This window comes from Nicotiana tabacum, chromosome 1 (genome assembly GCF_000715075.1).
Source record: "Nicotiana tabacum cultivar K326 chromosome 1, ASM71507v2, whole genome shotgun sequence".
In the NCBI taxonomy this organism is placed as follows: domain Eukaryota; kingdom Viridiplantae; phylum Streptophyta; class Magnoliopsida; order Solanales; family Solanaceae; genus Nicotiana; species Nicotiana tabacum.
This window is the reverse complement of record NC_134080.1, coordinates 29,017,985-29,090,073: the sequence shown is the minus strand read 5'-3', so window position 1 is coordinate 29,090,073 and position 72,089 is coordinate 29,017,985. Positions and strand designations below refer to the sequence as shown.

Below are 72,089 nucleotides of genomic sequence, written 5' to 3'. Positions count from 1 at the left end.
CAGTCTGCGGATGAAATGCAGTGCTGAGATTTACTTGTGTGCCTAAACCCTTCTGGAAAGACCTCCAAAAGTTAGCCGTAAATTGAGCTCCTCGGTCTGATATAATAGATATGGGCACACCATGAAGCCTAACAATCTCCTTGATATACAACTTCGCATAATCTTCAGCCGTGTAAGTTGTCTTCACTGGCAGAAAATGGGCACATTTTGTAAGTCAATCAATTATCACCCAGATGGAGTCAAACTTATGATAAGAGCGAGGTAATCCAATAATGAAGTCCATATTAATCACCTCCCACTTCCAGGTCGGAATCTCTATATTTTGAAGCAATCCACCGGGTTTCTGATGTTCTATCTTTACTTGTTGACAATTGGGACACTGGGCCACAAATTCTGCAATAGACTTCTTCATATTATCCCACCAATACTGCTCCTTGACATCATGATACATCTTTGTCGAGCCGGGATGGATGGAATATCGGGATTGATGAATCTCATTCATAATCTTCTCTCGCAACCCTGCCACATTAGGCACACACAATCGGCTCTGGTATCTCAGTGCCCCATCTTTTTCAATCCCAAAAGCCATACTTTTACACTGTTGAATGCTTTCTCTTAATCGTACTAAGATAGGATCTTCATATTGTCGTGCTTTTACCTCGGCTACCAAAGATGATTCTGATGTATTCTGTACAGTAACACCTCCGTCATCAGAGTCTAACAATCTGATTCTCATATTGGCTAGCTGATGAAGCTCTTTAATCAACCCCTATCTACCCGCCTCAATATGTACTAAGCTTCCCATTGATTTACGGCTGAGAGCATCTGCCACAACATTGGCTTTACCGGGATGATACAATATCTCGACGTCGTAGTCTTTCAATAATTCAAGCCACCTACGCTGCCTCAAATTCAACTCTTTCTGCTTGAAGATGTATTGTAAACTCTTGTGATCTGTGTAGATGTCAACATGGACGTCGTATAAGTAGTGCCGCCATATTTTCAAAGCATATATTACTGCAGCCAATTCCAAATCATGGGTTGGATAATTCTTTTCATGCTTCTTCAATTGTCTTGATGCATAAGCAATCACATTCCCACGCTGCATCAATACGCACCCCAAACCTATACCTGAGGCATCACAATATACCACATAATCTTCTATTCCTTCAGGAAGAAGGTAACAACCCTAGATGTCATGTAGCCTCCTGATTATAAATGTGGCGCGCTACACATCCATAATCAAGACTCTACTAGACACGGCTCATAGACAACCCCTAGGACAGACTTGCTCTGATACCAAGTTTGTCACGACCCAAACTGAAGGGCCATGACTAGCACCCGACCACACTTGCCGAGCACCAACGTACATTTCATCTAACCTTCATTATTATCTTTTAAGGCTGACGAGATCAATATAAATGGTAGACCTAGATCATGGACAACCAGCAATAAAATATGATGGCATGCATATACATAGCAGGGGATGACCAGACAATCAAGAAACTACATATAAGGTATGAGCTACCACGCTACTATGAAAGACTATACAACAAAAACTAGCCGACAAGGCATACCAAACTATACATGAGCCGACACCTGTCTATGAGCCTCTAAAAGAACATAAGTGTTGCAACATAGCCGGAACAGGGCCCCGACATACCCATAATGTCTATAACAAAAATTGCATACCAAGACCAAGGCAAGTCCGGAGAAGGGATCTCGCCAATCACCGCTGATCTACTGTGGTGGGGGAGCTGTACCTGCCTGTCTATCAGGACCTGCAGCACGACATGCAGCGTCCACAAATAAAAGGACGTCAGTACGAATAAAGTACTGAGTATGTAAGGCAAGGAACCATAAATACGATCAGTAATGTAAGCAAGGATAGAGAATATACAACCTGTAACATCTTAGTACCTCTGAGGGCTACTTACATGAAATGCATGATACATATGTATAAATACATAAACCTTTAAAGCATTCGCCTCTGTGGGCATCATCATCATCATATCGTACCCGGCCATAATAGGCTCGGTAGAATCGTACCCGGCCACGTGGAGCTCGGTAAAACCCAACTGATCAATGGTTGCACAATAGGTGCCGTACCCGGCCAACTATAGCGTGGCTCGGTAGAGTAAAATAGATACATATATATAATGCGTGCTCGACTCATGGAATCACATTCTAAACCTTTCGGAGTGACGTAAGGTCGGTATCCTCTGTACACGTTATTAAGACTAAGTCTTCACTATGAACCTTATAAGATTCAGGAAGTATGAACAACATTGATAACATAAGAATAAGAGAAGCAACATTAACATCAATCGTTCCATAAGAGGGAAAACAATGTAAGTACTGCTAGCTTCTAAGAGTAGAGTATCTTTGGAAGCTCGTTCATTACATTATGTACAATCGGAGTCGTGCAAAAGAAGGAAAGGGATAGCCTCACATACCTTGTATATACTGCCCCAATCTCAAGCTATGCAATTGTCAAAACCCCTTAGTCTACAATAAGAGAAACGATACTATCGTTATCATTTAAGCGTCATAACTATTATGTATCGACCACAACCTATTTTACGATGAAACGGACAGCACCTCCCCTATATATATGACCTCACACCATTCAAAACAATAACCAAACAGCCCAAACATCATCAATAATAAACATATTGAGCCTCCCGAAATAGTCCACACACAGCCTAATCACTCCATACATACGACGACCACCGTAGTCGTGTCAAACAACCTGGAAATGTTACGAATAACTATCAGCCCATAAACCTACATATATATGGTGTTTCTCCACACCCTTCCTCCTCCAAAACTCCATAAGATAGTAGTAAAATACGCAGCCCAACAACAACGCAAAACAGTCCACAAAACAATAACACTACTACCAAACCTTTCGATATATATCTCACAAGTTCTAGCTTCAATGGCTTAGCCGCAACTTGGATAATCTTAAATACATATAGAGTAAGAGGTTCCTTACCTTTATACAGAAATAACAACTCCAATTTGACCTTAAATTTCCAAGAAATATCCCTCCAATGCTGCCACAACAACAAAAAAATGAAACTAGCGATCAATTAGTGTTTTTCGGCACTAGAATCACTTTAGAAGGCTTGAAATCACCTAGGATTAATATTAAGAACATTAGGGAGTATTTACAGAACATATACCCTTTAAAACAACCTCCCACACGAGTTGGAACGACACAAAAATGAGCAACAACAAGAAGAACAAGAGACTTACTAGCGCCACGGAATTCCCGACACTTGATTTGTGTTGTTTGCCCTTTTTTGGGTCTTGAATCTTGAGAGAACCTTGAGAGGATGTTCCTAGGGTTCTAAGTTCTGAAAATAGTGAAAAGAAATGACTAAAAACGGGTTGTGGTCATCCTATATAAGTCCAAATATCTTAAACCGACTTAGTGGGCCCCATAGAGAGGTGCTTGGCGCAGTCTCGCGAAAACGCGAATATCTCTCTTCTCCGAGATCGTATCGATGAACGGTTTAATGCGTTGGAAACTAGAATCATAGATATTTAATTTGGTGGGTAGATCACCCCGTAATTCCTTGTAAATTATGAGAAAAGATTAGAAACATTTGACCTAATGTTTAAGTAAAATTATGAACCTAAGTTGCGACAACTTTTGTCGACTTTTGTTTCATAACTCGTTTGACTTCAATACTTATGATACGGATATTATATGATTAAAATACCTTAATAAATGACCTCTTGAGTGTATTAAGCACCGCTAGATTACCTGAAAATACGAGTTACAACATCCTTGATTCGTTTAACTTCTAATATTGGTTAATCACCCTTATACACTCTTGTATCACTTAAGACCAATAGGATTGACTTCTTATCATCTCAAAGATAATTCCTTCTTGGATTTATGTTAACTAATATATGGCATGAACTAACACATGTGGATATGGGTTGTAACATCAATTTTCTTTTGTATCGACTCCTAGGTTTTGTCCTTCTAGGGCTCGTCGATTGATTTGAAACTCGACCAGTTCTAGCAAGATTCGAGCCAGACCAAGGGCGTTTTAGGCACGAGGGAGGTTAGGTGGATAGCTGGTATGAGTTTGGGGTTCATTAGATGAACTAGGGTTTTGGGTCCTGAGCTTCGATCGCAGATTCGAAAAAGCCGGGGATGATTCGAGGACAACGGAGTGGGGATTCAGGTTGAGGGTGGTTAGGAGGTTCAGGGGTGTTATTTTGGCGGTCATCGGAGCCGGAGCCGCCGGGTTTACGGCGAAGGAGTGGAGGGGCGACTAGGGTTTCAGAGGGGATTTGGTCTCTGAATTTGGAGACGATACAAAGAGAGGGGGGTCTGATGAGTTTTGGGGCATGAGGGGGGGTTGATATATTAAAAAAGGGTTAATCAATGTGAACCATTGGATTAAGGGTGATGGAGGGTTCAGATCAACTTGAGGAAGGGAAACGGGGTCGTTTGGTTTAGTGCCGGGGTTGGATCAGTTATTGGGATGGACGGGTCGGGCTGTTAGGGAGTTGATCTGGACCGTTGATCAAGTGAGATCAACGACCCAGATTGAGAGTGACAAAAACGACATCGTTTGGACGGTCGTATTGCCAGCCTAATTGGACCGGGTAAAAAGGGTATTTGGACTGGGCCTGAACTCTCTTTTAAAATTGGCCCAGTCCGATTTTCTCTTGTTTTCTTCTTTTTCTTCTATTTTTTTTTAATTCCTAAAACCAAAATTCCTAAATTGAATTGTAAAACCAAGATTATTTTAAAAAGATATTAATCAACCCTTAACAACAATTAACACACAAGATCGAAAAATAAAATCGCACAATTAAACAATAAAAATGACAAAACTACCAAAATTCATATTTTTTGTGATTTTCATTCTTTAAAATAGGACATGATTTAATTAATTCCAAAATGCATAATTTAATCCTAAATGTACATGCAACACATATTTTTGTATTTTTCTTAATTAAAGTAGAAATAAACATGCGCAGACAAAAATACCAATAAATTACAAACAACACAAAACCATTTTATTTTGAATTTTTTGGGAGTAGTTCTCATAGAGCAAAAATCACGTACTCACAGTCATGTTTAGCCCACGTGAACATTGCATGCAACCAAACAAAGTCATAGTCCTTGTGAAAATGATGCAAAGATGTTATGTATGCAACAAAACATAGGGACAATGAGGGTACTATTGGAGCAAATTAACTGCTTAATTAGTACGAATGATATAGTCTATAGATGATAGTGAAATTCAATTACAAGTAGAATTTATCTTGCACTTTTTCGATTAGTTAGCAATGTTACATAGACTTCCCTCAAAAGATGTTAATAATAACTTAAATAAGATGGTTGTTAAACTTTAGTCCTACTTTACTCATTTGGACATAAGAATTGTGAAATTCCGAAAAAAATAAAAAAGAATTTCAAATGAAAATAGTATTTGAAAATTAAATTGTGTTTGGACATAAAAACAATTTGAAGTTATTTTTAAATTTTTGTGAGTGGTTTGAAGTGCTAAAAAATAGCTTTTTAGAGTTTTTTAAATTTTCAAAATTCAACTTCAAGTGAAATTTAAAGTTTTCATAGCCAAATATTGATCCTGAAAAAAGTAAAAACATTTCAAGAAAAATAAAAATTGTTTTTATGGCTCAGCGGGCCCTTAGTTGTTCATTAGTGCAATTAGAATATTTTGGAAGAAATAATATTGAAGGTTAATGATGTATCTGAAATTTTAACATTTTTAATAATCAAGCATGGTTAGGTGATCACGCCCAACTCCAGTCTTGAAAAGGATAAGCGGTCACTGCAAATATAATCTGGTCTAAAAGTCCAGAGTCGAATCCCACATAGAACTAAGGTTTAGCAACAACTGTTCACTATTACCAATAAGATAAGCTTGAACCATTCCTAACTTATAAATATTAAGATTCTTATGTCTAACTAATTAACTAACAAATTAAAATAGTAAATTAACAACCAAGGATACTAAGGGTTACAAACAAGATTAAGGAGGTTTAGAGTTCTGATTTTCCCAATTGTCGGAATCCATCCCGATATGTCGCCTATACTTTCGCCTAATTATTCTCTACTGATCGTGAGCACTTCAGGTGTTGTAATTCTCTCCCGAGCAACTACAATAATTTATTAAACATATTCTCCCGAACTATGCTAGCTGGCACAATCTTATCGCTCACTATGACCACGTCAAGGCTTTGTTATTCCTAAACCTAACTTTAAACCCGTCGTATTGATTCCTCATATACGTTAGGAGTGAAGTTGTTCAACAACTACCTTAGTATGTACCCTTTCCCAAGCAATACATAATAAATAGGCACAGTCAATTGATGGTCATTCAATCAACATAATAAGCATGTAGTTGAACAAGTAAAGAAATTCAAAGGCTAAATTATTTTTAAACTTAACAAGAAGTCATCCTCCAAAAGGTTCCATAAAAACCCTAAATAATAAATTAGCTACTCATTGTAGTATATGAAAATACAATACTAAAATTCATAACCAACAATAAAAAACAAGAAGAAGAAAGGAAAAACTCGTGGTTGAATCTTCCTCCTTGCTCCTAGTGTATTCTTGCATCCATGAGTGTTGTGTAACTCTTAAGTAGTGTCCTCTAGGGCTGTGCATTTGGATTGGATATCCGAAATCCGATCCGATCCGCTCAATTTCGGATTTCGGATATTTGGATCAGATTCGGATTTGATTTTTTAAAATTTCGGATTTTCGGATTGGATTCGGATTTGTATAGTTTGAACCCGATCCGATCCGAAATCCGAATTTATTAAGGGAATAATAAATAATAATTTTATTTTTAGGGTTAGGTCACCTAAGTCCTAACCCTTAGTTCATTCTGCGGTCTGCTGCCTCCGTCTAATTCTCATAAGCAAATTTTTGATGTTGCTGCGTTCTACTTCTCACTTTCTCAGTTAACCCTTCTCACTTTCTCAGTTCTCACGCCTCAGCTCAGGCTCAGTCCTCACTTCACAGCTTCAGTCTTCACTCTTCTTCACGCCTCACAAGTCGCAGACTCGCAGTGTCGCACCCAGAGACTGCTGTGCTGGTGCTGCTCACTTCAGTCTTCACGTGACACCTCAAGGCTCAAGCTGCTCCCTCCTACTCGTCGTTTCCTCTAGCTCTTCTCTGTGTTTTGGCGACCACACTGGTAACTGGTAAGACACTAAGAATTGATGAAATTCTTAAGAAAGACACTAGGGTTAGGTCTCTTTGTTCTCTTTTATTTCTCGAATAAAATTGATGAAATAAATTGGGGGTTTCACTCTTGATTTTCTTAAACAGAAATAGACCATACTATACTACTATTTTGAATCCGATTTTAATTTTAATTTTTTGTTTTGTTTCGTAGATGGAAGATGAGGTAGAGATGGTGAATAAAGTTCAAGCCCTTGTAAAATGTGGTGAAAGTGGTGCTTCAAATGATTCCACAAGCAACGTCGAATCTGATTTTGGTTCGAAGAAAAGAAAAATTATGAAAGAAAGATCAGTGGCTTGGCGACACTTCAGTAAGTTCACTGATGATGAGGGTGTTAAAAAAGCGAAATGCAAGTACTGTCCAGAAGAATATGTAGCTAACACCAAAAACAGTGGTACAAGCAATTTGCTATCACATCTTCTCAAGTGTCCGAACAATCCCCACAAGCCGGAGACAAGCCAGACAAAATTAGCTTTTCAACCGAAAGGTCAAACAGGTGATGTCTCACTTATCCCTTGGAAATTTGATCAAGAAGCATGTAGGAGGGCTTTAGCTCGTATGATAATTATAGATGAACAACCCTTCATTTCTGTTGAAAAGGGTGGATTTAGAGACTTCGTGAGAGCTCTTCAACCTTTATTTCATATTCCATCTCGTACTACTATGACTAGAGATTGTTTTGAGATTTACCATGATGAAAAACTTTCTTTGAAGTCAATTTTTAAAGAATCAAAACAGAGAATTTGTATTACGACTGATACATGGACATCAATTCAAAGAATTAACTATATGTGTGTTACAGCACATTACATTGACAAGAATTGGAATTTGCATAAAAAGATATTAAATTTTTGTCCAATTACTAGTCACAAAGGTCAAGATTTAGCTAGTGGTGTTGCTTAGTGTTTACTGAATGGGGGGTGGATAAAGTATTTACTGTGACAGTTGATAATGCAAGTTCTAACGATGTCATGGTTAAAGAATTATCCAAACAATTTACTAGATGGAACACTAACTTGATGGAAGGTAAGCATGTTCATGTTAGATGTATGACTCACATCATCAATCTAGTTGTTCAAGATGGGTTGAGAGAAGGGAGTGTGTCTGTGGAACGAATAAGACAAGCTGTTAGGTACATTAGACAATCTCCAGCAAGATGGAAGAAGTTTAAAGAATGTTGTGATCTAGATAGGATAACTTCTAAAAAATCATTGTGCTTGGATGTTCCTACTAGGTGGAACTCCACATATTTGATGTTGAAGGTTGCTACAGTTTATGAGGAAGCCTTTACAAAATATTGTGATATTGATTATGGTTTGATGTCATGTATTGCTAACTGTATTTGTGAGGATGGACAGCCTGCAGGTCCACTTTTAAGTACTGATTGGGATAGTGTAAGACGTATTGTAAAGTTTCTTGAAATATTTTATGAACTCACCTTGAAGGTATCAGGTACACTTTATATTACGTCTAATGTGCACTTTCTTGAGATATGTGTTGTTGGTTCTTCTTTGAAAGAGTTGATGCAAAGTGAAGATGCTACCTTGAAAGAAATGGCAAATAATATAAAAGAGAAGTTTGATAAGTATTGGGGGGATCCACAAAAGATGAATAAAATGATTTTTATTTCATGTGTGTTCGATCCACGCCACAAGTTTCAATCTCTTTCGTTTGCTCTTGCTGCCATGTTTGGAGAAACAATAGGTGTGAAAATACAAATTGAGGTGAAGACATACATGGAATCTTTGTTCAATGTGTATGCAAAGAAGAATGGTGGTTCTGGTTCATTTCCATATTCTCCATCTTCCGGTTCATGTCCATCTTCTCCATCTTCCCCTAGTTCATGTCCATCTTCTCCAACTTCATCTACTTCTTCATCATCGCTTTCAAAATTCATGTTAGATTTAAAGAAGCATAAGAAGGGTGAAAGAATTGATTCTAAAACAGAGTTAGATAAATATTTGGGTGAAGATGTTGAGGAAGACTTTGAAAATTTTAAAATTCTGGGGTGGTGGAAGTTGAATTCACCCAGATTTCCCGCACTTGCTGAGATGACACGTGATGTGCTAGCCATTCCTATTTCTAGTGTTGCCTCAGAATCAGCCTTTAGTACCGGTGGACGCATATTTGATCCATTTAAGAGTTCATTGACACCTAGATTGGTTCAAGCTCTTGTGTGTGTCCAAGATTGGCTTCGAAATGAATCAACAACTCCGGTTAAAATTGAAGAAGATTTAGATAATCTTGAACAACTTGAAGCGGGTAAGACTATCTTATTTCTTCTATTACTTTACTTGTGTTTAATGTATACTTATGTTATGTTTCTTTAGATTATTTTTAAACTAATTTATTCTATTACTATCTTATTCTACAGACTTGATTAATACCGGAAGAGAGCCTTGCATCGTCGACATATAAAAGGTACGAGTTCGTGGCATGTTAAAAGTTTTCTTAAGCCTTCTAATAAATTGAACCAAACTGCTGCATTAAGCCTTCTCTATTGTATTGTTTTGTTCTACCACCAAGCAGTCAAGCTGCTGCATTAGGCTGTTGCACAGGCTGCCCAACTTGACTTGATACACATTTACTGACTCTCTCATTTTTGACAAGTGTAGTATTGCAGAACTTGAAAGTGTGCCAGGTTGAGGATTTCAGTTCCAGTGTGCCAGAACTTAAGGTTGCTGCATTAGGGAATTCTGGTTGAAGCTGCTGCATTAGGGAATTCTAGAATTTTAGTTAATTTTGTAGAACTGGACTGTTAGCTATGTTACAGTTATAGTTATCTATAAGAACTTGTAACAATTATAGTTATCTATAGATCTGGATTGAATGAGAATGATCAGTAGAACTTGTAACTGTTAGCTATCTTACAGTTATGTTTTGGTTCTATGTTACAGTTATGTAACTGTTAGAATGATCAGTAGAACTTGGTTCCATTTTGTGTTTCTGCAGTTCTGCTCTTCTGCTATGCTTCTGGAGTTACAGTTATGTTTTGGTTCTATGTTACAGTTATGTAACTGTTAGAATGATCAGTAGAACTTGGTTCCATTTTGTGTTTCTGCAGTTCTGCTCTTCTGCTATGCTTCTGGAGTTACAGTTATGTTTTGGTTCTATGTTACAGTTATGTAACTGTTAGAATGATCAGTAGAACTTGGTTCCATTTTGTGTTTCTGCAGTTCTGCTCTTCTGCTATGCTTCTGGAGTTACAGTTATGTTTTTGTTCTATGTTACAGTTATGTAACTGTTAGAATGATCAGTAGAACTTGGTTCCATTTTGTGTTTCTGCAGTTCTGCTCTTCTGCTATGCTTCTGGAGTTACAGTTATGTTTTGGTTCTATGTTACAGTTATGTAACTGTTAGAATGATCAGTAGAACTTGGTTCCATTTTGTGTTTCTGCAGTTCTGCTCTTCTGCTATGCTTCTGGAGTTACAGTTATGTTTTTGGTTCTATGTTACAGTTATGTAACTGTTAGAATGATCAGTAGAACTTGGTTCCATTTTCTGTTTCTGCAGTTCTGCTCTTCTGCTATGCTTCTGGTCTTGTAAGTTGTAATTGTTACTTGTTAGCTATGTTTCTGGCTTTCTGCTATGCTTCAACTGCATAGCTTTGAATATTTTTAAAGACTGTCAGCTTTAACCAGTTACAATACTATACAGTTACAATACTATAAGTCTATACTATTAGACATTAGTAACATTTATTAATTGGAATGAAGCCAAAAGTAAAATCTTGAGGTGCTGTAATTTATAGTCATTTGTTTGTTATTTTTGGTCTTTTAAATGCTATTGTATTATGTAACATCCATTATCCATATACAGTTATACACACTCCTTAATAATACGTACAATCCGATCCGAAAATCCAATCACCAAACCGATCCGAAATTTAAAAATCCGATCCAATCCGATATAATTCGGATCGGATTCGGATTGCAATTTTTGGAATCCGAAATCCGAAATTTCAATCCGAAATATGCTAAATCCGATCTGATCTGATCCATGCACAACCCTAGTAGCCCTCTAATCCAAAGTTATGTTTTAGGATGTATTTATATGACCTAGGTAGGGTGGAGGACCGTCCAAGGCAATCCAAAATAGGATAGGAGAACTGGAGGGCGCGTCTGCCTTCGCGCAGCGCGCAACTATAGACGCGGACTTAGCTTTTGCAATTTTTTAGTTCGCAAAGCGATTCGTGCCTTCGCTTCGCTTCGCTATTTTGTGCCTTCATTTTTCTCCTTTTTCGCGTCCGTTTTCATGCCACACACGAAATTGGACGTGCTCTCAATTCTTTCCACCTCTTCTGTTTGTGTCGAATTGTCATCTTTTGACCATTTATCATCCAAACTCGTTCCTACACATAATGAGCATATTTCATTTCACAAATCATGTAATTTCCCGCGACTCACACAAGAAATAATATGTAAATATACTAAAAAATATGCACTTTTCATTATTTATCATCAGGCAAGTGTCTTATCTTCAAAGATGGAGAAAACCAAAAAAAGTTATTTATTGAAACTAACGAAATTATAACAAAACATGAGGTTAATTCATATATTTGTCTTTGCATCACAAATAGAATTTACTGAGTTCCTGATCTTGTTTTATAAACTTTGGAAAAATAGAAGGCAAAAGAAAACTTCGTTAAGTCCACCATTACTATCAATTAAACCCCACATTTGCTAAAAGTAAAGCTCAGTAACTCCAGAAAATTTGATTCAGAATCACACAGCAATTTTGACCGTGAGGTTGGTCCCACTTGATTTTTAACATAATAAAAGGTGGATTCTCAAAGTCACTATTTTTGATAGAGAATTAAGAATCAGTACAAAAATATCTGACTCAGCTTTGTATCCTTAATTTACGGCAATCCGGCCTCTCCTCCCCTCATGACATGATATGCATTGTCCATATTAATTAGGCAAAATACATAAGTAGCCACTCAAAATATACACCAAATTCTTGTTACACACTTTCTGAGAACCAATATCACTTTACACAAGTAACCTTTCAAAATTGTATCTAGTACACACCACTTTTACTACGTGGCACGCGCGTGCTTAACAAAAAGATTGAGCGCGTAAAATTTGAAAAATATTTTATCTAATTCCGTATTTAGTGTCACGTGTCAAAGTAATAACATTTTTCTTATTTTTCCTTTTTATCAAATGAAAATACGTGCCGTCTTCCCAAAACTACCAGCCCCCCCCCCCCCAACCCACCCCTTTCCTCAATTGTCTTCCCCAAATTTCCCTTTGTGTCGTCTCTTCCCCCTGTAGCTTAAAAAATCCATCAAAACTCATGATAAAGAATTTAAAGAATAGCAAAAATTAAACCTTCCATTTCGTCTCTTGCCCTTCCAAACTTGTCTTACTTCTTTTTCTACTATTAAAATTTACCAAAACATCCAATTTTTACATAGATAAAAAGGAATAGTTTTTTGCATTTCATGAGAATGAATAAAATTATAAGAGAAGATTAAAGATTTTTTCACAATGAAATTATTTAATTCATGGAAATCAGAAATTAAATTTGCTTTGCTTTGTTTGGTCGTGGTATGAGATCTGAAAATGGAGGAGGATAATGGAGGAAGGAGAAGCTGCAATTTCAATTTTCATCTCTTTCATTCTCGGATCTGAAAATGTTATTGCATTGATAATGATGATGGTATTCTTAGCTTCGTTTGTTGCGCTTGATTTTGCTCTTCTCTTCTAGCTCCATGTATTATTCTCGATAGATGGTAGATGATATTGCTCTCCTCTTCTGAGCTACATGACCGAGGAGGAAGCTGATGGAAAGAGGGGGGAGGGGGGTTGCTTGGGGAAGATGACATAATATTTTTTATTTAATTTAATCAATTAAAGTTTATGTTAAATATATGGAGTAGTATTTATTACAAATGAGTTATGACACATGTCGCATTTTAATTGGCATGTGGATGCAATCTCCAAACAAAAAACTGGTCAAGAAAAAAGTAGTGTGTACTAAATACAATTTTGAAATATTGCATGTGTAAGGTGATATAAGTCCTCAGAAAGTGTGTAACAGGGATTTGGTGTATAGTTAATTAATGTATCCATGAATTATTAATGTTTCATAATCCTATAGTTGGTGTCCCTTTTATTCATTGAATGATTTTTTTAAAAAAATAATTATAAATTAAGTAGTGGAAATGTTGAAAATTCTATAACAAAGGAATAGAAGTTACTAAAATGAACAAGGAAAAATTGGAATTACATACTTAAATGATTAAGCATGAGACAAACGAGTGTTGTGGTGGACTGGAAAGTACTCTTTCTTTCTTAACCAGAGGTCTCGGGTTCAAGCCCTGGGTATGGAGTCACCTTTGTTAGAGAGCGCTTTACCCCAAATATGGAACTTCTCGGCGCGAATCCGGATTTAGCCGGACTCCAATGCAGGTACCGCACATCGAATAAGGAAAAAAAAAAGATTAAGCATGAGATTATTTCTTTATGAGTTTGAACTTTTCTTGTTGACCACTTGCGAGTATTTGAAATCTGAGCTTCAATTTTTCCCTGCTGTACTTTTGGTTGGGTCCCTTTTAGAAACCATTATGAGATACTCCTTTTATCTCATTTTACATGACATTATTACTATTAATAAAGTATTTAAGATGTCAAATTGATTAATTTCTTTTGACTCTTGTTCTTTTAAGTATTTTCACGGGGGAAAATATGAGCCTAAAACTTTTCAATTCTATAAAAAAAGAAGAAAGGAATTTCAACATGAAACAGCACGAGAGGATAAGGTTTAATCCCCTCCACAAAGGATGACTAGGCAGAAAAGGGAGGTACATAGGCCAAAAAAGATAGCCAAAAAAAGATCAAATCTATCAATTCATTAAGTAGCTGTGACATTTGGTATTTTCCCGGCAATAAAAAGAATTTATTTTCCACTCGATATTTACATCAAGAAACACATAACGCATGTTTTTCTTACGGAGTATATACTTTTATCACCAACCATAGTTAATCACTATTCAATATATTATTAACCATATTAATTATTTATGGGTTAGTGTTAAAGTCTGATGTTAGTAAGTATTTTTTGTTTGATATACTTATTTCAAAATTCAAATCAAGTTATGTTAAGAGGAGATGATCCGGACATGTGAAGATGAGAGCAAGGGCGGATATATAAGCAAAATTATGAGGCACGTGAACTCATGCTCTATCCGTAAAATTAGATATTTTATGTACATATTTTCTAAAATTGGTATAATATTAACCGTTGGCACCCATGCTCCAAGAAGGTTGAATGATGTACTTGCATTGAAGACTGAGTTATTTACCAAGAGGAATAATGATCAAATCCCACTAAATATATTGTTTCTTCCTTTTTTTTAATAGTGCACTCATGTACTAGAAATCTTAGATCTGCCTCTGGATGAGAGACACGATGCCCGGTGAGGAGATGCGAGAGGTTGACCATAGCTGGACAGAGGAGAGGTAGAGGGAGGCCTAGGAAGTACTGGTGAGAGGTGATTAGGTAAGACATGACACCACTTCAGCTTACCGAGGACATGACCCTCGATAGGGAGGTATGGAGGCCGAGAATTAGGGTTGTGGGTTGGAGAAAACGCATAAATGATTACATTGCTTCTATTTTCATTCTTACGCCAGATAAGTAAAATGAAATTAATAATTTGTATATATTTAATAACTTTTTAAAAATAATTATAGTGTTTAGATCAAAACTATTAAGTTCGATCAAATATATACTTCATATTCTAGCTCCCGCTCGGATCGGAACAAGTTCATCAAAGTTTGAACAGTGAATGTTGCCCCAATCTGATCTTTACTTTTTTATCAAAAGAAGCTCTCGTTTGAGAGGGCGTTAATATTTTTAATTTTTTAGCTATGGTTTTCTTCAAATTGCACGTTAAACTGTTAGTTATATTTAATTTTTCCTTTTCTTGTTTCTTTTTTTTTTTTCCAATATTTTATCTAGGAGCAGGCAGAGGTACTTTCTCCTTTCCTGATCATACAAAAAAAATTGCCCTTTTGGAATAGTGAGAAAAGAAATAGTCATTGGAACTGTTCAAAAGAGAAGAAGACAAAATTTCCTACACCAACATATATATTAAAAAAAATCAAAAAAAACACCAGCATTTAATGTTTATTTATTTGTTCTTTTAATCTATAAAGTTTCATTTTGCAACAACGATCAGGAGGTCATGGGCTTCTGTTTGGAGGAACAATATTTGCACTCCACGAATTTGTGGAACAAACATAAATATAGATTTTAATTTCATTATTGAAAAGTTTTATTTTCTTTCCTTTTTCGTCGTTTCATTGATGCCAAAACACGAGGAAAACAAGTATAACTGCATCTTATTTTTTATCTCTGACTTTGGCTCAAAACGATTCCTATTACTTTAAGGTGTTTAGACACAACTGTATAATTATTAAGTTATACTAGGATTATTAGGCCAGTAATCACATAGCAAAATAGATTCAAAATCTTGTTTGTCTATCGTGACATAATTGGATTTATGTTTGTATATACAAGTAATAATTGTGTAATAACATATTTTTCTCTGTCCCAATTTATGTGGAACCATTTGACTTGGTACAAAGTATCAGAAAAAGAAAGTAAGACTTTTAAAACCTGTGCGATAAAATGTCTTAGACATTTGCATGGCTATGGATCATCTCACTAAGGATAAATCGAGAATTTTAAAGTAAAATTATTTTTATATATAAAAAAGTAAAATATTCTTTTTTAAACAAACTAAAGGAAAAATATATCACATAAATTGGGACAAAGGAGGTATAATTTTTTAAAGTCCAGCCATCACGGCATCCTTTTAAAATTTGTATTATTCAAAATTCAAGAAGCTTTTGCTTGAAAACTACTGTCAACAGTGTGTAATTGTGGGTTAACAAGACTAGTTCAGGGACGAAGTCACATGGTCATAACTCATAAGGGTGTTCAATTGACCATCTTTCGTCGAAAAATTATATTATGTATCTAATTAAAATATTACGTTTTGAGGTATATAACATATATTGAACATCTTTTATTGATTTTTTTTAATTCTTTCAAATCTGAACACCCAAGAAAAAATTCCTATCTTCGCCACGGGACTAGCTGTCTCTAACTTGTAATGATTCTTGAGAAGGGGAAAAAAATAAAATTCCAAGAAAAGGAAAGCAAAGACTTGAATCATAACCACAAGCTTCAAGTTCTTCAACAGACCCTTTATTTTTTATAATTATCCTGAAATAAAGTACATTAAAAAAAACAATGGGACATAAGGGAAAGTGAAGATTTTTTGTTTTGGTTATCCACGTATTTATGAAGATCACGTCTTGTTTTTTAGTTATTATAATAAGGTGGCTAAGTTTTGCGGGGGTTGCATAATTTTGGCAAAAGAAAAGTAGAAAACCACTCCTTCGTTATCACCACAAATATGGCTGAGAATTTAGTGGAAAAAAAGAACAACGAATTTCAGTATTTGCCATCTATTTCTTTTGACTCATGTATTATATTGTTTTCATACACACCTTTTTCCTCAATCCAAAAAATTACTAAAACTTGAGAAATATCTTGAAGTAAAATGTCGTAGAAATATCTTAAAAGTATCGTAGCAATCCCTTTTTAGCAAAAAATATCTTAAGAGTCCAAACATTTCCTATAGCTGGTTCTCCTTTACATTGTGCTTATATTTTAATAGTTTCTTCTCAGTATTGAACTATTGATTAGGACTGATAATTAAGAAGGGTTAAACTTAGATATCCTCACTCAAATTACGTTTAGTTTAAGGAAAGGAGCAAGAAAACCAGACTTCCCCAAGTGAAGTAACTCCCCTCCCCCCCCCCCCCTTCTTATGTCATTCAGAAGGAGTAGAAATGAATTATCTCAAATCACATGTTAATTTGGTTCCTAATAACTTTTGGAATGGACATTAAGTGTATGCAACATAATTAAGTGTATGCAACATAATTAAGTGTATGCAACATGAAGTGTAAGGAAATTAGTGTTTGAACTTGTAAATTAGTGTATGAACACGTGAATTAGCGTTTGAACTCGCATTACAATTCAAATAGTGACAAAGAACTTTGACCTCTTTGTTACTGAACTGTACTCTTTGTCACACCTCCTTTTTGCGCGCCCGGCCCCGAAGGGTTAGAAATGCGCGGGGGGGAGTTTTTCCAATTTAAGTGACAATATTCGAAATGGGATTATTTATTTAATTCAGAGTCGCCACTTGGGAAAGGTTTGTCTTTTGGTGTCCCAAGTCACCGGTTTATCTTGAATCCCAAATCGAGGAAATTTTCGACTTTTCCAAATGAAGTCTGCGAACCAGAAATTCTAAGTAAGGAATTCTGTTGACCCGAGGGAAGGTGTTAGGCACCCTCGAATCCCGTGGTTCTAGCACGGTCGCTTAAATTGTTATAATGGCTAATTATCTGATTTAAATACATGTTATGACTTATGTGCTTTTATTAAGTTTAAAATCGCTTTTATTATTATCATTTATTTTTATAGAATTGCAACGTCATGAAAATGCATCTTGAACCACGTCACAATCAATGCACCCGTAGTTGTCAACACATTTCGACTTCGTTGAGATTTGGATTTGGGTCACATCAATGTGCACCCGAATTTAAGAATATGATTTAATTAAGCCGCGCCTAAAGAGCCTAACGCGTTATTATTTTTGAGAAAAGCCATGAGATTCACTAAATGGCCTAGCCTGAATTCTAAATATTATGATTAGTTGTTGAGGGCCCCGCAATTTGCATTTTTATTTAGCGAGGCTTGTCTCATTATTTTAGAAGAGGATATCCTAAAGTGACTACATTTCTATTATTTTTGTTTCTAGAAATAGAAGAAAGAAAGATGTATGCCAATCGAAGTATATGCTTTGGCCTAAACCGGACTCCTATCAATTTCTGATTAGTTATTTACAAAGTGAAGAGGCGTCATACCTCGTGAAACATGCGAGATTGACCAAATGCTATACTTGTATCCAAACATTTCTTGAATTGAACTTAACTAGACTTATTTTAGGCTAGATTAAGGGAATTGAACACTAGGCATTATTGCTAATGGGGATTCGAACGTGCTCCTATATACTGCCTAGCGGGTCCTGATAAAAGAACTAAAGTAAAACAGAACATCATTGTGTAAGGCGGAAATATTCTATCCTATGCATGTCATTATAGTTAAACAGGAATCCGGTCGAAAATTCTATGTCAATTATCCATGCATTCTACATATTGTACCATTACATCTCGTACTAACAAACAACTATAAACTAAGATGCAAGAGGCTAAAACTTGGTTAAATATTAACTAACTAATCTTTCGCCACTGAATTACGCACTAATCAATTTATACAAAAGAAGTCAATAGACCATGAGCATTACAAACAGACATTTAAATTTCTTCAAACTCCTTTCATTTCATGCTTTCGAACTGTTACAGTTGACACCAAAATGGGACTCGAAATGTGTACCTGAATATTGAAATGCAAAGAAGAAGTGAAGTAGAAAGGTCAGCAACAGCAGGAAGCAGAATAGCAGCAGCAGCAACAGCAGGTAACCAATAGAAACAAAATTCCAGTGCAAGATGCAGTTTGGAGCCAATGAAAAATGGCAGAGTGTAGCAAGTTCCCAGTAATATGAATCAGAATTTAGGCAAAACAGATCTAGGAATGCACTGATGCTACACACAACTAAAAATCTCAAACAAGACTCAGAAGAAATCAATATGGATCAGGGAAATCCAGGCCAGTGAGGATCAAGACAAAGATGAAAAAATGCAGTCCTCTTTCCTGTGTTATGCCTCTCTCTATCTATTTCTGTCTGTGTGTGTATATACTATCCTTTCCTTCTTCTCAGATCTCCTAATGTCTCTCTAATATCAGGTGTCCCCCTATACTTTTCTTCACTATTCCCTCTGTCTCTCTCTATATGTTCTGTGTGTATTCCTTTCCCAGAACTTCGGCTCTCCTTCTTCTCCTTAATTCCCTTCCCAGTTCTCTCTTATATCTTCTATCCTTTCCTTAACAATTCCCTCTGTCCCTATCTATGCCTTCTCTGATCTCTATTCTCAGATGGTGTTCTTTTCCTCTCCTCCTATATTGTCTGTCTGTCTGTATGTATATATCTGTATGTATTTCAGCTCTCCTCCTCTTCTCTCCCAGTTCTCTTATGTCTCTCAATGTGCCTCTCTTTTATAAGCCTTCACATTACCCCTTTTACAGTCTGATAGATTAAAAGAAACTCCTCCCATGTGCCATCTTTTTTTCAGTTCCACTTTAGCTATTTAAGTATTAAACCCCATCATATTCCCTTGGCAGGCTTAACTTTCCCATTTTATTAACTAAAAGCAGACATGGGCAGCAGGATGTAGTCTGACAGCACATGCTGTCAAACTATTTAATTCAAAAGGGCCTTTATGCCCATGTTGTGCACATGCCCTCCAGTTCAGATTACCATTACAGCCTAACCTTAGATTTCTGAAATCACATTAACAACTATAAGTAACTGAACTTAGTTCTTAATTGATTCAGGCAATGTTCAACAAAAGCAAATCGATTTATTCTTGTTTAGACAGTTGAAACTAATTGACGACATATGTCGACTCGACTATATTAGCATTAACACATACAATCGTAGCCAAAATCAGACATTTAACAGTATCACATAAGGGGTTCATATTGCAATGTTAACACAGAAAGGCCCTAGGAACTAAATGAATGAACCAATTCAATACTCACTTGATTGCACAGCTTACACATACCATTATCAGTGAACAAGCAGAAGAAAGAAAATAATCAAACACAAAGGTTCGGGCAAGGTGGACAGGACATAGTTAATAAAAAAAACTCAAAACAAAAGATTTCAACAATCATGAACAGCTTTTAAAACAATCACACGGACTAAAATAGATTAAAAAAAAAGAAGCAAACTCACCTTAAAACCCAAAAAAAAATCAGAAAATCTTGACTTGGATTCGAACAAACCTTTCTTAAGGCTGAACGAACTTTAATCGAAGTGTTTCTTAGATGAGAAACACTTCGATTAAGGTCCATTAGACCTTAATCTCTTCGGCTTGAACAAGATACGGACCAGTGACGAGGAACCCTAAGGTTCAAAAACTAGATCCGGGATTCATGCTTCCCTGGTCAGATTCGGACCAAACCAAGTATGGTTTGGTCACGAGGGGGGTCTGGGGAGTGTCTGGTATGATTTTAGGGCAGATCGGGGTAGATCGAGTTTTGACTCGAATCTTCAAATGAAGATTCGAGAAGGTGGGATAGGATTCGAGGTGTGTGGTTGGTAGATTCGTGTTCCGGATGGCAAGGGGGTTCTATGGTGTTAAGGGCGAGGTCACCGGCGTCCGTGCCGCCGGTTTTCATGGTGAAGGGTACAGGGGCGGCTCTAGGGTTTGGGGGTTCTGGTGAAGACGACGAAGGCTGGGGTTTGGATAGGGGGGCAGGGTAGTGTTATGAGTTTATATAGTTAGTGGGTAGGTGGATCCTGGCCGTTGGATGAGATGTGATGAAGGGCCAGGATCCTTCGACTAACAGGGAACGACGTCGTTTCAAGGGTAAAGGGTTGGGGTCGGTCCGGGTGAGACGGGTCGGGTCTGTTAGTGGGTTTGGGGTGAGAGATCTTGGCCGTTGATCAATCTGAGATCAACGGCCCAGATCAGACTGGATTAAACGGTGTCGTTTGGATGGCTAGGGGTGGGCAGGTCACGGACCGGGCAAGCCTGGTTTTTGGGCTGAGTTTGTTTGGGCCAATTTGTTTAAAATTGGCCCAAGTCCGAAAAAAAAGGGTTTTTATTATCATTTTATTTTCTTTATTATTTTTTATTTATTTTTATTTTTTACAAAAACAAAACCTAAATAAATCAAATTAAAATCAAATAAACACTTAATACAATTAATTGCACACATATTAAAATATTTTAAAACATGTAAAATCAAACAAAAACAAAATCACGGACAAAGATGCCTATTTATGATTTTCTATTTAACAACCGTGTTACGGTTCAGATTACGCATGACACATACATTTTGTTTTTGTATTTTGTTTTAATAAAAATAAAAATGGACAAAAATCATAAATAATTAACAAAGTGCCATGTAAAAATCTAAAAATTGTACAACAGGATCAATTGTTATTATTTTTTATTTCTTTTGGAGCGATTGTCGCGTGAAGCAAAAATCACGTGCTCACAGCTGCCCCTCTTTGTTCGGAAACACGAAGAGTTTTCGTGCAAAGATAAAGTGAGCGTGTATGAGAGATTTTTGCCTATGGACTACTCCGTGTGAAGCATGTTTTGAAAGATCTGACCGAATCTTGCTTCAAAGATTTCCTACATATCCTGGGCTAAACAGGAATCAGGTCAATGTAGTTCGAGAAGCTTTGGTAGCTGGGACTACCATGGGATTGCAATGCTTGTTGTTACTGCTGTTGCTGTTGTCACTGCTGTGTCACTGACCGCCTTATTACAACCAAAGGAAAATTGGAAACTGAACTAACTACTTATATGCATGTCAACTGCTAGTTACAAGATTCCTATCTATGATTCTTTTGTGACTTGATCTTGGGTCTTAGCTGATTCTGCTTGTAGACTCCGATCCGAATCTTGATGCTTGCAAGTTGGAACGGCTTGTTCAATCTTTGGGATACTGGGTAAAATGCGGCTGGCAGAGTTCAAGGCCTTAGTTAAATGTTGGGGTCGATTCGCCTTCCATTCATTCTAATATCTTGGGATATCTTATTTTGTCTTTTCTTCTTTGATTCTGAGTTGAGCCTCATCTCGTGGGTCATTTCGATCCATGTGGCTCGAGGTTAGACCTGCGGGAAAAACAAATGAACGAAATTTTCTGCCCCAGTTTCACTAGGAAAATTTTGTGAATTATTTGCTAGGAAGTTCATAAAATTAATGAAGGGAAATAAAAATGCTTAGTTCAGGATTGGAGCCCTAATACCGACTAGCTGGGGAAAGGTTCAGTTTAGGGTTTAAAACCCTAATACCGAACAAAGGAAGAATTCAGTTTAGGGTTTAAAACCCTAATGCTGACTAAAGGAAAAATTCAGTTTAGGGTTTAAAACCCTAATGCTGACTAAAGGAAAAATTCAGTTCAGGGTTTAAAACCCTAATGCTGATTGCATGGAAAAGCTCAGTTTAGGGTTTAAAACCCTAATGCTGGCTGAATGGAAAAAAGTTCAGTTTAGGGTTTAAAACCCTAATGCTGACTAAAGGAAAAATTCAGTTTAGGGTTTAAAACCCTAATGCTGATTGCATGGAAAAGCTCAGTTTAGGGTTTAAAACCCTAATGCTGGCTGAATGGAAAAAAGTTCAGTTTAGGGTTTAAAACCCTAATGCTGACTAAAGGAAAAATTCAGTTTAGGATTTAAAACCCTAATGCTGATTGCATGGAAAAGCTCAGTTTAGGGTTTAAAACCCTAATGCTGGCTGAATGGAAAAAGTTTAGTTTAGGGTTTAAAACCCTAATGCTGACTAAAGGAAAAATTCAGTTTAGGGTTTAAAACCCTAATGCTGGCTGAATGGATAAAGTTCAGTTTAGGGTTTAAAACCCTAATGCTGACTAAAAAGAAAATTCAGTTTAGGGTTTAAAATCCTAATGCTGACTAAAAGGAAAATTCAGTTTAGGATTTAAAACCCTAATGCTGATTGCATGGAAAAGCTCAGTTTAGGGTTTAAAACCCTAATGCTGGCTGAATGGAAAAAAAGTTCAGTTTAGGGTTTAAAACCCTAATGCTGACTAAAAGGAAAATTCAGTTTAGGGTTTTAAAACCCTAATGCTGACTGCATGGAAAAGAGTTCTCGGGTTATGCCGAAAAGATTCATCGAGTCATGCTGGGAGGATTTATCGGGTTATGCCGGGTAGATTTATCGGATTATGCCGAAAAGATTCATCGGGTTATGCCGAGGGGATTCGGGTTATGCCGAAAAGATTCGGGTTATGCCGAAAAGATTCGTCGGGTTATACCGGGAAGATTTATCGGAATATGCCGAAAAGATTCATCGGGTTATGCCGAGGGGATTCATCGGGTTATGCCGGGAGGATTCATCGGATCATGCCGGAAAGATTCATCGGGTTATGCCGAGAGATTCATCGGGTTATGCCGAGGAGATTTATCGGGTTATGCCGAAAGATTTATCGGGTTATGCCGAAAGATTCATCGGGTTATGCCGGAAGGGATTCATCGGGTTATGCCGAGGGGATTCATCGGGTTATGCCGGGAGATTCATCGGGTTATGCCGAGAGATTCATCGGGTTATGCCGAGGAGATTTATCGGGTTATGCCGAAAGATTTATCGGGTTATGCCGAAAGATTCATCGGGTTATGCCGGAAGGGATTCATCGGGTTATGCCGAGGGGATTCATCGGGTTATGCCGGGAAATTCATCGGGTTATGCCGAGGGGATTCATCGGGTTATGCCGGGAAATTCATCGGGTTAATGCCGGGAGGATTCATCGGGTTATGCCGGGAAGATTTATCCGGTTATGCCGAGGGGATTCATCGGGTTATGCCGGGAAGATTCATCGGGTTATGCCGGAGGGATTCATCGGGTTATGCCGAGGGGATTCATCGGGTTATGCCAGGGAGATTCGTCGGGTTATGCCGGGAGGATTCGGGTTATGCCGAAAAGATTCGTCGGGTTATGCCGGGAAGATTTATCGGGTTATGCCGGCAAAGGTAAGAGTCCTCGAGTTATGTCGGAGAAGTCATCGGGTTATGCCGAAAAGGAAAAGAGTCCTCGGGTTATGCCAGGAATTTGGATAGAAAAAGTCCCTTGGGTTATGCCAGGGAGATCCGGGGTTTATACCGGGATAGTTGAGGAACGAGGTCCTATGCTACCATGATTTGTTTTTCTTTTGAGATGTTCATTTTTTACTCTTTGTCTTATTTCCTTCCTTTGGTTCTCCCTTTCTCTCTCTTTTTTTTTTCTTTTTTTTTTTATCAGAAATGCACGAAAGAATTATGGGGAAACTTACCATTGGTCGTTTTCCCGCTGCAAGGCTGTTTCAATGCTTGTGTGCTCCATTTCTTTTGGGCTACACCAGCTTCATGCATGGCTGCTTCGGGTCGCACCTGTCTCAATTTCCTGGACAAAGAAAACATTGTCAGTTTGAAAATGGCGGTTGGTTTCGGGGGCTTTGACCGTTCCAATTGCTTTGTCTTAGCCTTATTCTTGTTGAAAAACTCTGCCATTGATTAGATTTACATGCGAAAACCTTTGGACTACTCAGACTTGCGTTTCCAGATTTTGAGATGATTTGCCTTATAAGGCTTTGGTTTTTCCGTCCCGTTCTGCTTGGGGATTTTATCAGGGAGACTCTGTGGGGATTTGTACAAGAGGAACTCCGTGTGGATTTGTCCAATGCGAACTCTGTGAGGATTTATTTATTTTTTTTTTTTTTTTAACAAACTTGATGGGGATGTGCTGGGGTGGACTTCTTTGGGGAATTGTACAAGGGGAAAACTCCATGGGGGATTTGTAACAAGGGATACCCTGTGGAGATTTGTCGGTTTTGGAAGCAAATCAACTACCATGGCCAGTCGGGATGGGACTGACGCGCTACTGAGGTCGTACATTTTATTTAACTCTTGCCAAACGGAGCCCTGTAAAACCGGTCCTGCCACCTTTCTTTGCGATTATTACGGAATTAAGAGTTAGATCAAAAAAGAACTCAAAGAAAACTATGTAAAGGAGAACATATGAGTTTAAAGAGAAACGCCCCTTTCGGGGAGAAAAGAAGGACTTATCTGGAGTGTATGCCAGTTTCAAACTGACATGACATGCCTTTTGGACTGGATGCCCGACCTCCGAGAACTTGCATTTCCTCATGAATCAAAACAGATCTATATTTTTTTCAAAAACCCGGGAACCTTGCCAGGACTTTCTGAGGTGGAATCATCTTTTTGGCCGACAACGCCCTTTGCGGGTTTTCGCTAGTCGACCTCTCTCATTTCTCTTCTTACTGTCGCCTGCTAGTACTCCTTGCGAGTTTTTACTAAACAAGCTCTCTCATTTTCAATTTCTCTTCTTGCATCGCCTCACGGTGCCCAAAGGTTTTCACCGACAAGACTCTCTTATCTTTATTCTCCTCATTTGTTGTATCGGACCCAAATAATTCCGTCTTCCTATTTTGGAATGCTTCGTTGATTGATCAGAAGGACTTGAAAAAGGTTTGGGGTGAAAAGAATTTGGATTGAACTACAACTTTGGAACCTTTTGGGTGGGATTATCGCTGAATCGTTATAACTTCTGCCCCAGTTTTACTTTCGGGGGGAATTCCTGGATTTTATTTTGATGTGACTGAACCCCAAGGAGAGGTTGCCTACGTATCCTTTCGGAATCAAGTCAGACGTAGTTCATAACTTTGTTTTGGATTTTTTTTTATATATATTTTCTTATTTTTCCAATTCTTTCTTCTTCTTCTTTTTTTCATCATTTTTTTTTTCAATAATATTTTCAGGTTCCAAAGAGGGTAATCAAAGAAGAGTAACCAGCTCAAATGGGTTTGCAAAGGGTTGATAGTGTTTGGGTAGCGAGAATGAAAGCCTTCGTCATCTCAAACTGTGCAAGGATATCGCCAGAGTGATTTAGACATATCACTGCACCTGCTTTCCAAGCAAGGCTGACGTCGTTTCTTCCGACGTCGCCCAGATACAAATGCTCCATTTGGTAACGTTTTTCGACGACGTATAGACCCTTCTTTCTTTTTGGTACAATTGCTCGTGACAAATCGCAGTTATTAAGGTTATTATTCTGTACGGGTCTAAACCCATTTACTGCTCTCAAACTCTGTTTTAGTGACGGACATTCTCCAAACCATGAACCAATTTTCTTTAGTTGTTCCTATTTTTCAAATTCTTTATATCTCAAATTTTTGACTCATTATTTGAAATCTGATCGGAGTTCTCGTGATCCGGGCATGAAGTCCGCAAACATGGCATGTTATTTAAAGCTGCATTTATCAAAATTGAAGAGAACACAAAAGAAAACATAGAAGAAGAAAGTGAGTAATCAAGCACGATTTCATTTCTTGGCATTTTGGGGAAGATAAGGAAAAAGGTTGACATTCAGGAAATTAAAAACATGAAACTGAAGAAAAACATCCGAGCCACCCTCTGGGGTTACTCGTGATGCAGAGAAAGTGGCAAGACAGGTTCATTAGGACTTCCGTTTGATCAAGAATGGCGTAGCCTTCTAGTTTTGAAACTAGGTGCTTGGTCCCATGTACGATACTTCAACGGTGCTAGTACCCTCTCCTGGCTGGACCATGTGTATTTCGCATAGCTTTTCCCTTGTCGCCTCACATATTTCCTCGCTCTCGTCGAGCGAGGACACCTTATCATCTCCCTCTTTGTTGTATTTTGGTTCCTGTGGTATGCGTCCGACAAACACTGGCTCGTTCGGCCGAGGTTGTTTGATCGTCCCCCATACCATGGAGGCATGCTTGAATACATCACTTATTCCTTTTCTTGCTCCGGAGTTACCCTGGGTCCTTTTTCTGTATCAGCAATAGCAATTATGGCTTTAAGTGCCGGATCAACTTCCTCGTCTTCACAAATCATCCCAACTATCGGCCCGTTGTTGTGGGCGGGCAACGAATTATTGGTCACATTTGGGATATCCTCGTCTCTCAACACAATCTTCCCTTGGTCTAACAGATTCTCCACAGCTTGTTTCAATGTCCAACAGTCGTTGGTGTCGTGCCCTTCTACCCCTGAATGGTATGCACATCTGACACCCCGCTGATATGATGGTGATCCCGGGTTCTGCCCGTTCGGTGGTATGGGCTGCAACAAATTCATTTGGACAAGCTTAGGGAATAGGGTGGAATAGGGTTCACCGATTGGTGTGTAGTTGGGTCTCCTGGGTGGTTCCCGAGGACAGACATTATTTTGAGGAGGTCGAGGATTGTAGTGGTTTTGGTGAGGAGGCTGATTCCTAGGATGTGGGGCCTGCCCCCGATTGACTGGTTGTGTCCGCTGGATATAAGGCTGGGTGCTCATGACCATGTAGGGCTGAGGAGCGTAGGTCGCATTTTGGTGGGGGAAATAATGTTGCGAGGTTCTTTCCGAAGAACAAAGCCCGGGATTATGATATTATCCCACCTCTGACACTGCCATGGATGTTTCCTCTTTTTTCTTCCTTCTTGCCATTCCTCCAGACCCGCTTTGGACGGCTTGGGAGGTTGCCCTTATGGCTGCCTGACTCAAAATTCTTCCCGTTTTCAAACCGTTCTCCACCATCTCTCCAATCTTAATCGCTTCTGCGAAAGGCTTTCCCATTGCCGACATCATGTTTTGGAAATAGTCGGACTCTTGAGCCTGGAGAAAAGTAGTGACCATCTGTATCTCGTCCATGGAAGGTTTTACCCTTGACGCTTGCTCACGCCATTTGATGGCGTATTCTCTGAAACTTTCCGAGGGTTTCTTCTTTAAGTTTGACAAAGCATTTCTGTCTAGTGCGATGTCAATATTATATTGAAATTGCCCTACGAAGTCTCTGGCAAGATCATCCCATATATGCCAGCGAGATATGTCCTGGTCCATATACCATTCCGAAGCGACTCCCACCAAACTTTCTCCAAAATATGCCATTAGCAGTTCTTCTTTTCCGCCGGCTCCCCGCAATTGATTGCAGTATTTTTTAAGATGTGCAATGGGGTCACCGTGCCCATCGTATTTCTCAAACTTTGGGGTCTTGAAACCTGCTGGCAGGTGCACGTGAGGGAACATGCATAGGTCGGCGTAAGAGACGCTCTTCTGTCCGCTCAATCCTTGCATATTTTTCAAACTTTGTTCAAGGCTTCTCATTCTCTTGGCAATCTCATTTTGTTCTACAATTCTGGGGTTCTGATCCTGCCCGGGTGCAAGCTCGCACTGAGGCGGTAGAGGATTAGTGCTGGTAGCGAATCTAGTTGGTTCCATTGAGAACGATGGTGCTTGGAATGTAAAAGAGGATGAGTCAAAGCTTGGCTTGTACGTGGCAGGCTGTGCCGTAATCGGGCAAGGCGATGCAGTAAAGATGTTCATGCTTGCATCAGTGGGTGACATTCGGGGATGAGGCTCAGAAGATGATCCGGCAGAGAAGGCTGAGGTGGATGGGTACCCGAATGGGGTAGCAGGATAATTTATGGGAACATTAGAAGTCCCACTTGACCTGGAGAATAATTCAGGGAATCCGGGGACGACACTTGGCGGCTCTTTCCCATTGTTCCAGTCATCCAGCATTTCCAACATGCGGAGCCGTAGGATTTTATTTTCCTCCGCAGTCGCGGACTCAGGTGTGAGGACGGCTGAGATCGAGCTTTCCTCGGAAACAGGGATTGTTTGCAATGGAATTTCCGAAGACATTTCCACACTTCCTTTTGACCTGGTGAAGTAAGTGTGAGTACTGCTTCTGGTCCTAACAACAGGTAGTTGAACACTTCTCTTTGACCTCGTGAAGTATGAGTGCGAGGCCAGACTTTCACCAAACCAACCGTCTTTCCAAAAACCCTGGATATACTCATCGACAAGCGCACGGTTAATTTGCAGCAAATAACAGATAGTTAATCTCACGTTGGGCATGATGCATCTATACAGTTAAGTGGATTACTATATGTTTGCTACGAGAGCATGCGTCATTCCGGCATTTTTCCTCTTATTAATTTTTCCCCCTTTTTTATTATTATTATTTTTTTTTCTTTTATTATATTTTTTATTTTGCAGTAAAAGAAATGCGACCGGATCCGATGAGGATTGCCTACGTATCACGATGCCTACGTGAATCAGATCATTACGTAGTTCGAAACTAACAAGTATAAAAATAAAGAAGCAAGTGCTCATTTAGCATAGGGCTCAAAAGATTTGACTATTCTTTGTTTATTTACTTATTCAATTTTTTTTTTTTGGAATTTTTGAAAGAAATACTTTAAAAGAAGAAAGAAATACTTTAAAAGAAGAAAGAAAATTTTGTTTATTTTGATTTTTGTTTTATTTTTTAAAGAAAGACTTCTAAAATTTATTTGCTTTCTGGAAATTTATTAAAAAAGAAAATATGTTTGTTTGATTTTTATTTTTTTTGTTTTACCTTTTCTACGGAAGAGAGAATGTATATGACGTTGCCCCTTAAATTTTGAAAGAGGGACTTTTAAGAAAATGATTTGGAATTTCTGAGTTTTTATTTATTTACAAAAGTACTTCTAAAGAAAAGCGAAGATATTTTTTGGAATTAATTTTTCAAATATTTATTTTTTATGGACATTTACAAAAGAAAGACTAAAAAGAAAAGAGTATTTTTTTGGATTTTTGTTGCTGATTTTTAATTCTTATTTCATTTTTCGTATGAAAGACTTCAGAAAGAAGGAAACTATTTTTTTTATTTGAGTTTAAAGAAAACTTCTATATTATTTTTTTATTTCTTTTTTTGCATTTTCTAAGGAAAGATTTATAAAGAAGGAACTAAAGGAAAATATTTTTGGATATTTTTTGAAAATTGGGGTCGAAACCGATGAGGTTTGCCTACGTATCACACATCCGGTGAGAATCAGACCCGCGTAGTTCGGTCAAATTAACCGAATTATTTTAGAACAAAATTCTTTCCTTTTCAACAAACAACTTTCCAAAAATAAAAGACTATTTTTCTATCTTTTTGTTTTTTCTTTTTCTTAGTAAAGAAAATTATTGAAGAAAAAACATTTACCCTTTTTATTATCGCAAAATTTCGGCAGAGTTTTGACAGTAATTGGGCATTGCTATTTTTCAAAGTAGAAAATTAGTCCTATACACTGATATTTTTTTTTTGTTTATATTTTTCAAATACTCCAAGGTCAGGCAGCATGCATGTCCGAGACAAATAAATGCGCGGAAACAAATAGGATGCAACAGGATGATCTTTTCATTTCAGGTTGCTAGTCCTAGACGGACCCAACCCCTGTGTTGAGTCCCCTAAGTCAAATGCAACATGATGCAAATAAGCGTTCCTACTAGGGATCCGGCATGAAGTCAAGTTATTCTAGGTTCGTAACCTGGGTATTTGTTCTAGACTGTGTACCCGAGCGGACAACTCGAGTCGAGGAGGGGGCTACGTACCGGGGACCCGCGAGATCGTCCGGCTTTGTAACTTGTCCGACCTCTTTCTTATTTCAGGTATTGACACTAACAGAATAGGGAGTCTCGACCAGCGAGCTTCTCCCCGGAGGTAAGAAGAGAAGGGTTTCGGCACAGTTTATATACAGTTCAGATAATATCAAAGCGGTAAAAGACAACATTTAGCACGCTATGCAAAAACATGTAATAAAGAACGGATAATAAAGCCAAATATAACAATTAATCTAAGCTCGAATTCTTGAACCCTGAACCAGTGGTTCTGGGTTAATATTCCCCAGCAGAGTCGCCAGAGCTGTCACACCTCCTTTTTGCGCGCCCGGCCCCGAAGGGTTAGAAATGCGCGGGTGGAGCGAGGGGGGGGGGGAGTTTTTCCAATTTAAGTGACAATATTCGAAATGGGATTATTTATTTAATTCAGAGTCGCCACTTGGGAAAGGTTTGGCTTTTGGTGTCCCAAGTCACCGGTTTATCTTGAATCCCAAATCGAGGAAATTTTCGACTTTTCCAAATGAAGTCTGCGAACCAGAAATTCTAAGTAAGGAATTCTGTTGACCCGAGGGAAGGTGTTAGGCACCCTCGAATCCCGTGGTTCTAGCACGGTCGCTTAAATTGTTATAATGGCTAATTATCTGATTTAAATACATGTTATGACTTATGTGCTTTTATTAAGTTTAAAATCCGCTTTTATTATTATCATTTATTTTTATAGAATTGCAACGTCATGAAAATGCATCTTGAACCACGTCACAATCAATGCACCCGTAGTTGTCAACACATTTCGACTTCGTTGAGATTTGGATTTGGGTCACATCAATGTGCACCCGAATTTAAGAATATGATTTAATTAAGCCGCACCTAAAGAGCGTAACGCGTTATTATTTTTGAGAAAAGCCATGAGATTCACTAAATGGCCTAGCCTGAATTCTAAATATTATGATTAGTTGTTGAGGGTCCCGCAATTTGCATTTTTATTTAGCGAGGCTTGTCTCATTATTTTAGAAGAGGATATCCTAAAGTGACTACATTTCTATTATTTTTGTTTCTAGAAATAGAAGAAAGAAAGATGTATGCCAATCGAAGTATATGCTTTGGCCTAAACCGGACTCCTATCAATTTCTGATTAGTTATTTACAAAGTGAAGAGGCGTCATACCTCGTGAAACATGCGAGATTGACCAAATGCTATACTTGTATCCAAACATTTCTTGAATTGAACTTAACTAGACTTATTTTAGGCTAGATTAAGGGAATTGAACACTAGGCATTATTGCTAATGGGGATTCGAACGTGCTCCTATATACTGCCTAGCGGGTCCTGATAAAAGAACTAAAGTAAAACAGAACATCATTGTGTAAGGCGGAAATATTCTATCCTATGCATGTCATTATAGTTAAACAGGAATCCGGTCGAAAATTCTATGTCAATTATCCATGCATTCTACATATTGTACCATTACATCTCGTACTAACAAACAACTATAAACTAAGATGCAAGAGGCTAAAACTTGGTTAAATATTAACTAACTAATCTTTCGCCACTGAATTACGCACTAATCAATTTATACAAAAGAAGTCAATAGACCATGGGCATTACAAACAGACATTTAAATTTCTTCAAACTCCTTTCATTTCATGCTTTCGAACTGTTACAATTGACACCAAAATGGGACTCGAAATGTGTACCTGAATATTGAAATGCAAAGAAGAAGTGAAGCAGAATAGCAGCAGCAGGAAGCAGAATAGCAGCAGCAGCAACAGCAGGTAACCAATAGAAACAAAATCCCAGTGCAAGATGCAGTTTGGAGCCAATGAAAAATGGTAGAGTGTAGCAAGTTCCCAGTAATATGAATCAGAATTTAGGCAAAACAGATCTAGGAATGCACTGATGCTACACACAACTAAAAATATCAAACAAGACTCAGAAGAAATCAATATGGATCAGGGAAATCCAGGCCAGTGAGGATCAAGACAAAGATGAAAAAATGCAGTCCTCTTTCCTGTGTTATGCCTCTCTCTATCTATTTCTGTCTGTGTGTGTATATACTATCCTTTCCTTCTTCTCAGATCTCCTAATGTCTCTCTAATATCAGGTGTCCCCCTATACTTTTCTTCACTATTCCCTCTGTCTCTCTCTATATGTTCTGTGTGTATTCCTTTCCCAGAACTTCGGCTCTCCTTCTTCTCCTTAATTCCCTTCCCAGTTCTCTCTTATATCTTCTATCCTTTCCTTAACAATTCCCTCTGTCCCTATCTATGCCTTCTCTGATCTCTATTCTCAGATGGTGTTCTTTTCCTCTCCTCATATATTGTCTGTCTGTCTGTATGTATATATCTGTATGTATTTCAGCTCTCCTCCTCTTCTCTCCCAGTTCTCTTATGTCTCTCAATGTGCCTCTCTTTTATAAGCCTTCACATTACCCCTTTTACAGCCTGATAGATTAAAAGAAACTCCTCCCATGTGCCATCTTCTTTTCAGTTCCACTTTAGCTATTTAAGTATTAAACCCCATCATATTCCCTTGGCAGGCTTAATTTCCCATTTTATTAACTAAAAGCAGACATGGGCAGCAGGATGTAGTCTGACAGCACATGTTATCAAACTATTTAATTCAAAAGGGCCTTTATGCCCATGTTGTGCACATGCCCTCCAGTTCAGATTACCATTACAGCATAACCTTAGATTTCTGAAATCACATTAACAACTATAAGTAACTGAACTTAGTTCTTAATTGATTCAGGCAATGTTCAACAGAAGCAAATCGATTTATTCTTGTTTAGACAGTTGAAACTAATTGACGACATATGTCGACTCGACTATATTAGCATTAACACATACAATCGTAGCCAAAATCAGACATTTAACAGTATCACATAAGGGGTTCATATTGCAATGTTAACACAGAAAGGCCCTAGGAACTAAATGAATGAACCAATTCAATACTCACTTGATTGCACAGCTTACACATACCATTATCAGTGAACAAGCAGAAGAAAGAAAATAATCAAACACAAAGGTTCGGGCAAGGTGGACAGGACATAGTTAATAAAAAAAACTCAAAACAAAAGATTTCAACAATCATGAACAGCTTTTAAAACAATCACACGGACTAAAATAGATAAAAAAAAAGAAGCAAACTCACCTTAAAACCCAAAAAAAATCAGAAAATCTTGACTTGGATTCGAACAAACCTTTCTTAAGGCTGAACGAACTTTAATCGAAGTGTTTCTTAGATGAGAAACACTTCGATTAAGGTCCATTAGACCTTAATCTCTTCGGCTTTAACAAGATACGGACCAGTGACGAGGAACCCTAAGGTTCAAAAACTAGATCCGGGATTCATGCTTCCCTGGTCAGATTCGGACCAAACCAAGTATGGTTTGGTCACGAGGGGGGTCTGGGGAGTGTCTGGTATGATTTTAGGGCAGATCGGGGTAGATCGAGTTTTGACTCGAATCTTCAAATGAAGATTCGAGAAGGTGGGATAGGATTCGAGGTGTGTGGTTGGTAGATTCGTGTTCCGGATGGCAAGGGGGTTCTATGGTGTTAAGGGCGAGGTCACCGGCGTCCGTGCTGCCGGTTTTCATGGTGAAGGGTATAGGGGCGGCTCTAGGGTTTGGGGGTTCTGGTGAAGACGACGAAGGCTGGGGTTTGGATAGGGGGGTAGGGTAGTGTTATGAGTTTATATAGTTAGTGGGTAGGTGGATCCTGATCGTTGGATGAGATGTGATGAAGGGCCAGGATCCTTCGACTAATAGGGAACGACGTCGTTTCAAGGGTAAAGGGTTGGGGTCGGTCCGGGTGAGACGGGTCGGGTATGTTAGTGGGTTTGGGGTGAGAGATCTTGGCCGTTGATCAATCTGAGATCAACGGCCCAGATCAGACTGGATTAAACTGTGTCGTTTGGATGGCTAGGGGTGGGCAGGTCACGGACCGGGCAAGCCTGGTTTTTGGGCTGAGTTTGTTGGGCCAATTTGTTTAAAATTGGCCCAAGTCCGAAAAAAAAGGGTTTTTATTATCATTTTATTTTCTTTATTATTTTTTATTTATTTTTATTTTTTACAAAAACAAAACCTAAATAAATCAAATTAAAATCAAATAAACACTTAATACAATTAATTGCACACACATTAAAATATTTTAAAACAGGTAAAATCAAACAAAAACAAAATCACGGACAAAGATGCCTATTTATGATTTTCTATTTAACAACCGTATTACGGTTCAGATTACGCATGACACATACATTTTTTTTGTATTTTGTTTTAATAAAAATAAAAATGGACAAAAATCATAAATAATTAACAAAGTGCCATGTAAAAATCCAAAAATTGTACAACAGGATCAATTGTTATTATTTTTTATTTCTTTTGGAGCGATTGTCGCGTGAAGCAAAAATCACGTGCTCACACTCTTGAAGACCAAACGAGTATTCATGCATCTTCACTTTTTCTTTTGTAACGGTGATTAGGAGTGGTAATGGCACGTTAAAAACGGATTAAATACTAATACAGATAGAAAATGGGTTAACGGGTAAATAATATGGAAATCTATATTATCCATGGGTTCTTGAATATAATCACTTTTGGGAGAATTTCTAATCTTCTAAACTTGAGAAATCTGTATTGGAAAAAAACTGAATTTATATTAAAAATGATGTGGCATGACACGTGGATTAGTTAAATGGTCAAAGAACAACAATTGACTAAGAGGCACGGTGAAAACAGCCACGGGAAGAAGAATTTAAATAAGCACGAGACGACGTATAGATACGAGTCTCGTACCAATTTAAATTATTTACAGCCAACGGATTAGAAGGCATTGAAAGCAAGGATCAGATGACAGAAAGGAGTCCAAATTCATTATTAAATGTCTGATACGTTATAAAGTTGGTATTTAATAGGAATGATTGTATAACGGCTTATTTAATGTCATTTATTGCTCATGATTATATCATTAAAGCTGAGGCTTTATTCCTTTACCTAGAATGATCTATAAAAGGAAGAAGTATCATCATTTGTAAGGACACGGAATACTATTGAGAATTCATTGAAATACTTATCTATTTACCTTCTACCATTGTTCTCAAAAGTATTTTATTTTTTGTCTCCTGATTATCAGTAACCCGAATTTCTCTTTTAGCTTTGACCAAGGACTCAGATTTTTGGTGAAACAAAACCCTCATTTGAATTTTTGCAAAAGTAAAAGTTAAACTCATTGACTATCTATTTTTTTAAGTGAATAATTTGGATCTTATCCATATTCGATCAATTTTTAAAAAGTTCACTATTTAACCCATTTTTTAGAATAACACGGAAAGATAACTATTTTTTTTAATCCGTTTTGCCACCACTAATGGTGATATCTAAATCAACTTATGTGCTCTTTTACTATTCTATCAAATATCTGCTACCTCTATAGAGTAACTTTTGTCACCAAAATTTAAATAAATGAAAAGAAATCACCTCCTAATATTATCTCACCCGGGTAAAAGGTTCGGAGGGAGGAAACTGCAAAGCTACTTTTCTAAGACTAATCCCGGTATAAAATATGGAATTATATTTACTCAGTGTTAGTTATTGATATTAATTAATACATGTATATTTTATACCAAAATCTTGGTAAAAATAACGTTGTCTCAAACCAAAGACCCTACTAGAATAACCTATTGGCAGTATGCACCAGTAACTCGGTAAAGACAAAAACAAGAGGTGACTCAGCCAACACAAGGACTTCTGGTTCATGTTTATCCAGTAACGCGTGTTTTTCTAATGTTTCTATTATTACACTGTAATCTGATCTGGAATACGAAGGTACCTCTTATGAATTCGAGATTTCAGTCCACTGAAAATTATTATGTTTTAAATTAATAATTTATATATAATTAATAAATTTTTAAAGATAAATACATAATTCGAACCAAAGTTATTAAGTTCGACTGAACCCGTCTCGATACTCTAGCTCCCCCTGCACATAGAGTTACCTGTAATATTCTTAAGAATTTAACTTATATACGCGGGACTGTAATAACTTTTACACTATTAATATAAGTTAATATATTGTATAATCAATTCCACATATCATAGGCTAATTAAATAGCTTAAAAATTCTTTTAGGCGGTTTTTCAATCAGAATAACATTTTATTTCCCATAACTGCTCCTTAACAGCTGAAATAATAAGAAGAATAAAAAAATAATCTCACAAGAAATCTCCTCCTATATCAAATGCAAGTGAGATTCAGAGAACAGCAGATGACATATCTCTGACTGGATATAAAATTTGAAAAAAGTTAAAACATTGAAATCAATTTTTATTGACTTGGTGTAATTAAAAGGAATATAAAATGGGCGTTATATGTGTCACCACGTCATGTAGAGGACAGACTTTGAAAAAAGTTAGCTGACTTGTTTTGAACTTTTGCACTTTATTTTTTACCAATTTCTAAATATAGCCCACCAAACTTCTCTCTCCTTCGTTCACCTCAAACCTTTGAGGATCTTACTTTATAAATACACATCCACAACTTCATCCATTCCTACACATCTTCCATTATCAGCACATTCATACATTTTCTATATCAAAAACAACACATTCCTACATCTTTCTATTATCAAAAAAACTATACAAAAAATGACTTTAACACTTCGTTCATCAACTTCTTTTATTAATATAAAAGAAACCAAAGGTGTTAAAACACCTGATGATTTCTTAGGCATGGTTTCTTATACACAAACCAAGCCATCTTGTCGTCTCATAACAAAGAATTCAATGCAAGAAGCTCACCTCTCTCATGAGAGAGTTATCGTTAATGAGAAAAGAGAAAAACTTCATGTGCTAACAACTACTCACAGTAATAGTAGTACAAAGGTACCTGTTTTTGTGATGTTGCCACTTGATACTATGACTATGGGAGGGAACTTGAACAAGCCACGAGCGATGCACGTGAGTTTGATGGCGTTGAAAAGTGCTGGAGTTGAAGGAGTAATGGTAGATGCTTGGTGGGGTTTGGTAGAAAAAGATGGACCTTTGAAGTATAACTGGGAAGGTTATGCTGAACTTGTTAAGATGTGTAAAGAACATGGCTTGAAACTTCAGATTGTTATGTCTTTTCATCAGTGTGGAGGAAATGTTGGAGACTCTTGCAGGTACTAATACATAGCTCTTTTTTGCTGTTTATGTTTATCAAGATCTAGCAATATTCTGTTCTATTTCAATTAGGCTATAAATAAGATGCACTAGTATTCATTTAATAGAAGGGGGAGTCTTTGAGTGGTGGAATCAGCCACTAATACTTGCATTGACATAAGCTGCCTACATCACACCCCTTTACGTGCGGCTCTTCCCCGGACCCTGTATAGACGCGGAATGTTTCGTGCACCGAGTTGCGTATTCATTTAGTAAATCTTCGACCCCCAATTTTACAACTATTTGCATAGATTCATGAATAATCTAGTTTAAGTTCTAATGAACTAGGAAATTTACCTTTTTCTGTTCTCATAATTCTAGATCATAACACCAGCTAGGCACTTCCTGTCATGTTAGTACTTTTATTAAATGTTTTAAAGGGAATCGGCCATTATCTTTTCCTCAAAATATCCAATAAACCTATAGATCTTAGGTATCAAAGGTGGAGCCAGCATTTTTAACTTATGGGTTTAGATTTTAGTCGTTTTAAATTACTGAGTTCTAAATTAATAATTTATACATATGCAATGAATTTTTTAAGACAAATACAAAGTTCCAACCAAAGCTTAGCCGAACCTGCACTCAGCACTCTAGCTCCACCCCGCTTAGGTTTCTTCAGGTTTTCAATCATTGCTTAGAAATGGTTAACAGAATTATAATATTTGGCAAAAGACATATTGTGCTACAATCTAAAGTAATAGTTCATAGCTTTTAAAGGGAAAAATTCAAGTGGTTCTGGGAGAAATCAAACTGTCACTAAAATTTTTAATGGATTTTGCAGTATTCCTCTACCTCCATGGGTACTTGAAGAAATCAGCAAGAATCCTGACCTTGTCTACACAGATAGATCAGGCCGGAGAAATCCTGAGTATATTTCCTTAGGTTGTGATCAGTTACCAGTACTCAAAGGAAGAACACCTATTCAGGTCTATACTGACTTTATGAAGAGCTTCAGAGAAAGATTCAGCAATTACTTGGGAGATGTCATAGTGGTAAGGCTTCTGCTTTACGATCACATACCCTATAGTCATATATATTATTACTTCAATAGTATTACTGCTATTGAAGGGAGCCTTGGCGTAACTGGTAAAGTTGTTGTCATGTAGCCAGGAGGTCACGGATTCGAGCCGTGGAAACAGCCTCCTGCAGAAATGCAGGATAAGACTGCGTACAATAGACCCTTGTGGTCCGGCCCTTCCTCGGACCACACATAGCGGCAGCTTAGTGCACCAGACTACCTTTTTTTTTAATAGTATTATTGCAATTATATTTTCCAAGATTGTAGCAAAACTTATTGAAATTAACATTCTGTTTTTTTCTACAGGAGATTCAAGTGGGAATGGGTCCTTGTGGGGAACTCAGATATCCATCTTATCCAGAAAGCAATGGTACATGGAGGTTTCCTGGAATTGGAGAATTCCAGTGCTATGACAAGGTAACAACTTGCATCTATTGCTTGAAATATTAAAGAATCTTGTTGATTATATGAGCAGTCTAGTGCACGAAGCATCCCGCGTTCACGCAAAGTTTGGGAAAAGGCCGCACTCCAAGGGGTGTGATGTAGGCAACCTATCCTCATCGAATCCACAGCTCGAACCTGTGACCTATAGGTCATATGGAGACAACTTTAATGTTGCTTCAAGGCTCCTCTTCGTTGATTACATGAGTAGTCTCAGAAAAATTAGGAAGACCTTCAAATGCTGGAAAAAAAACTAATTTCTTTTTTGTCAATGCAGTACATGAGAGCTTCACTATCAGCAGCCGCCAAGGCGGCCGGAAAAGATGACTGGGGCCAGGGAGGGCCTCATGACTCCGGACAGTACAATCAATTTCCTGAGGATACTGGATTTTTTCAAAGAGATGGAACATGGAACAGTGAATATGGACAGTTCTTCCTAGAGTGGTATTCAGGAAAGCTAGTGGAGCACGGCGACAGAATCCTAGCAGCAGCAGAGGGTATATATCAAGGAACTGGGGCTAAACTATCTGGAAAGGTAGCTGGAATTCATTGGCATTACAATACTAGATCACATGCTGCGGAGTTAACAGCAGGATACTATAATACAAGACACACAAATGGCTATCTACCTATAGCACGTATGTTCGCCAAACATCGTGTTGTGTTTAACTTTACATGTATGGAAATGAGGGATGGTGAACAGCCCCAGAGTGCAAACTGCTCACCAGAAGGCTTAGTTCGACAAGTAAAAAACGCAACTACAACTGCTGAAGTAGAACTTGCCGGAGAAAATGCTCTAGAGAGGTATGATGGAGGAGCGTATTCTCAAGTTTTGGCAACAAGCAGATCAGATTCCGGAAATGGATTGAGTGCATTCACATTCTTGAGAATGAACAAGCGGTTGTTTGAGCCAGAAAATTGGCGGAATCTAGTGCAATTCGTGAAAAACATGTCAGATGGAGGTCGAAATGCTACACTTCCAGAGTGTGACTCAAGCAGGACAGACCTCTATGTACATTTTGTCAAAAAGAGTCATTCTAAGAAAACTACAGAGGTTGCACTAGTGTAACGATATGAAAAAAGAGGCCTCCTGGTGTACAAGGCATCTTGTGTGAGCGCAGGGTTCAGGGAAGGGCTGCACCCTAAGAAAGCTACAGAGGTTGCATTAGTGTAACGATATGCATACATGTAATATAGTCATTCCATTGTAGGTTAGCAGAGAAAAAGTAGCAGAAAGTACTACAGTGCTATACTCCGTACCCCCTAAAAGATTCCAAAAAATAATTGAATCTGTTTCTGAAACTGGATTATAGACGACAAGTAAAAGAAGCTTAGTATGTCTACAATTGAAGCTTCGGCTCACTGGGACGACGAGGGACAGAAATATACACCTTCGATCATATAAGGATTCGAATGAGTATATTCTTTTCTTTGTACATAAAGAAATTCTTTTTGTCTTTCGACATTTATTATTGAAATAAAACACCTTATAGAATTGCTTCTTACATACTTATTTCCTGTTAATATACCTACTTTCTTCTCCTTCCATTCCGGTAGTTGTAGTATTACTTTGTTTGTCTTTTTATTAGATTTCTAGTATTATCTGATGTTGCTTCTACTTCGGTTTAGTTACTAACTAGCCAAACTACTACCTCTTCTCTTATGACTCTTTACTATTGCTATATTTCAATTTGCTTTACTGTTCTAACTGTACTTGCCTGAGCGTCTTTGGAAACAATATCTCTACCTGCATAAGGTAGGGGTAAAGTTTGCGTACACATTACCCCCAGACCCCACATATGAGATTGCACTGGGCGCATACCTGCTTTCCTCCTTCGAGGTATAATAATCAACATTCTGACTTACTTGACAAGCTGAAAAGCATATAGCTAGTCCATGAATATCTCGAGTAGAGACGATCATCAGTACCCCAAGATTACATTGTAGCTAACCATTTAAGAAAACAAACCATGCAAACAGATTACAGACTACATAAGCAGTATGGCAATAAGCCATGCTTTAGAGCAATTAGTTCTCCAGCAGAATTATTTTAGCAGTATCTATTTAGCCATGTTTTAAGAGTTGTTGGGTAAATTTTAAGAATGGTCATTGAACTATGTAATCATCTATTGCAGGAATAAAATTAAAATTTTGCAACCAAAATATTCCTCACATTTCCGTATAACTTGCTGAAAGTAAAAAACTGCGGAAACTAGTATATCTAGCAACAGAATTTCCATTTCTCAAGCCACATAAGCTAAAATTAGAAGTCAGCTAAAAGATCTCTCATTCCCATATATGTTGGGTTTATCCTTTTATTTAGCAATTATTTATTTAATGTTTGTTTGCTCTTTTATTTGGTTGGATTTGTCAGCTCCTAGTTATTAGGAAGTGAACGAGTGGTTTTAGTTGACATATCCACTGGGGGTGCTGCTGCTCGAGCTCTAGGCTGAGCTCTGCCTCTGCCTCGATTGGCCTCTGGCACGACCTCGACCTCTGCCCCAAGTAGGAGCTGCCCTTGGGGGATCCGGCTGCTGTCCAGCTGAAGATGGGGTGCGTGTTCTCGCCATCTGCGAGAGATCAAGAATAGTTGCATATGTAGCTCGATGTCTAAATTGTCAGCAAGTAAAGTATGAGCATCAGAGAACTGGTGGTTTGCTTCAGTTTAGGAGTCCTAGTTAATGTTTGTTTAGCAGTGGGTTTGTGGGTTTCATGAGTAGTCATGAAGTCTATGTAAAAGCCTATATAATGGCTTCTTCTGTTGCAAATAAAAGTGTGAGTTGTATTAAAAAATCCCATCTTGTCTACTTTTCTATTTGCTCCATTTTATCAGATATATCAAGAGCAAGGTTAGATTTAGAAAATAGAGAAACACCCATGAGAGAGAGAGTTTACCAAAAAAAATTATTCTTCATCTCTCGCTTCAGAGAGCAATATTGCGCAAGCAACTATTCCCCGTTTTGATGGTCACTATGATCATTGGAGTATGCTGATGGAAAACATCTTGCGGTCAAAAGAGTATTGGTCAATTGTTGAGGATGGCATTAAAGCGCCAGCAATAGGCGAAACTTTGACGGATGTTCAAAAAACTGTATTCGAAGCAAAAAAAAGCGGAAAGATTTAAAGGTGAAGAATTATCTCTTTCAGGCTATTGAGCGTCCCATCTTGGAAACTATTCTTCGCAAAGAACTTCCAAGGATATATGGGATACCATGAAAAAGAAGTATCAAGGTTCTACAAGAGTGAAGCGAGCACAGCTTCAGGTCTTGAGGAGGGACTTCGAAACTTTGCAGATGAATGAAGGAGAATCTGTCACTAGCTACTTTGCTAGAAACATGGAGATATGCAACAAGATGAGATTCCATGATGAGAAGATGGACAATGTCACAATTGTTGAAAAGATATTGCGCTCTGAAACGTCAAAGTATGATTATGTCGTTTGCTCCATTGAGGAGTCAAAAGACATAGATGCTTTATTGCTTGACGAATTACAAAGCTCCTAACTGGTTCACGAACAAAAGATGAACAAAAACTCCACAATACAGGAGCAAGAGTTGAAGGCTTCTACTAATACTCATTCCAACAACTATAGAGGAAGGGGTAGAGGTAGAGGTCGGGGTAGAGGAAGAGGTGATCATGGAGGCAGAGATTCTAGCAGAAATTTCAAAGCCAATAGTAACCAATCTCAAGGCAAAGACAGAGGCCGAGAGCATCACAAATTCAAGGTGGAGTGCTACAGATGTCATAAGTTTGGTCATTATGCATCTGAATATTATACTAGGCTGCCTAATGACAAACAATTGAAGAGAAGTCCAATTACACAGAGAACAAAGAAGGGGAAACCTTGTTGATGTCAATTCAAGTAGCGAAGGAACCCGAGCTAGATGTTCGATATCGGGACAGAGGCTGCACTAATCACATGAATGGGAGTTTTGTTTTTCTTACTTAAATGAAGGCTTCCGTTCTAAAAGTTAGTTTTGATGATTGTTCTACTATGGATGCAACGGGAAAAGATGACATCAAGGTTAAAACCAAGAATGATTTTGTGGAAACAATTTCTAATGTGTTATATGTTTTTGACTTAAAAAGCGATTTACTGAGTGTTGGTCAACGACAAAAGGTATTTTATTACCTTTATTGATGATTATTCCCGAAAGACCTGGATATATTTTTTTAGAGAAAAAATCAGAAGCTTTTAATGTATTTAAAATTTCAAAGCTCATGTGGAGAATGAGACAGGAAGAACCATTAAGAGCCTCTGATCAAATCGTGGAGGCGAATATTGCTCTAAGGCATTTGAAGAATTTTGTGGGACTCATGGCATTCGAAAAGAGCTCACACAGCAGCATGTACACCAAACAAAATGGTGTATCAGAGAGGAAGAATAGAACCATTCTCAATATGGTTCAAAGATTGCTGGCTCGAGGAAGAGTTCCAAAGGCGTTTTGATGGAAGCAACAAATTGGAGCATTCATATTTTGAATAGAAGTCAACATTTGCTGTTAAAAATATGACTCCTGAGGAGGCATGGACCGCAAGGACACCTGTTGTAGATTACTTTAAAATTTCTGGTTGTATTGCTATGCACATGTCCCAGTCAAGAAGAGGAAGAAGCTTGATGACAAAAGCGAGAAGCGTGTTTTTCTCGGTGTTAGTGAAGCATCACAGGCATATAATTGTTCAATCCACAGACAAAGAAGATTGTGATCAACAGAGATATTGTTTTTGATGAAGAAAGTGGGATTGGAATATACAACAGCCTACTCCAATCTTATTTGTTAATGTAGTCGAAGATGCAGCCACGATGACTAAAAATTCAGAAAATCTACTGTAATGGTAGCTGAAATTCTACCACAACTGCTGACATTTTACAAATAACTTCAGAAGAAGCTGATGAAGCTCAGTCTCTTCGACGGGCTCGCAAAAGGCCTGCTTGGATGATGGATTATGAGGCGTCTGATATTAATATCGACAATGAGACAATTGCTCATTTTGCATTGTTTGCAGATTGTGACCCAATAACTTTTGAAAGTGCTGTTCAAAAAGCAAAATGGAAAGAGGCAATGGATGTTGAGATTTCAGCAATTGAAAAAATGACATTTGGGAGCTTACTGATCTTCCAAAAGGGCTAATTTTTCACTCACAGAGTTTTAAAGTTAGTTTTACTATTTTTATGTTTTAAAATATCTACTTGAGTTATTATGTAATTTTAGCCTATTTTATTTTTAATTTCAAATCATAAAATTAAAATAAAACAAAATAAAGAAAGTCTCAATTTATCTTATTAGATGTGTTTCTTTTTTGTTTTTATTTATTTAAGTTCATTAGTATTTTTATAGTAGTATTATGCTAAGTTTGCCATGGTTTTCATATGTTTATTATTATTTTTAGTATAATCCTTGAAAAATACAAAAAATAATATATATATATATAGTTTCATAGTATGTTATATTTTACTTTAATTAATCGTAATTAATTTTAAATCATTTTTGTAAAGAAAAGGTTTAAGTTTTCTTAATTGGTAGATTTAAAAGGGTTAAAGCCCCAAATTGTGGCCCAATTTCGGGATAGAAGAAGCCCAAATCTAGGCAGCCCATCCCTTTCTCCTTAACCCCACTGACCCGCCCCAAATACCCACCAACCCGCCCCATTTTCTGATTAAATCTCGGCCATCCATTCACCAAATCCAACGGTTCACCTTATTTCCCCCACACCAAATATAACCTCAATTTTTCCCAATCTAATCCTAAACCTAAAGATACAAGCTTCGGCCGTACCCCCAACCCCCATCTCCATGCTCTTGCGGCTTCCAACTCGTCGAAATCGGGCGAGTTCACCCTCAACGAGTCCCATGGTCCCCCCTCTCTTCTCTCTTTCTTCCACGTCACTCATTCCATACAAATCTCATCATTTCAATCCAATTCATACGGATTTCTTCTTTTATTTCTTTTGTTTAAACACAAATCCGAGGCCCTTGAATAAATTTGGGAGAAATGGGAACCGTTGGATGAAGATTTTTATCCAAAGTCTCCATTTTTTCGATTTTTGTTTGTGAAAGGGGGATTTTCGGATTTGATTTTAGGGTCCCACATGTTTCTTGCTGAGGAAGAAGAAGCTTCGAGAGAAGGATATATATTTGGAGCCTTTAGACAAAGAAAAGGGGAGGGGGGGGGGGAGATTGAGAAAAAGCACTTGAAGAAATTAGGGTTTTAGGGTTCTTGAGGCTTTCATCTAATTCTTCCATTTTTATTTTTATTTTTCGCTTCCAGAAATACAAAAAAAAAGAAAACGAAAAAAAAATTATTTTCAGTTTCTGTTTTCATTTTCCGTCATGGGATTCGATTGAAGTGTTGTTGAGTGCTGAAGATTTGTTCGCCAGTTGAGGTGTTCGTGTCCGCGTTCCCTGAGCTGGCTTCCTGCTCTGTTACTTCATTGTTGACTCTGGATTTTCAGTAGCTGTTTTCATTCTCAAGTTCGTCACCAAATCCTCTTCTGTTGTAATCGATTCCTACAGAATTAATCGTAAGCTTAATTTCCAGGTTCGTCTTTATTCTCTTGCTCTGTTAATGTTGATTCGAAGTATGATAAAATGGACTTAGAAGTTTGAATTTGCTTGACATGTTTTAGAGATAAATAATCGAATCTGGGCGTTAACAGAGAGAATCTCGTGATTTTCAGATAGTATTAAGTCTGGATTAAGTTACACCATCATGTGTTCTGCTGTGTCCTGTGTGTGCATACGTCTTATAATCTTAGAATATGTTCGAGTCTAACACGATCGACTAAAGTAGGCTTCTGTTTATGATTGAATGGATTCTTGAAATGTGCCACTCTCTTTGCTTCGTGTCGCTACGTGTGTCGTTTTAGTCTGCTTTATTCTTCTCCGATGGACTCGTTTAAAGGGTCAAATGACGCGGATATGTGTTTGAATTTATGCTTCTATGTCGCTTGTGCTATTAGAGCTACTTGACGAGATAATCAGCATATGTTATGTGCCTTTTCTCTTTTCAAATCAGTTTTTGAAAGGGTTTTTAAGGTTGTGACTCCAACTGTTTGCTTGTGGGATTTTAAGGTAAACGGGGAATTGATTGAATATTTCTTGACTTGAGGGAGTACTTCTTGATCACTGGATAATGAAAGTTTGATAGTATGAATCATTGGAGATTTTAATCATTTTCTTGCCTTTGATTAATACACCTTCTGTTATTAAGGCCAGATTGAGGACTGGACTGAATTTTGTTGTTTAATAAATGGAGTCACTCTCTTTTTTTTTTAAATGAGATGTTGAGTAGTATAAATATTGAAGTAAGTTTTCAATATATATTTTAGTTTGATTGAACTTTTTCTTGTTCTTTCTATCGAGATGTAGCCTGTGGAAAGATATTTGCCCATCAAACTTTTCTTGCCTTACTGTACCCCCTCACTTTTTCTGAATTAAAAGAAAGGGAAAGTGCATTTAGCTGAACCGGAATGAGCTAATGAAGTTGAGCTAATTTGTTTAGCAATTCATATTGTCACATGCTGCATGTTTCTCGTGCACCCTTTTAGCTCTTGAATTTGGTATCTTCGATTTTGTGGTGTTAGTTGTTTGGTTGTTATTTGCTCAAACATTGTTGTTGCTTTGCTGAAGTCATGCTCGTGTTTGTTTGATGAATTGGATTGTGGGAGTGGGAAAAGGCCGAGCCCATTAGTAATTGATTCGTTCATATCCTAAAATTAAGAAGGGAATGAGCATGAAATTAATTTCTATTTCTTTCAATTTTATTCATTTTACTTTCATTACATCTTCCGATAGGAGCATGCTTAGGCCGACAACATTTGGATATGCAAACTTTAGGACTTTTTTGTTAATTGTGAGGCGAGAGGTCGTTCCCTTAGTTAAATTTATGGGGGGAATGCCCCGAAGGACTTGTATATATTTTATTCCGGGGAATGCCTCATAGTACTTGAATTTGGAGGCCAAAAGTACAGCTTGTAGTAGTTTATTTTTATTTTTTATTTTTATTAGGTGGGGACGACCTCGAGCCTTTTTGTGTGTTTATTTTTCTGTGATTGTTTTACCTCAATTCAAATAGTCTAAAAGACAACTAGATCGAGTATGCAACCGTGACTTTCACGGGACTCGGGGAATTCCTAACACCTTGTCCCCGAGTCAAATGAACCCCCTTACCCAAATCTTTGGTGTAGATTTAGTTTTAGAGTTCAAAGTGTTTTGAAATAAAAACAATTATTTTTGAAAAAACGGTGACTTGACACACCGAAATCAAATATCAGGTGGCGACTCTGAGTTTTCCTTTTTGAATACAATTTTTGTCACTTTTCAAATTGAAAACTCTTTTCAAGCTTTTTACTAAATCTTTTTATTATTTTAAGAAGGTTTAGTGAGGTTTGGAATGAAAAAGGGGTGTGACATCTCTGGCGACTCTACTGGGGATTTCCGGGTTCGAGCTAGTACTTGATTTTGTTGGCTTTTAGAATATTTGGTTGAGGTTTTTATGTTTTTCATTAGCTTTACTTAATTTTTATTATGTTTTATATTTTGTTATTTGCTAGTTGTTTATGTGTTTACGGTTTTGCTTTATGTGTTAACTGCTTTATAACTGTCATCATATGCATTACCCGGTCAATTCTTTCTGCAACAAGTCTCGGAGTATGCGTCGCGTACACAAACTCTTCGTTGAGTCACCTTTATTTTAGGAGGGGGGGGGGGCGTCGAACGTATGGAGTGGGTGGAAAGCTTGAGTAGACACCATCGACCATACACTCCCCCGAATTGCCTTGTTAATGAACCCCAAACTTAGGTCAGCCTTTAGGTCATTTTTATTTGCATCATGTCATTTAGACCTAGTAGGGCTCGATCCCAGGTACCGTGTCCCTTTGTAGGAAGCCTGTCCAAATTTTGTCAAAATGGGCCCGTGCCCAAAATGACATTTAATCATCCTATGTGCTAAATGTTGTATCTATGAGGGTAAAAAGGTCATTTGACGGACCGATGTCTTGGAAAATGGGTGAAAAATGAAGCAAGTAGGGTCCACTGGCATTTTTCTTTCATAGTTTTCAAAAATTAAAAATGAAAAATCCAAAAAAGATTTTACACTTTCCCATTATTTTCCAAAAATTCAAAAAAAATAAAAATAAAAATCCAAAAGTTTTTACATTTTTCATCATTTTTCAAAAAGACAAAAAATATAATTTTTTTTAAATTAGTTGCATCTTCTCGAACTACGCGAACCTGATTCTCGTCTCCTGGGGCGGAATACGTAGGCAACCCACATAGGGTCCGGTCTTCCTAGTAGGTCCTAGGTTCTTGGCTTCCGGGGTCGTAGCCAAATCTTGCATGTATAGCCATATTTGGCCACATCGGCCTTTTTGCAAAAATAGGAGTATTTTCTCAAAGTAGTTTGTTATCTCCTGTTTTAGATCCCTGAGTCTACAATAAAGTGTCCTCTTGATTCTAAGGTCCAGAACCTGTTAAACTTGTGTATCTAGCCACTTTTGGCCACATCGACCATTCTTGCAGAATAGGGTTATTTTTGCAAAAGTGGTTCAATTACCCATGTCTTAGGATTTTGAGTCTATAACTCGATGTCATATCACTTTAAGGTCCATCCATGTCGTGTTTGCATCCCTAGCCACATTTGGCCATATCGGCCATTTTTGCAAAATGGGCCATTTCCGCAAAATATTTTTTAAGGCCATGTTAGTTGGGATGTTGGAGTCATGTAAGCTTTAAATGAAGTATTTTTCATGCATTAGGGGTCAAATTTGTCAAGTTTGCACTAATAGCCACTTTCAGCCACTTAGACCATTTTGCAAAATATAGCCAAATCGTGTCTTGCGTTTGTCCACCAGGAAATGTTGTGGTGTCACATAGTGTCCCGAGTCGCTAACCATGTTTCTTCATTCAGGTATGGACCCGCTGATTCGATCCAAAGTGCTGATGGTAGTAAAGATTCCTAGGAAATTAATCAAGTGGTGGAAAATATTTTCGTTGTTAGAGCATCATGAGTTAATGCAGAAATTGGGCACCCTCACTTCCCTTCTTTATATCATACCTCGCGCAGACTTTGGAGGCGATGTTGACTTATTGGGATCCGCAAAATTTGGTTTTCAGATTTGGGGAGTGTGAGATGACCCCTACCTTGGCAGAAATGTCTGGTCTCACTCGTTTAAACTATATAGGCAAGGATATGATACTTCCCCGAGACCATTCTAGGACAAGATCCTCAGCGACCTGGGCCTGAACGATAACAAACATTTAAAATGCCTCGAGCAGTTCTGGATATCCTTGGATTATTTGTTTGCTAGATTTGGACCACAGGATAGTTTTGACGTCTTTTGGGATGATGTAAGCACGTGATTTTTGCCCTATATGAGAATTACTCCCAAAAAATTCAAAATAAAATGATTTTCCTTGGTGTGAAATTTTGTGATATTTTGGATAATTATTTGTATTTGTCTGTGTTTGTTTATTTGTTAAATTAATAAAAAAATACAAAAATATGTCGCATTTGCATGTAGGATTTAATTCTATAATTGTTACTAATTAAATTTGTTTACAAAAAATTAAAAATTACAAAAATAGGCATCGTTTGCATTTTTAGCATTTAATGTCCAAATATACAATTTTATGCTTAATTATTACTTAATTGTGCGTTAATTGTTATTGGGAGTTAATTTGCGCTTTTATAACTTAATTTAATTCTTAATAATAGTTTAAGTATTTTTATAATTTAGTTTTAGAGAAATAAAAGAAGAAAAAAGAGCGAAAATATAAAGAAAGTCGGAATTGGGTCTCTTCTTCGATTTCAAGCCATAGGCCCAAAAAATGGCCCAATCTTCCCTACGATCCAGTCTATTTCGAACTGGGTCGACCCAGTCCATAACCCAAAAGACCCAAACCCCTTTTGTCTTACATTTTACAAAACAAAACAAAAACTAAAAGAAGAAAACCCTAAAATCTAAACCATCCGCCCCCCCCCCTTTCCTATCTTCTTCTTCTTCCTCCAAAGCTCCAACCAAGCATCCATGGCTGCCCTTTACCTTCTTCTTCGACACACCCTCATCGTCCAAACAGCTGCTGCCCAAGCACTTCATCTTCTTCGTCCACCATTGTTGCTCTAGTTCGTCGTCGTTTGGTCGAGCTTCATCTTCTCCGGCAAAACAGTCCGTCGTCGCCACCAGTTGCTTCTGCTTGTGCGTCGACCAGCCCGTTGTTTGTTCCTTCTGTTGTTCGAAGCCTCGTCGCTGCTGCTTCTGTCTCAACCAAACAACCAAATGAACACAGCCATGGACGAGCTTCGACGTCGACCATGTCGTCGTCCATGGCTGTCCGCGCTGTGCTGCTGCCTGTCGCCGCCGCTGCTGCTGTCTCGACGTCGTGCTGCTGTTGCTCGTCGCAGCAGGTGTTGGACGGACTGCTGCTGCTGCTCGTCGCGGCAGTAGCTACGAGATACTTCATCTTCTCTTCGTCTTCGTCGTCATTTGTTCGAGCTTTGGTCGAGGCTCGGACAGATTTGTTTACAATCAAAGTTCTTCGTTGATTCATCTCCGGTACATGTCTTTTAAACTCATGTTGTGAAGAGCTTCAACATGGCAAGTAAATGAAATTTGGAATTATAAGGATGTCTTCTACTCATTTAAATTTTATTAGTTTAAGTTTCAGTTTTGTTTTAGTTGGTTAATATAGTATTAAATCAATTGGTAGATTAGTTCTCTTTCTTAATAACAAATGGCTTAGTTATTTTAGGAACGTGATCAACTCATTTCTTTTAATATATGAAATAATGTCAATGATTTTTTACAAAATATAGAGTTAGTTTTTGCAAAGTATTCGCATAGGCAGAATATAAGAATTGGTTTATTTATCTCAAACTCAATCTTTGTAAGCAAAATTAACCAAACAATTATAACCTCAGACTAAAAACAAGTGGTGTAAAAGAAGGATGACATTTATAGATTGTAACATTTTAAGTCAAAAAATGTGTAAATAGCGTTTGCTCCAAATATAACAATGAAAATTCTTCAAAAAAAATATTACTTCATTTATTAAATCAATTGTTTTCCTAAGTTTTATACGCAATTCGCTTTTTGGGTAGATAAATATTGTATTTACCATAAAAATGGTAGTATTAATCACACGTTGTTTATTTTTATTTTATTTTTATTTTACTCTTTAAACTCATGGTTTTTGAGGAATATAATTCACACGTAAAAATATAATTTGCGGTCAACACTTAATGAATTGTGAATTCTTTTCAAGGAATTTAGAGGCATCTCAAATAGTGATTTCTCATGACTCTTACATTTAAAAATAGATGGATGCAATAAACATTTGTAGAGAATTTATATTACTGTCAAGAATATTTGCATAATTAAGGATGCGTTCGCGTGACTTGATTATACTTCTAAAGGCGATTCGGATTATGCGTTCGCGCAACTTCGAGCAAATTTTTACTAAAAAGAGATTTCTCGGAGAATATCATTATTAATTTCATAAAAACCCGAGATGTGATGTTCACTACTTAATTATACCAAAGGGCGAATGTTCTTGATTTTATTTAAAGCATAATTTCGAAAATAATTATTTTAATAAAAATATTATCTATATTATTGTGTACACGTGCGCGTGACACAACTCCGCATGTTTTAAAAATATAATTTATAACACGAATATACGTACGCGTGATTCGATTCAAAGAAGGGTCTTTAAATCTAAATAGAAGCGGTAACAATAAAATCATGCAATAAAAATGTATTTAACAAATCAAAAATAATCAAGCCGAATATAACAGTTGAGCGACCGTGCTAGAACCACGGAACTCGGGAATGCCTAACACCTTCTCCCGGGTTAACAGAATTCCTTATCCGGATTTCTGGTGCGCAGACTGTTAAATAGACAGAGTCATATTCTCCTCGATTCAGGGATTAAAACCGGTGACTTGGGATGCCTTAAAATTCCAAGTGGCGACTCTTAAACAAACAAACAAATCCCGTTTCGACTGTCCTTTAATTGGAGAAAACTCCCCACACACCCTCGTGGTCGCGGTAAAAAGGAGGTGCGACAGCTCTGGCGACTCCGCTGGGGACTTAACCCAGAACCACTGGTTCAGGGTTCATGAATTCGAGCTTAAAATAATTGTTATAGTTAGCTTTATTTATTATCTGATTTTTTTTACATGATATATGCCCAATGTGCTAAATGACACTTTTACCGCTTTAATATTATTTGAATTATGAATATATACAACTGCTACGAAACCCCCTTCTTTCTGAGTCTTCTAAATTTATGGTGCACACGTGCGCGTGGCCCACCTTTCTGTTAAAGTCATACCAAATAAGACGAAGTTGGGACAAGTAACTAGGCCGGGTAGACTTTCGTGCTCCCGGTACGTTGCCCCCGCTTCGGCTCAAACTGTCCGTTTGGGTAAGCCAGGGCTAGATCAATATGCCTCAGGTTTTTTCACTTAGAATAACTCAGCTTCATGCCGGATCCCTAGTAGGAGCGATTGTTTGCATCACGTGCATTTGACTTTGGAGACTCAACACAGGGGTTGGGTCTGTCTAGGACAGGTGTACCAAAAAAATGACCATCCTGATGCATCTTACTTGCTGCTACTTGCGCATTTATTTGATCCGGATTTGTGTGTTGACTGACTTTTGAATATCATGAATAATATTTTAAAATTGAAAAAAAGAAATAGCGGTTAGGGAATTGACTGTTTATTTTTGAAAAAAAACCAATGCCCAAATACTGTCAAAACTCTGCCGAAATTTTGAGAAAATGAAAAAAAATGTCTTATTAGTTTGTTTTATTAAAACCAAAGAAAAAATAGAAAGAAAAAAAAATCGTTGTTTTGTCTTATTTTTCAAAAAAATAAAAAAATAAAATATATATATATATATATATATATATATATATATAAAGGAAAATAGTTTGTCTTCCCCTGAAAATGACAATGAAAAAGAGTCTTACTTTTAAAATAGTTTTTTTTATTCGTTTCTGAAAAATTCAAAATAATAAAATAAAAAGAGTCGCGTTGAAAGTGGTTTTATTATTTGTTGCAAATATATATATATATATATAAATCCAAAAAGTTTTTCTTTATTTCCAAAAATGTATATATATCTTTATTTGTTGCAAAAATATTTGTCCTGCCAAAAAGTCTAGAAAAGTTTTTTTTAGACTCCCAATTTTCAAAACAAAAAATCCAAAAATATTTTCCATTATTGACTTCTTTAAGAAAGTCTTTTTAATTATTAAAAATATATATATATATATATAATAAAATAAAACAAATTCGAAAATATTTTCCTTCTTCTTTAAAAATTGAAAAGAAAATTCAAAATTCAAAAAAAAATATTTTTTTTTAGAAAGCATTTCATTTATTAAAGGTAAAATTCCAAAAAAATATTTTCTTTCTTCTTAGAATAAGAAAAAACAAAAAAAAAATCTTCCTTTTACTTTTGAAATTCTCAAAGTTCAAATCAAAAGAAAAGGAATTCTTAGAAGTCTTTCTTTCAAAAAGAAAATCAATCAAAAATTCAAAAAAAAATATATATACTTCATTTCTTCTTTCAAAGCAGTGCTTTTACAAATTCAAAATAATAATAATTTAAAATTAGTTTACTTACTTTATTCATGACCTGCCCGAACTACGCGGGTTTGATTCTCACCGGATGTGAGATACGTAGGCAACCCTCATCGGGTCCAACCCCTCTTTTTGCTAAAATAGCCAAAAACCAATAAATAAACAAAAAAAATATATGTCAAATTTTAATTTTGTCATAAAGAAGTCGGGTGACGCTTTTTTATCAAGACATAACCGAATGTTCCCAAAAGGGACGCCGGAAGGCTGACTTTGCATAAACAGCCACATTTTGGGTCATATTTAGGATTTTTTGATCCAGTTGACCCACACAGCCTTAAAAAAATCTTCGTCCCCGAGGCGCTGAAGGGCCGTGTTTGCAACACCCAGTTTTTTATTGTAATTTGAAAAAAAAATTAATTAAAAAATAAAATAAATAAAGAGTCAACGGTCAGGTGAATACCGTGTGGATTTTTAGTCAAAATAAGTCGAGCCAGCTTCGGTCGCGTCTTAAACCGTTCTTGCCAAAATAGCCTTAGAGTATCTTTCAGTTGTCGAAAGGTTATTTTCGTAAAAGAACGGACAAGTGTGTAAAGTGTCATAAAATAATCCTCCCCGGCCTCAAAATTCATGTGAGATTTGAAAGGGGTCACATTTGCAAAAATAACCGTTTGGTTGCATTTGTCAAACGGAGAAAGGAAGCTGGCCGTTTGTTTTGGAGTTTGTAAAACTTTTGATTATAATATGTGGGTCGTTTGATTTTCAAGTTTGTAGGTCATTTTTAAACCTTTGAAACCCAATATGAAAATTGAAAAAAAATGATTAGTATTGCTTATCTTTTATTGGTCCGAACTACGCAAGGTCTGATTCATGCGGGGTCATGATAGGTAGGCAATCTCCATAAGATTCGACCACAACAAAAAAAAATGAGAAAAAAAAAATTGAAAAAAAAAATCGAAAAAAAGATGTTGCTACTATTAATAAGAACCGACTGAGTCCATTCTAACATGTTTTGTTTTGAATTGTGAAGAAAGTTGAGTTGGTCGGTTTGTTCAGAGGGTTCAACAAGAGTCTACTGTGCCGGAAAAAATAGAATACTGAAACAGTAAATGACCGGAGTGTGTCAAGCATGGGCCAGTGGGCAAGGACAGCCTCATCATGAGTCACAATTTGCGACACAACAAGAGCAGTACCACTCTCCTAAGTACCACCCGTACTCGTTTGATCTTCCTGCAAAGATTGAAGAGCTTACCCGAAAGATGGTACAAGAAGAAATGACCCAAAGAGTGAAAAACTTAGAACAATGGTTGAAAAACAATCAAGGGTTGTCTGGTCAAAAGAGTGTTGCCTTCAAAGATCTATGTATGTTCCCCGATGTCCACTTGCCGCCTGGTTTCAAGACTCCCAAATTTGAAAAGTACGATGGACATGGAGATCTCATTGCCCACCTGAAAAGGTATTGCAATCAAATGAGAGGTGCGGGAAGAAAGGAAGAATTGTTGATGGCTTATTTTGTGGAAAGCCTTACGGGAGTAACTTCCGAATGGTTTATGGATCAAGACACGTCTCGCTGGTATGTCTGGGACGACATGGCACAAGCATTTGTCAAACAGTTCCAATACAGCGTCGACATTTCCCCATACCGCATTTCCCTTTCAAACCTGAAAAAGAAACCAAGTGAAAGTTTCAGGGAATATGCCATTAAATGGAGAGAGCAAGCAACTCGAGTTAAGCCACCCATGGATGACCACGAGCTAATAACTGTCTTCCTTCAAGCGCAAGAGCCAGATTACTTTCAGAACATGATGTCCGCAGTTGGCAAATCCTTCTCGGAAGCAATCAAAATGGGAGAAATAATAGAGAATGGTCTTAAGACAGGAAAAATTATGAGTCAAGAAGTTTTTAAAGCTGCAACTTCACGCTGTCCGGGTTGAGTCTGATAATTTTTGCGACACAAATGAGAAGATTGAAGAAATCATGATGACATCAGGGTCAAGAAGAGGTCCTAGGAGAACATCTCGAAGGTATGAGCAGCCTCCTAAAGTTATCTATGAATCCCCTGAGCAATATTATCCCCCTCAGAACCCACAACACTCTATTGTTCCACCTCAGTATGTTGCCCGACCACCAAAACGCCCCAGAAGGCGAGCACGAGCGTCACAAAATCTCCAGAAGCCTCCACATAACTTTCAGGTGCCCTATAACCCACATCCAAGCCAGAAGTATAAAGGGGAACGAAGGTTGAAAGATAATTTTACACCAATAGGAGAGTCCTATGAAAGCTTATTTGAGAGGTTAAAGCATCACGACATGATTGCATCTATTCCTCCAAATCATCTGGACACACGTGCAAGAAGCTTTGACCCTTCTAAAAGGTGTGAATACCATTCCAATGCCCAGGGGCACAATGTTGAAAGTTGTCGGGATTTGAAAAAAGAAATAGAAAGGATGATCCAGGAAAATCTGATTGTGATCCAAGGTAATGACACCCAGAATATCGCGCAGAATCCTTTACCTGCACATCATGATGCACACTTTATGGGGAGGATACCTGGTAACATGGGATTTTAGAGTCATCCCGGAAAGCCGCTAACTGATGATAATGATATCGAAGTTGGAAATGGTCTGGACAATACTGCAAAGCTCAGTGGCTAAAGATACCAACTTTGATAAATTGGGAGGACGCTCCGTTCCTTGGTTAGCAAGAGAGAAGCTTGTGGTGGTTTATTTTGTAGTCATTTCTGTTGTCCGGATTATTCTTAAGGTTGTAATCCGGATATTGTCTTGTGTAAAACCTTCTTATCTTTCCATTTTGTCATATCAGTTTGTTTAAATTTTGTCCAGGTTGTTTTAGGATTTTATTCCAATTTGTTTTTGTTTTGTTATTCAAACCATTTCACCGGTAGTCTAATACAAAAGCCGGTCTTTTATTATTTTCCGTCATCTTTTTTGTTTGGTCCTTTTGTCATTCTTGTTCAATGCCGGTTCTAGGGACATGACATGCGCACACAGTTTGAGCCTAATCTTAAAAGTTAATCATAAAACCCTGGGAAGGTGATCAAAGCATTTAAGGGAAATAAGAACAGTTTGAGATTATTTGAAGCCCGAGCCATGTGGAACTGGGGCAAGTAAAACTTAAAGAAAACCGTTAAATGCAAGATTCGCCAAATTGGCATGAGGGTCGTTCATGAGAGTGAGAGTGTCGCCCAGCAGTGCTTAGAAATGACAAATGAAAAGCAAGTGTTTAACATAATTGTCAAGTCCAGCACCATCGGAAGAGACTAGAAGTCTAAGTTCAATTATGTTGTTTGCACTTGGCATGTTTTGAAGACTGGAATGACGAAGGCATTTTATTTTGCTACCTAAACACTTTATCCTCCTTTTTTAGCCTTATTTATTTTCTTTCATACCCCTCGTTCGGAATCAATAGCAATGACTAGGAAATACGATCCTGGAAGGTAAAGAAAAAATCAAAAAAAAAGAAAAACGAAAAAGAAAAAGAAAAATGAAAAAAAAAACAAAAGAAAGTCAAATGAAAAAGAGGAATTGGGAACTACGTTTGAACTGATTCCTCAAAGAGGATACGTAGGCGCTTCACGGCTCGGTCATAGGGTGCATAGTGTGCATAGTGTGCATGGTGTGCATGGTGTAATAAAAAGTAAAAAAAAAAATTAATTAATTAATTATAAATAAATAATCCCCAAGCAAGAAACTGGGGCAAGGGTTGCGCTTGTGGGAAGGAAAAAATTGGTTCCGAATGTTGTAATTTTTAACCCCAAATTTATTTTGTTTTTGAGCCTTTAATACCCTTTCTTTCTAGCTTATCCAAAAACCACATTACGGTCCAAAGAAAGACCTTCTGACCAGTCTGCAAAAGATACCAAGTCAGAGAAATGAGAGTCTTACCGGTGAACATAACACTCTGTTCCACAACAGAAAGGACTCTAATCTCCAGCAGAGAGAGTCATACCGGCAACACTCCAAATCCCCAGCGGGAAAGTAATACAAATGAGAGAGTCTTATCGGTGAAAATCTTCACGGACACCATAAGGCGATGAAAGCCGAGAGAAAAACCAAAATGAGAGAGACTTGATGGTGAAAACCTTTTGGGCACTACAAGTCGAATAAGATTGGGAATCAGATGGAGGATAGTCAAGGGAAGATCTTGAAAGACGATTGACGACGGGGGATAGGCCACATATGCATGTCATGACCATTAGAGTCGGTGTCTGCGTTTGATAGGTTTTTATTTATAATTTCTTTTGTTAAAGAGTCATCTTTTTCCTTTGTCTTTTATTCTGTTCTTTTTTATCTTTCTCCTTTCATAGAAAATTCCCCAGTAGAGTCTGTTTGGTCAGAACTAGTGGGAAATGACTTCAAAATAGGCCATCAGCTTTCCAATTATGCAAGATGAGATATGGCTAGTACATCCAAGTGGTATAGTCAGCAAGGAACGAGCACAAGGCTAGTGTCAAGAAAGATATCCCCAGCAAAAGGGAATTGACAAAAGGATTGACGAGTGTCAAGAGGGATATCCTTGCCGAAATCAAAGGTTATTAAACCTCAAGGCCAAAGCCCGTGGACAAATCAAGGAGAGCAATGAGCATGATTTGGGAAATTCATATGTGACTAAAAGGTCAGGGAAATGCCAGTTACCGAGCTGTGCCACAAAAGAAGAGGGATATCCCTAGCAAAAGGGATCATTCCCAGCAAATAATATCATCCCCAACAAGTTGTGGAACGCAGAGTGTCACACCTCCTTTTTCCGCACCCGATGGGGTGCAGGGGAGTTTTTTCCAATTAAAGGACAATCGAAAGGGGATTTATTTATTTATTTCAGAGTCGCCACTTGAGAGATTTAGGGTGTCCCAAGTCACCAATTTTAATCCCGAATCGAGGAAAAGAATGACTCCATGTTATAGTCTGCGTACCAGAAATCCGGATAAGGAATTCTGTTAACCCGGGAGAAGGTGTTAGGCATTCCCGAGTTCCGTGGTTCTAGCACGGTCGCTCAACTGTTATATTCGGCTTGATTATCTGATTTTATGCAAGTGTGAACTTATGTGCAAAATTTAACTTTTAACCGCTTTTATCATTTATTTTAAGGAATGTGAACATCGCTTAAAACATGTCTTTGGACTGCGTCACATGAAATGCACCCGCAATCCGGAACATATTTTATTTTGACGTTTTGGGATTTGGATTTGGGTCGCATGAAATGCACACCCCAAGTTTTAAGAAAGTAGATTATTAAACACGCACCTAAGGAGACTATCGTGTTATTATTTTGGGAAGGCCACGAAATTCGCTAAGTGGCCCTCCTGGATTCTAAGTACCTTTAAAACAAGTATTTACTGAGGGCCCCGCAATTTGCATTTTTTGTTTGTCGAGGCTCGTCCCATTTATTACTTTTAAAAATGAATTTGCAACGTCATGGAAATGCATCTCAGACCACGTCACAGTCAATGTACCCGCGATTAGAGACACATTTCGATTTCGTTGAGATTTGGATTTGGGTCACATAAATGTGCACCCGAGTTTAGGGAGATGACATTATTAAAGGCGCGCCTAAAGCAACTAGTGCATTATTATTTTGGGTAAGGCCGTGAAATTTGCTAAACGGCCCGTCCCAGAATCTAAGTGTTCATTATGATACCTATATCTGTGAGGGCCTCGCAATTCGTCCCTTTTATTCGGCGAGGCTCGTCTCATTTTATTTATTTATTTATTTCTCTTTTTTTTTCTTTTTTTTAGAAAAAAGGACAAGGCTAAAATGACTACATTTCTTTGCTACTTTGCGGGGTCATGGGTTGTAGATTAAACTTATTTGATGAAACGAGTATTTTTTTTTGAGGGATTAAATTACTACTATGATTTTAACATTACTACTACATGTACAAACAACCATTAAGACAAACATTTAGATAGCAATAATCTGAGCATGGAGAAACAAAATGCCGAATAACTACTTAACATGACGAAACAAAGGAATACATTCACGACCAAATTTCAATATCATACGGAGTTAATTAACAAGAAATAACAATTTGCAAACATCATATGAATATGTCTCGCTCATTTGCATACTATTCGCATGAACTGGGATTGTATTTCAAGAAACACATGTACATGTTACTAAACAGCAAATATGAAGGACACGGACAGAGATGACCTACTTGATATTATCGTCCGATGCGTTGGACCTGCGACGAAACCTCGGGCAACAACCTCGACGGAACTCAAGCCGGACCTCACTGAACGAGGAACAACAACGAAACCTTGGAACAAACTCGACGAACCGGACCTCGAATCAACTTTTGGACTTTGGACTAGAACTCGACTTCAACTCGACCTCACTGCCGGACTGTTTGGTCGACGACTGTGGGGTCGACGGGCAATGTTTAATGGCTGGAGGCATCGCTGGACATGGGGACGACGCACAACAGTGGTCGTCGGGGCAGTGACGCCGTGAGGGAGTAGTGGTGCGACTGGTTTTTTTTTTGGGGTTACGATGGGGAGGCGATGGAAAGGTTTTGGAAGGGTGACGGGCAAGCAACAGCAGTTGCTGTTTGACAGAGGCGGAGGCGTGGGTGTCGACGGACGTTGGTGGTGGCGTTTTGGACGTGAGGGAGTAGAAACGGCAGCAATGGAGGAGTGGTCGTGGTCGACGGAACTGGGCAGCAGGTTATGGACAGTCGGGAAGGTGACGGAGTGGTCGCTTGGTCGTTGGTTGGACAGTGACGACGAAGGGGTGGGGAGCTGGAGGTTGACGGTGGTTTGGGGTTGTTGATGGAGGTGGAACGATGGTGGTGATGGAGGAATCCGGACTGGTTTCAATGGAGGGAGCGTTAGGGTTTTGTTCTTCTCCTTTTGGAGAAGATGAACAGTGGTCGACGATGGTTTGGGGTCCGGGTCTTTTCAGTAGGTTTTTTCTTCTTCTTCTCTTTGAAGAAGAAGATGAATAGTCCTCTCTGAAAATTTTCAGTCCGTTTTTCCTTCTTTGTCCGTGTATTTGATCCCTTTGGCCAAGACAAATGAGCCCCACGCGTGGTGGGGTTCGAGGCTTGTGTTCCCCACGCGTGGTGGGGTTCCCCGTGTATGGGATTCCGTCCGTGTTCCCCACGTGTGGCGGACTCGGATTATTATGGGCTAGGTCCGAAAATTAGGCCTAAAAGCGAGTAGTTTGAACCCGAATATTATTCTTTTGCCCGGACCCGAGAAATAGGAACACGTTGCTTAACTAGTCCTATGTAAGCAAAATAACTACCAAAAATAAGACTAGTATTCAAACAAAAATATATCTTTTTAAATATTTTTTCAAGATTTAAAATAGCTACAAAATATTAATAAAACTATTTTTGTAATTTTTGTTTTTTAAATATTAAGATAAAATATGAAGCAATATTTTTTGTATTTTTCAAAGTTAAAATGACTATAGAATATTAATAAAACTATTTTTTTTTGTAATTTTCGTTTTTTAATAAAGACAAAAATATAAAGTAATATTTTTTGTATTTTTCCAAAATTAAAACGACTACAAAACATTAATCGAATTATATTTTTTGTAATTTTCGAATTTATATAAAGTACCAAAATAAAGTACAATTTTTGTATTTTTCAAGTTTATGAGAAATACATAAACTAAAATTTATATATATATTTTGTGATTTTTTTTTCTTTTTGCAACGAAATAAAGTAAAATAGTTAAAATAGCTATACTAGACCCAATTTCACATATTCACGCTAAAAATGTGAAAATTCTCGGGGAGGGTCAAAAATCACGTGCTTACAGCTGCCCTCTTTGACTGGAAACACGAAGAGTTTTCCGACAAAGAACGACTAGACGTGTTTTTGACCCGACCATTACTTGGACGGACTAAACTTAAGGAAAGGGAGGGAATGTGACCGAGCCCTGGCATCTGAGCTGCCTACATATCCTTGGTTATACAGGAATCAGGCCACGTGTAGTTCGGAAATGAGAGAGATGGTAGAGGGTACCGAGGTGAGGAGCCGATCGAGGTGCCGTTCCGTTGAGGTTCCGGTTCGCGGTCCTGTCATTACAACAAAAATGAAAACTGAAAAAAAGACTAACTAAGCCTATCAGCTACTAGTTACAGGGATTCCTATCTGTAAGTCTTCTGAAACTTGGTCTTGAGTCTTGAATGGTGCTTCATACAGACTTCAGATTTGAACCTTGATACTGCTAGTTGTAGGTGCTAGTTCTTTGAGCGGACCACATCTGTTCTCCACTTCCGTACCTTGGGTTCTTTTCCCCTCTTGTTTTCTTGTTGTCTTTTTTGACCAGCCTTTTGTGAATGCTGGGGATTTTATTGCTTCCTGCTGGAGATTCCTGTTGTATTCCTCTGCTTCATTGATTCTAAGTGTGCTCCTTCCTCATATGAGCGGGCTTTTGACTTCAATACTTCAATTGTATTCCCTTATTCTCCAGGTGGGTGCCTGATTTCTATTTCTTTTATCCTTGTTCTCCCGGTGGACGCCTGATTTCTATTTTCTTTGTCCTTGTTCTCCAGGTGGACGCCTGATTTCTATTTTTCTTTGTCCATGTTCTCCAGGTGGACGCCTGATTTCTATTTTTCTTTGTCCTTGTTCTCCAGGTGGACGCCTGATTTATTCTTTTCTTTATCCTTGTTCTCCAGGTGGACGCCTGATTTCTTCCTTCCTTTGTCCTTATTCTCCAGGTGGACGCATGATTACTTCTTTTCTTTGTCCTTGTTCTCCAGGTGGACGCCTGATTTCTATTTTTCTTTGTCCTACAACAAACTCCGTTCTACAGGCGAGTCTCCTATTGGACGCCTGATTTCTATTTTTCTTTGTCCTACAACAAACTCCGTTCTACAGGCGGGTCTCCTATTGGTAAGATTAAACTTAGGAAGTGCGTCTCCTATGGTGAAACTAAACTGAGGAAGTGCGTCTCCTATTGGTAATGACATGCCTGCATTTATACTTGTGGGCGACCTAGAATATGGAATGAACAGACAAAATGTATTCCCGCATTATACTGGTGGGCGACCTAGAACTTAAATGTATTCCCGCATTATACTGGTGGGCGACCTAGAACTTAAATGTATTCCCGCATTTTACTGGTGGGCGACCTAGAACTTAAATGTATTCCCGCATTTTACTGGTGGGTGACCTAGAACTTAAATGTATTCCCGCATTTTACTGGTGGGTGACCTAGAACTTAAAAGTATTCCCGCATTATACTGGTGGGCGACCTAGAACTTAAATGTATTCCCGCATTATACTGGTGGGCGACCTAGAACTTAAAAGTATTCCCGCATTTTACTGGTGGGCGACCTAGAACTTAAATGTATTCCCGCATTTTACTGGTGGGCGACCTAGAACTTAAAAGTATTCCCGCATTTTACTGGTGGAATGAACAGACAAAATGTATTCCCGCATTATACTGGTGGGCGACCTAGAACTTAAATGTATTCCCGCATTATACTGGTGGGCGACCTAGAACTTAAAAGTATTCCCGCATTTTACTGGTGGGCGACCTAGAACTTAAATGTATTCCCGCATTTTACTGGTGGGCGACCTAGAACTTAAATGTATTCCCGCATTTTACTGGTGGGCGACCTAGAACTTAAATGTATTCCCGCATTATACTGGTGGGCGACCTAGAACTTAAAGTATTCCCGCATTATACTGGTGGGCGACCTAGAACTTAAATGTATTCCCGCATTATACTGGTGGGCGACCTAGAACTTAAAAGTATTCCCGCATTATACTGGTGGGTGACCTAGAACTTAAATGTATTCCCGCATTATACTGGTGGGAGACCTAGAACTTAAAAGTATTCCCGCATTTTACTGGTGGGCGACCTAGAACTTAAATGTATTCCCGCATTTTACTGGTGGGCGACCTAGAACATAAATGTATTCCCGCATTTTACTGGTGGGTGACCTAGAACTTAAAAGTATTCCCGCATTATACTGGTGGGCGACCTAGAACTTAAATGTATTCCCGCATTATACTGGTGGGCGACCTAGAACTTAAAAGTATTCCCGCATTTTACTGGTGGGCGACCTAGAACTTAAATGTATTCCCGCATTTTACTGGTGGGCGACCTAGAACTTAAAAGTATTCCCGCATTATACTGGTGGGCGACCTAGAACTTAAAAGTATTCCCGCATTTTACTGGTGGGCGACCTAGAACTTAAATGTATTCCCGCATTATACTGGTGGGCGACCTAGAACTTAAAAGTATTCCCGCATTATACTGGTGGGCGACCTAGAACTTAAAATGTATTCCCGCATTATACTGGTGGGCGACCTAGAACTTAAATGTATTCCCGCATTTTACTGGTGGGCGACCTAGAACTTAAAAGTATTCCCGCATTTTACTGGTGGGCGACCTAGAACTTAAAAGTATTCCCGCATTATACTGGTGGGCGACCTAGAACTTAAATGTATTCCCGCATTATACTGGTGGGCGACCTAGAACTTAAATGTATTCCCGCATTATACTGGTGGGCGACCTAGAACTTAAAAGTATTCCTGCATTTTACTGGTGGGCGACCTAGAACTTAAATGTATTCCCGCATTATACTGGTGGGCGACCTAGAACTTAAATGTATTCCCGCATTTTACTGGTGGGCGACCTAGAACTTAAAAGTATTCCCGCATTTTACTGGTGGGCGACCTAGAACTTAAAAGTATTCCCGCATTATACTGGTGGGCGACCTAGAACTTAAATGTATTCCCGCATTATACTGGTGGGCGACCTAGAACTTAAATGTATTCCCGCATTATACTGGTGGGCGACCTAGAACTTAAATGTATTCCCGCATTATACTGGTGGGCGACCTAGAACTTAAAAGTATTCCCGCATTTTACTGGTGGGCGACCTAGAACTTAAATGTATTCCCGCATTTTACTGGTGGGCGACCTAGAACTTAAATGTATTCCCGCATTTTACTGGTGGGCGACCTAGAACTTAAATGTATTCCCGCATTATACTGGTGGGCGACCTAGAACTTAAAAGTATTCCCGCATTTTACTGGTGGGCGACCTAGAACTAAAATGTATTCCCGCATTTTACTGGTGGGTGACCTAGAACTTAAATGTATTCCCGCATTTTACTGGTGGGCGCCCTAGAACTTAAATGTATTCCCGCATTATACTGGTGGGCGACCTAGAACTTAAATGTATTCCCGCATTTTACTGGTGGGCGACCTAGAACTTAAATGTATTCCCGCATTATACTGGTGGGCGACCTAGAACTAAAAGTATTCCCGCATTATACTGGTGGGCGACCTAGAACTTAAATGTATTCCCGCATTATACTGGTGGGCGACCTAGAATTTAAAAGTATTCCCGCATTTTACTGGTGGACGACCTAGAACTTAAATGTATTCCCGCATTATACTGGTGGGCGACCTAGAACTTAAATGTATTCCCACATTATACTGGTGGGCGACCTAGAACTTAAATGTATTCCCGCATTTTACTGGTGGGCGACCTAGAACTTAAATGTATTCCCGCATTATACTGGTGGGCGACCTAGAACTTAAATGTATTCCCGCATTATACTGGTGGGCGACCTAGAACTTAAATGTATTCCCGCATTATACTGGTGGGCGACCTAGAACTTAAAAGTATTCCCGCATTTTACTGGTGGGCGACCTAGAACTTAAATGTATTCCCGCATTTTACTGGTGGGCGACCTAGAACTTAAAAGTATTCCCGCATTTTACTGGTGGGCGACCTAGAACTTAAATGTATTCCCGCATTTTACTGGTGGGCAACCTAGAACTTAAATGTATTCCCGCATTTTACTGGTGGGCGACCTAGAACTTAAATGTATTCCCGCATTATACTGGTGGGTGACCTAGAACTTAAAGTATTCCCGCATTATACTGGTGGGCGACCTAGAACTTAAATGTATTACCGCATTATACTGGTGGGCGACCTAGAACTTAAAAGTATTCCTGCATTTTACTGGTGGGCGACCTAGAACTTAAATGTATTCCCGCATTATACTGGTGGGCGACCTAGAACTTAAATGTATTCCCGCATTTTACTGGTGGGTGACCTAGAACTTAAAAGTATTCCCGCATTATACTGGTGGGCGACCTAGAACTTAAATGTATTCCCGCATTATACTGGTGGGCGACCTAGAACTTAAAAGTATTCCCGTATTTTACTGGTGGGCGACCTAGAACTTAAATGTATTCCCGCATTATACTGGTGGGCGACCTAGAACTTAAAAGTATTCCCGCATTATACTGGTGGGCGACCTAGAACTTAAAATGTATTCCCGCATTATACTGGTGGGCGACCTAGAACTTAAATGTATTCCCGCATTATACTGGTGGGCGACCTAGAACTTAAAAGTATTCCCGCATTTTACTGGTGGGCGACCTAGAACTTAAAAGTATTCCCGCATTATACTGGTGGGCGACCTAGAACTTAAATGTATTCCCGCATTATACTGGTGGGCGACCTAGAACTTAAATGTATTCCCGCATTATACTGGTGGGCGACCTAGAACTTAAATGTATTCCCGCATTATACTGGTGGGCGACCTAGAACTTAAAAGTATTCCCGCATTTTACTGGTGGGCGACCTAGAACTTAAATGTATTCCCGCATTTTACTGGTGGGCGACCTAGAACTTAAAAGTATTCCCGCATTTTACTGGTGGGCGACCTAGAACTTAAATGTATTCCCGCATTTTACTGGTGGGCAACCTAGAACTTAAATGTATTCCCGCATTTTACTGGTGGGCGACCTAGAACTTAAATGTATTCCCGCATTATACTGGTGGGTGACCTAGAACTTAAAGTATTCCCGCATTATACTGGTGGGCGACCTAGAACTTAAATGTATTACCGCATTATACTGGTGGGCGACCTAGAACTTAAAAGTATTCCTGCATTTTACTGGTGGGCGACCTAGAACTTAAATGTATTCCCGCATTATACTGGTGGGCGACCTAGAACTTAAATGTATTCCCGCATTTTACTGGTGGGTGACCTAGAACTTAAAAGTATTCCCGCATTATACTGGTGGGCGACCTAGAACTTAAATGTATTCCCGCATTATACTGGTGGGCGACCTAGAACTTAAAAGTATTCCCGTATTTTACTGGTGGGCGACCTAGAACTTAAATGTATTCCCGCATTATACTGGTGGGCGACCTAGAACTTAAAAGTATTCCCGCATTATACTGGTGGGCGACCTAGAACTTAAAATGTATTCCCGCATTATACTGGTGGGCGACCTAGAACTTAAATGTATTCCCGCATTATACTGGTGGGCGACCTAGAACTTAAAAGTATTCCCGCATTTTACTGGTGGGCGACCTAGAACTTAAAAGTATTCCCGCATTATACTGGTGGGCGACCTAGAACTTAAATGTATTCCCGCATTATACTGGTGGGCGACCTAGAACTTAAATATATTCCCGCATTATACTGGTGGGTGACCTAGAACTTAAATGTATTCCCGCATTATACTGGTGGGAGACCTAGAACTTAAAAGTATTCCCGCATTTTACTGGTGGGCGACCTAGAACTTAAATGTATTCCCGCATTTTACTGGTGGGCGACCTAGAACATAAATGTATTCCCGCATTTTACTGGTGGGTGACCTAGAACTTAAAAGTATTCCCGCATTATACTGGTGGGCGACCTAGAACTTAAATGTATTCCTGCATTATACTGGTGGGCGACCTAGAACTTAAAAGTATTCCCGCATTATACTGGTGGGCTGCCTAGAACTTAAAATATATTCCCGCATTATACTGGTGGGTGACCTAGAACTTAAATGTATTCCCGCATTATACTGGTGGGCGACCTAGAACTTAAAAGTATTCCCGCATTTTACTGGTGGGCGACCTAGAACTTAAAAGTATTCCCGCATTATACTGGTGGGCGACCTAGAACTTAAATGTATTCCCGCATTATACTGGTGGGCGACCTAGAACTTAAATGTATTCCCGCATTATACTGGTGGGCGACCTAGAACTTAAATGTATTCCCGCATTATACTGGTGGGCGACCTAGAACTTAAAAGTATTCCCGCATTTTACTGGTGGGCGACCTAGAACTTAAATGTATTCCCGCATTTTACTGGTGGGCGACCTAGAACTTAAATGTATTCCCGCATTTTACTGGTGGGCGACCTAGAACTTAAATGTATTCCCGCATTATACTGGTGGGCGACCTAGAACTTAAAAGTATTCCCGCATTATACTGGTGGGCGACCTAGAACTTAAATGTATTCCCGCATTATACTGGTGGGCGACCTAGAACTTAAAAGTATTCCCGCATTTTATTGGTGGGCGACCTAGAACTAAAATGTATTCCCGCATTTTACTGGTGGGTGACCTAGAACTTAAATGTATTCCCGCATTTTACTGGTGGGCGCCCTAGAACTTAAATGTATTCCCGCATTATACTGGTGGGCGACCTAGAACTTAAATGTATTCCCGCATTTTACTGGTGGGCGACCTAGAACTTAAATGTATTCCCGCATTATACTGGTGGGCGACCTAGAACTAAAAGTATTCCCGCATTATACTGGTGGGCGACCTAGAACTTAAATGTATTCCCGCATTATACTGGTGGGCGACCTAGAATTTAAAAGTATTCCCGCATTTTACTGGTGGACGACCTATAACTTAAAAGTATTCCCGCATTATACTGGTGGGCGACCTAGAACTTAAAATGTATTCTCGCATTATACTGGTGAGCGACCTAGAACTTAAAAGTATTCCCGCATTTTACTGGTGGGCGACCTAGAACTTAAAAGTATTCCCGCATTATACTGGTGGGCGACCTAGAACTTAAAATGTATTCTCGCATTATACTGGTGAGCGACCTAGAACTTAAATGTATTCCCCCATTATACTGGTGGGCGACCTAGAACTTAAATGTATTCCCGCATTATACTGGTGGGCGACCCTAGAACTTAAAAGTATTCCCGCATTTTACTGGTGGGCGACCTAGAACTTAAATGTATTCCCGCATTTTACTGGTGGGCGACCTAAAACTTAAATGTATTCCCGCATTTTACTGGTGGGCGACCTAGAACTTAAATGTATTCCCGCATTATACTGGTGGGCGACCTAGAACTTAAAGTATTCCCGCATTATACTGGTGGGCGACCTAGAACTTAAATGTATTCCCGCATTATACTGGTGGGCGACCTAGAACTTAAAAGTATTCCCGCATTTTATTGGTGGGCGACCTAGAACTAAAATGTATTCCCGCATTTTACTGGTGGGTGACCTAGAACTTAAATGTATTCCCGCATTTTACTGGTGGGCGCCCTAGAACTTAAATGTATTCCCGCATTATACTGGTGGGCGACCTAGAACTTAAATGTATTCCCGCATTTTACTGGTGGGCGACCTAGAACTTAAATGTATTCCCGCATTATACTGGTGGGCGACCTAGAACTAAAAGTATTCCCGCATTATACTGGTGGGCGACCTAGAACTTAAATGTATTCCCGCATTATACTGGTGGGCGACCTAGAATTTAAAAGTATTCCCGCATTTTACTGGTGGACGACCTAGAACTTAAATGTATTCCCGCATTTTACTGGTGGGCGACCTAGAACTTAAATGTATTCCCACATTATACTGGTGGGCGACCAAGAACTTAAATGTATTCCCGCATTTTACTGGTGGGCGACCTAGAACTTAAATGTATTCCCGCATTATACTGGTGGGCGACCTAGAACTTAAAGTATTCCCGCATTATACTGGTGGGCGACCTAGAACTTAAATGTATTCCCGCATTATACTGGTGGGCGACCTAGAACTTAAAAGTATTCCCGCATTTTACTGGTGGGCGACCTAGAACTTAAATGTATTCCCGCATTTTACTGGTGGGCGACCTAGAACTTAAAAGTATTCCCGCATTTTACTGGTGGGCGACCTAGAACTTAAATGTATTCCCGCATTTTACTGGTGGGCAACCTAGAACTTAAATGTATTCCCGCATTTTACTGGTGGGCGACCTAGAACTTAAATGTATTCCCGCATTATACTGGTGGGTGACCTAGAACTTAAAGTATTCCCGCATTATACTGGTGGGCGACCTAGAACTTAAATGTATTCCCGCATTATACTGGTGGGCGACCTAGAACTTAAAAGTATTCCTGCATTTTACTGGTGGGCGACCTAGAACTTAAATGTATTCCCGCATTATACTGGTGGGCGACCTAGAACTTAAATGTATTCCCGCATTATACTGGTGGGCGACCTAGAACTTAAAAGTATTCCCGCATTATACTGGTGGGCAACCTAGAACTTAAATGTATTCCCGCATTATACTGGTGGGCGACCTAGAACTTAAAAGTATTCCCGCATTATACTGGTGGGCGACCTAGAACTTAAAAGTATTCCCGCATTATACTGGTGGGCGACCTAGAACTTAAATGTATTCCCGCATTATACTGGTGGGCGACCTAGAACTTAAAAGTATTCCCGCATTTTACTGGTGGGCGACCTAGAACTTAAATGTATTCCCGCATTTTACTGGTGGGCGACCTAGAACTTAAATGTATTCCCGCATTTTACTGGTGGGCGACCTAGAACTTAAATGTATTCCCGCATTATACTGGTGGGCGACCTAGAACTTAAAAGTATTCCCGCATTTTACTGGTGGGCGACCTAGAACTTAAATGTATTCCCGCATTATACTGGTGGGCGACCTAGAACTTAAATGTATTCCCGCATTATACTGGTGGGCGACCTAGAACTTAAAAGTATTCCCGCATTTTACTGGTGGGCGACCTAGAACTTAAATGTATTCCCGCATTTTACTGGTGGGCGACCTAGAACTTAAAAGTATTCCCGCATTTTACTGGTGGGCGACCTAGAACTTAAATGTATTCCCGCATTTTACTGGTGGGCGACCTAGAACTTAAATGTATTCCCGCATTTTACTGGTGGGCGACCTAGAACTTAAAAGTATTCCCGCATTTTACTGGTGGGCGACCTAGAACTTAAATGTATTCCCGCATTATACTGGTGGGCGACCTAGAACTTAAATGTATTCCCGCATTATACTGGTGGGCGACCTAGAACTTAAAAGTATTCCCGCATTTTACTGGTGGGCGACCTAGAACTTAAATGTATTCCCGCATTTTACTGGTGGGCGACCTAGAACTTAAAAGTATTCCCGCATTTTACTGGTGGGCGACCTAGAACTTAAATGTATTCCCGCATTTTACTGGTGGGCAACCTAGAACTTAAATGTATTCCCGCATTTTACTGGTGGGCGACCTAGAACTTAAATGTATTCCCGCATTATACTGGTGGGTGACCTAGAACTTAAAGTATTCCCGCATTATACTGGTGGGCGACCTAGAACTTAAATGTATTCCCGCATTATACTGGTGGGCGACCTAGAACTTAAAAGTATTCCTGCATTTTACTGGTGGGCGACCTAGAACTTAAATGTATTCCCGCATTATACTGGTGGGCGACCTAGAACTTAAATGTATTCTCGCATTATACTGGTGGGCGACCTAGAACTTAAAAGTATTCCCGCATTATACTGGTGGGCGACCTAGAACTTAAATGTATTCCCGCATTATACTGGTGGGCGACCTAGAACTTAAAGTATTCCCGCATTTTACTGGTGGGCGACCTAGAACTTAAATGTATTCCCGCATTATACTGGTGGGCGACCTAGAACTTAAAAGTATTCCCGCATTTTACTGGTGGGCGACCTAGAACTTAAATGTATTCCCGCATTTTACTGGTGGGCGACCTAGAACTTAAATGTATTCCCGCATTTTACTGGTGGGCGACCTAGAACTTAAATGTATTCCCGCATTATACTGGTGGGCGACCTAGAACTTAAAAGTATTCCCGCATTTTACTGGTGGGCGACCTAGAACTTAAATGTATTCCCGCATTATACTGGTGGGCGACCTAGAACTTAAATGTATTCCCGCATTATACTGGTGGGCGACCTAGAACTTAAAAGTATTCCCGCATTTTACTGGTGGGCGACCTAGAACTTAAATGTATTCCCGCATTTTACTGGTGGGCGACCTAGAACTTAAAAGTATTCCCGCATTTTACTGGTGGGCGACCTAGAACTTAAATGTATTCCCGCATTTTACTGGTGGGCGACCTAGAACTTAAATGTATTCCCGCATTTTACTGGTGGGCGACCTAGAACTTAAAAGTATTCCCGCATTTTACTGGTGGGCGACCTAGAACTTAAATGTATTCCCGCATTATACTGGTGGGCGACCTAGAACTTAAATGTATTCCCGCATTATACTGGTGGGCGACCTAGAACTTAAAAGTATTCCCGCATTTTACTGGTGGGCGACCTAGAACTTAAATGTATTCCCGCATTATACTGGTGGGCGACCTAGAACTTAAAGTATTCCCGCATTATACTGGTGGGCGACCTAGAACTTAAATGTATTCCCGCATTATACTGGTGGGCGACCTAGAACTTAAAAGTATTCCTGCATTTTA

General features: G+C 38.5%; 1 protein-coding gene and 2 long non-coding RNA genes across 3 annotated transcripts; all 3 read left to right on the top strand.

The window, feature by feature from the left end:
* The first annotated feature begins 9,391 nt into the window (after nucleotides 1-9,391).
* On the top strand, nucleotides 9,392-9,954 carry LOC142180090 (uncharacterized). The gene is made up of 3 exons (XR_012708329.1): nucleotides 9,392-9,512; nucleotides 9,625-9,671; nucleotides 9,866-9,954. It is a non-coding gene; the product is annotated as an uncharacterized LOC142180090 (long non-coding RNA).
* A 26,899-nt stretch (nucleotides 9,955-36,853) lies between these two features.
* On the top strand, nucleotides 36,854-40,523 carry LOC107771686 (beta-amylase 3, chloroplastic). The gene is made up of 4 exons (XM_016591116.2): nucleotides 36,854-37,519; nucleotides 38,341-38,551; nucleotides 38,884-38,994; nucleotides 39,296-40,523. The coding sequence occupies exons 1-4, from the start codon at nucleotides 37,005-37,007 to the stop codon at nucleotides 40,085-40,087; spliced, it is 1,629 nt and encodes a 542-aa protein (XP_016446602.1). The 5' UTR covers nucleotides 36,854-37,004; the 3' UTR covers nucleotides 40,088-40,523.
* Nucleotides 40,524-45,177: 4,654 nt separating this feature from the next.
* On the top strand, nucleotides 45,178-49,521 carry LOC142179401 (uncharacterized). The gene is made up of 2 exons (XR_012707411.1): nucleotides 45,178-45,557; nucleotides 48,927-49,521. It is a non-coding gene; the product is annotated as an uncharacterized LOC142179401 (long non-coding RNA).
* The last annotated feature ends 22,568 nt before the right edge of the window (nucleotides 49,522-72,089 follow it).

Bases quoted from the DNA above. Each gene is read 5' to 3' on its own strand.
- LOC107771686 (XM_016591116.2), top strand. From the start codon at position 37,005: ATGACTTTAACACTTCGTTCATCAACTTCTTTTATTAATATAAAAGAA. The intron at 37,520-38,340 runs GTACTAATACAT...TGGATTTTGCAG, and splicing joins AATGTTGGAGACTCTTGCAG to TATTCCTCTACCTCCATGGG. The intron at 38,995-39,295 runs GTAACAACTTGC...TTGTCAATGCAG, and splicing joins AATTCCAGTGCTATGACAAG to TACATGAGAGCTTCACTATC.